Here is a 72,089-nt window from a genome sequence, read left to right as displayed (position 1 = left end):
CTTTGGATATTTCTCATAAGGTTCGGGCTCAAGGTTGGCTTCACTGACCGCGGACCCTTTCACCTTCCTTGAACCCCTCCTTACAAGTCCACTTTTCACATCTTTCCAACTGGCTTTTCTCATTCCAACTTCCAATTGACTTTTACACTTCCGAGGTGTTACAGTACTTTAAAAAGCTCAACTCGACACCAAGGCCTACTTGTAGTTGAAAACTCATAGAGCGAAAAATGTCCAACATATTTTGACAGAGGTAGTAAGTTTTCTTTTCTTTCTCTTTTTGATCCTTTTGTCGGGTCTTTAGTCTCCACTCTAAAAGGAACTAGGAATCGAATTAATGTTTCATCAAACATTGTATCTCCCAGAAAGTATGACAAAGGAAATTACTTAGAAGATGCCCACAAAGGAATGAACAAGCCGCAAGTGCATTGATAGTAAATGAATTAAGTTTTGACCATAATATAATATGTAGTATAAGAATAATTTTATTGGTATTTTTTATTTGGAAGTTAGTGGAGACGGGAGATGCTTACCCAAATTCACCAACAATCAATATATATTAGCGTTTGTTTTTTACCAAGTGTTACTATTAGGAACACATACACATATTTGAACAATTAGTAAGTATCAAATTATACATGTCATTGGCCAAAAGAATAACATGATAGAGAATATAGAATATATAAGAGAGTATAGAATAATAATAAAGAATAATGTCCAAAAATGGTGATTGCGTCTGCCGGGAGTCGAACCCGGGTCTATTGCTTGGAAGGCAATTATCCTAACCGTTGGACTACAAACGCTCCATTGCTTGAAAATCACTCTTTACATACTACATCTTTCGTCCCATTTTATATGAGATAGTTTGACTCGGCACATAATTTAAGAAAAAAAGGAAGACTTTTAATGATCTAAAATGAATGATCGAAATTTGTGTGACTATAAATCATTTCATTAAGGGTAAAATAAATATTTTAAAGTTAAATTGTTACTTAATATAAAAATGTCATTCTTTTTTAGACTGACTAAAAAGGAAAGTAATTCATATAAATTGGGTTATATATATTCTAAAAATCTTTCCTAGATATTATTGCTTCTACTTGAATTGTTTTTTACCTTTGGAAAAGTCAAATCACCAACTTCATCTGCTTAACATAGGTGACTAGTAATTTCGCTTCCTTCCTTAATTTTTGTAACCTAATCTAGGATCTATACTACTTTGGGAAAATTTCAAAAAAACATATAATTAGCCAATTACATTGCAAAAATATACTCATAAACTTACATTACAAATTTTTAGCTCGAAGCATGAATCGATATATAACATTATACATCTAATGCATAATAATATACAAAACTTTCATATATTTTTACAAAACTATTTGTTAACCTGATATAGAATATTATACACCTAATATATAATATTATATAAAATTATAAGAGGTATTTATACACCCATATACAATATTGTACACTATTATATAAAAAAGTGATTTCATCGTTTTCCTTGAATCCAAAACCAGATTCATCCGAAAATACTTTAAAAACTACGCCAAATCACCCAAAAAATCATATATAGGCTCCTCAATATAACTTATCTTTTGCAACTATCCATATGTGAACACCAAAAACAATTTCTACACACAAAAATAAAGTTGATCATGAACAAGTGGCACTCTCATTAACTAGGAATTCCATCAATCTCTTTTTAAGTAATTAATTTTCCTAGTTTTTCCATTTATATGCCAAGTGTCTGTTTTTTTACTATAGTAACTAACCCCTTTGAATTTGGCAAAACCATTGGGGTTAAAAATCTTGTTTATTTAAATGATTTCAACAATCACTTAAGAGACATTCTGCCAACTTCTTATATTCCTCAAATAGACAAAGCAATGATCCATTCTTCTTTATTCACTATCTTTTTCAACAAGGCGTGACAAGTGAATGTGAAGATTAGTACTGGTAAAAAATTTCACAAGGTGTGTTTCGTTTTATTTTAATTTCCACCAAATTCATAAATATGAAGTTATGATTTACTCATTTACATGAACCAATGATCTCAACATAACAAAAAAAAAGATATCAATATGAAAAAAAAATACATCGTAAAATGTTAGTCAAAGTTCTTATAGTTTGACTCTAAGAAAAGAAATCATAACAACTAAAAGTGGACGGATGAAGTAGCATTTAATTATCAATTTTGGTGTTAGAAGTTTTTGTTCCTTCTTTTTATCCTAAATGCTTCTCTGTATAGCATTTCCATTAGTTCTATGATCTGATACAAGTGCTACATCTTCACTTCTGGCCAAAACTCTGTTACAGATACTTCCTTCAATTTGTTTGTCTTACTTTCTTTTTTTAGCCCGCATAAAAAAGTAATGCCTCTTTCCTCTTCTTTTGATAACTCTTTAATTTTAACTTTTCCACGTGACGTATTTAAGATAGCAATATTCATGAGCATTAATCTAAGATCACAAGATTCAAAAGAAGTGTACGTTATTAATTTTTTAAACTTGGTGTCATATCAAAATGAGACAGTATTATGTTGAAGCCAAACCAATGAACCATCAGACTATTTTTGGTTAACTGTATCCTTCTACTCTACTTTCTCCTTTGGTACACAATTGGTTACCAAAAAATTGACCATTCAGAAGGTGAGTAGGTAGTTATTTTGAAGAATAAAGTAATGATGCCAACAAACTTTGCTTCAGAAGAAGGTAAGTTATGAGCTGGCTAGTCTTTTTTAAAAGGAACAGACAAGTTTGAGAGACAGCTTATCCACATGCAGCCTAGCTCACAAAATATTAAAGCTTAATATTTTTCCTTAGCATCCTACTTAAGCATACTTAGCTCCTCCATTATTTCAAAGTATCAGTTCCAAGCTCAACCACTGTTAAGACCCTAAAGAGGTGAGCCCCAAGCCATTATTGATCAATGTTCTGTTATCCCTCGATTCTTCTCTCGTAACTATTTTCTGTGATTCGAGGTAAGTTAGTAGCGTATTTTTCGAACATAGGATGTCATATCATGGATCTCTTTGTGATATATTTGATTGCGCCAAAAATGTTAGGCAACACTTTGCTATGAGAAAGATAATATTTGATCATTTCTGTATACCTACAGAAATATCTTAGTGAAATTCAAATGTGGATTTCGAATTTAAATTTGATGTATTCAGTATCTAAGGTACTAAACTTGTTGTACTTATTTCTTTAAGCAACATTCATTGTACTTTTGAGATTATGAGTTCAGATTTTATGTAATGTTGTGTGTCGAAAATACTCTGTTTTAGTGATACACATAGAACAAAGACTCCATCCACCTCTGTCCTCTGGTTAGATTTTCCCTATTTGTTATGTTCACATTTTTCTTTGTTTGTTATTGAAAGGGTTTGAGATCAAGATTTGAAAGGATTGATGGGTACAGATGCACCAAGTTGGGCAGATCAATGGGGTACAGGAGGATTTGGTGCTATGGATGAAGAGGAAATTAGTCACAAAAACAAGAAAGAGAATGATAGTAACAAGAAAAGCAGTTCATCAGCAAGACTTGGGAAAGCAAAAGCAGTGGCTCAAAAGATGAAGAATGGCACTTCTATAGGCATCAAATGGGTAAAAAGCAAATGCCAGAAGAAAAACCCCTCTTCTTCTTGATGATTTTGAGATTTATGTAAGAACATTCAAGATACAGATCAACTGTTTAGATCACACATGTTTTAACCAATTGTTCTCACATTCTTTAACAAGGAAAGAGTTATACACTAGCTGTACTCTTTTAGGCAACAGTTGCAACTTCTATCTATATATATATATAATATAATATTCTTGTGTCAAATATGTGGGGTTTTAAAGGTGTGAACAGGAAATGAGAGTTGTGACTATGCCGAAGGGTTGTGTCCTTTCTAAAGGATTGTGACCGTTTGAAAGGTTATGCCTTTTCCAAAGTGTTGTGACCTTTCTGAAAGGTTGTCTTCTTTTTGAAAGGTTGTCTTCTTTCCAAAGGGTTGTGACCTTTACCCTTTGTTGGTTATAAATAGAGAGGTTTTCTCTCATTTTTCTATATCGAATTCTTCCATTCTTTTGCATACATTTCTTACAAAACAAAATCAATCGATCGTGTCTGTGTGTGTTATTCGTTGCTGTCATTTTGAGTTCGTTGAAATTATCGAAGTTTGAGGTACCGCTACTTCTTTAATGGTTAATCTGTTTTATCTTGGGAGGAATTAATCTGCAACCTCGGGTACTTGAGGGGATTAAATTTCTTAAGGACACAGTGGGTTCTGTGGACTCGGATAGTTCTTTGTGTTTTTCTTTTCATCTTTTATTATTTCTGGTTTGTTAATCTGAATACAGGAGATAACAAGCTTAAGAAATTTAATGTTGGTATTTTCTGTGGTAAGGAAATTACTTCTATTTTATGTGTTCTTTTTATGGGGAAAGAAAAAGAAGAAAAAGAGAATTATTTTTATCATATGATAAAAGAGATTTGGGATGAATTAGTACTACTTTAATATGTTCGAGTATATTTTTTGTAGTAAGTTTTCCTTGGATGGGTAAGATTATTTTTATTTTCTTCCCAAGTGCATTCAAGCATTGCACCCCTTCAGTTTTCTTTTCAATGAGAAAAATTATTTTGTGCATAAAGGCTAAGATGAGCACTTTAATTTTTTCCATATATTCTTGGTTTTATATAACTATGAGAAGAAGTAAATGAATAAATGTTGTCTCCTAACAATATTTGAACATGAGTTTAGTTTCTTGTTGAAATTAAATGTCTTCTTGAGGAAAATAGGAATATGATGGAAACTGAGAAAAGAAAAAAAATTTAGCAAGAAAAGTGACTTGCATGGAATTATTGCTGACAGGTAGAATATGATTCAATGAGAGTAAAAATCAGGTTCTATCTTTATTTTTCTTGATTATTATTTTCTTTTTCTATCCTTTATAAGTTATGAAATTTATTTCATAAATGTTAGGATAGATGATCATTATGTGATGATCTCAGAATATATCTTTATTATTATTAATATGTATTTTGTTTAGAGGAGGAAAAATAATTTTTTTGTAGTTTTCTACTCCATGTGAAATTTGATTGTGTTTGACTTTTGGAGATTTTTTTTCTCCTTTGATTTGAAGAATATAAGAACTTCACGAACAAATCAGATTGTGCATTGGTTTGAAGAATATAGAAACTTCACCAATTTGTTAAATACTCTGTTTGAATGAATATTTTGACTTGAAGAGTACAAAATCTTCGTCAGGAATATTAAGGCTAAATGATTGAAAAAAAATAAAATCTTCATTATTAGCTCGAAATAGTGTTGTATTTGAGGTTTCTGGAGATTAAAACCTTTTTGGTTTATTACTCTGTCTGAATGTGAAACTGATTCGAAGAACATTAAAACTTCATCAGAATTCAAGGTTCATTCGGTTAACGATTAGAAGAAAATAAAAACTTCATCGTTAAACTAGAAACAAGTTGTATAAAGATTTGAATCTTTATTGTTGGTATTCTAAATACTAAGTGGTTTGTCTAGTTGTGACAAAAAGGAAAAAAAAACACTAGTAACATAAAATTAGTGGTTTTTGTGCCTGCAATGGGTGTTTATATGGATTAAATCTCCAAAAGAAGGCTTCGTGTTGCCAATGTGTAAGCATGGAAAAAAAATATGTGGAAAATAATTTGAAATACTTGAAAAATATTTTTGAGAACATATTTAAAATGTGGGGGGTTCTTTACTTGTGATAAAGACAAAATTAGACTTACTATCTAATTTAAATTTGAAAGTACAAGATATGAAATTTAATGCCAATCTTGTATTATGTTAGACCCACAAAATTCTTGGAGTATATTTGATATTGTGGTCGTTGAGTTTCTCTTTACTAGTATATGATATGACTAGTATGAAACCACAAAATTATATTACTCATTGAAAAGAATTGTATTCTTTGATGAAAAAGTTTCACTTTAAAATATTGTGATTTTTCATGAAAAGATATGTCTATTAATTTTTTTTATAGACATGAACATTGGTGAAAAGTGATATGTTATGTTTGTGTTGTAAAACAAACATTTGGGTCATATTGCCCTTATTGACAATTGCACTAGATATTATTATGTTTATTTACTGAATGGTAAGGATGAAGCAATAGAAACATATTGGCAATATAAAACTGAATTTGAAAATCAGTTGGATAAAAAGATTGTCATGATTAGAAGTGGTAAATGTAGAGAATATGAATCTTCTTTTGCAGAAATATATTTGGAAAATGGAATCATCCATCAAATTACTGCACATTCTCACCTCAATCTAATGAAATTGTTGACGGGAAAAAACCAAACTTTGAAGGAAATGTTGAATGTCCTATTTATAAGTTCAAGTTTACCACAAAATTTGTGGGGGTGCTATCATTATAGCAAAAGAGAACAACAAAAAAAAATTGTCAGTTCATAAAGAGAGAAACAAAAAGTTTTGTTTGCTAGTAAAGGGAGTAACAAATAATTAAAAAAAAACGTTTGTTTGTTAAGAAAGGGAGCAACAAAAAGTTGTGTTTGTTCAGTCTTTGTTGTATCCTGATAGAGAATTGTTTGTCGTCCCTTAAAGTTTATACAAGCAATAACTCTTGAAAGATAGTGATCAAACAATTTCCAATATAGTCTATTTCATATGAGAAATGGAAATGAGGGAACTATTCCCAAACGGGTCAAAATAGGACCTAAGACTTTGGATTGTATGTTCATTGGATATGCTACAAATAGTAAAGCATGTCGATTTATGGTTCATAAGTCCGAACTGTTGGATAGTCAAGTGAAGGGTCTAAACGACCTTGGAAAGAACCAAACGAGAATGTACTTAATAAAGAGATTCGGAGGCGTATAAATGTCAATGGACAAATTATTTCCTACGAGTTTGATTTTGTAACATTTCTTCTTGAAAATGAGTCTCATATATTCTAAAAGTTATGTCCTTTGTGGACTCATTCTCTTTGAGAAAAGTTTGTTAATAGTAAGATAGATTCAATCTTGAGCAACCATACTTGAGAGTTGGTTGATCTTCCTCAAGGAAATAAACTTTTGGATTCAAAGTGGATCTACAAAAGGAAAAGAAAGTTGATGAAACTATTGACAAATACAAAGACAGACTTGTTGTCATAGGCTTTAGACAATAAGAAAACCTTGTTTGACAGATAATAGCACTAACTAAGATTACATAAATTTAGATGTTAATTGCGCTAGTTGCTAAATATTGCCTTCAAATTCATCAAATTGAATGTGAAAACATTTTTATTTTAAATGAAAAATTGGAGGAAGAAATTTACAAGGAACAACCCAAGGGCTTTGTGGTTCTGGTAAAGAAAAGAAAGTTTGTAAACTTGTTAAGTCACTCTGTGGACTAAAAACAAGCGCCCAAATAATGACATGCGAAGTTTGATCAAACTATGTTGGCAAATGAATTCAAGATTAATAAAAGTGATATATGTTTTTACATTAAAGACACTCCAAATCACAAGGTCATTATTTGTTTTTATGTTGATGACATTGTGATCGTCAAAAGAGACATTTCTAACATAAATGCTACTAAGCATATGCTAGAAAGTAACTTCGATATGAAAGACATTGAAGTTACTGATGTGATTGAAAATGTACTTGACAAGTTCAAGCATTTGGATTTCAATATTGTCAAGACTCCAATAAATGTGAGATTTGTACTTCAAAAGAATGAAGGCAAAAGTGACTCACAATTGGATTGTGCTAGAGTATTGAGAAGTATGATGAATATCATGAAGTGTACGCAATCAGATATAACATATGCTATTAATAAACTAAGTCGGTTCACGAGTAATCTCAATCAAACTCATTGAATGACAATGAAAAGAGTTTTGGAGTATTTAAAACATACTTAAAAAAAACTATTGCTTTGCATTATAACTAATATTCAACAGTATTGGAAGAATATAGTGATGCAAATTGAATCACCAGGTCAAATGAAGTAAAATCCACGAGTGGATATGTATTTACTCTTGGTGGAGGAGCAGTCTCTTGGAAATCTTCCAAACAGAGATGTATCGCTCGCTCTACTATGAAATCTGAGTTTATCACTCTAGATAAGGCCAATAAAGAAGTTGAATGACTTCAAAATTTCTTGAAAGATTTTTGGCCCAAACCTTTTAGCTCCAGTATGCATACACAGTGAGAGTTAATTTGCAATAGGTAGGGCATGAAGCATGATGTATAACGGAAAGTCTCGTCATATATGATGTAGACATAATATCGTTAGAGAACTACTCTCTAGTGGAATTATCATAATTGACTATGTAAAGTCAAAGGATAATGCGTCGGATCCACTTATAAAAGGCCAAACTAGAGAGGGAGTTGATAGATTATCAAAGGGAATGGTACTATGGCCGAGAACAAGTTATTGTGGCGGTAACTCTACCTAGAAGACTGGAGATCCCAAGATCTAGGTTCAAGGAGATAAAACAAAGTCATTGATGACGGTTCAACATTGTCAAAATATTTTTTATGGTCCATTCTCATGATAAGACAATGTTCAGTAACAAGGATAAAGGCTTTAGGACTTTCTAATAATTTCTAAGTTTGATACAGGGTATATCAAATGGTGTATCTACGGGATAACACAATTAGAAATCACCTATGTAAGTGTGAAGTGTAAGTCGCTTCAAGGAGAATTCGGTAAGGCCAGTTCTTTATGCACTTATAAACCGAGACGTGTTCATGGCTGAAACTAACAAAACAATGAGAACCCAAAACAGTTCAAGGGTTGATTGTGTGACTTATGTTGTCTAGGTATACATCAAAGATCGACAGTTCAAAGATATCAAATCTACCGATTGACCGAGTATATCCGATATATGTTCACTACGGAAATTTCAAAAGGAAACCCACTTATCCAGAGGCAATCAATCCTTAATTACGAATCACACAGTTTTTCATGCATACGTTTTAACAATAGCATTCCCTATTGATGTGGGGGATTGTTGGGTTTTAAAGGTGTGACCAGGAAATGAAGGGTTGTGACTCTCCTGAAGAGTTGTGACTATGCCGAAGGGTTGTGTCCTTTCTAAAGGATTGTGACCGTTTGAAAGGTTATGCCTTTTCCAAAGTGTTGTGACCTTTCTGAAAGATTGTCTTCTTTTTGAAAGGTTGTCTTCTTTCCAAAGGGTTGTGACCTTTACCCTTTGTTGTATATAAATAGAGAGGTTTTCTCTCATTTTTCTGTATCGAATTCTTTCCTTCTTTTGCATACATTTCTTACAAAACAAAATCGATCGATCGTGTTTGTGTGTGTGATTCGTTGCTGTCATTTTGAGTTCGTTGAAATTATCGAAGTTTGAGGTACTGCTACTTCTTTAATGGTTAATCCGTTTTATTTTGGGAGGAATTAATCTGCAACCTCGGGTACTTGAGGGGATTAAATTTCTTAAGAACACACAGTGGGTTCTGTGGACTCGAATAGTTCTTTATGTTTTTCTTTTCATATTTTATTTTTTCTGATTTGCTAATCTGAATACAGGAGATAACAAAATATATAGTACATGCTACTATATATTCTTGATCACTTTAAACAGAAACCATACTAACCAACAGAAGCTAGAAAAGGTGCAAAATAAATGTTGAAAGAAGTTATATATATATATACATATATCAACTTGGTTGATAAATTGTCCAGGAAAAGATAACTCAAAGATATATCTTCCATGCATGATCAAGGGTTGTAAACGTACTGTAATGTTTATGTACTCCGTTATATCTATGTCATGTAAAATAATCCTTATTTTCCTCATAAAGTGCAGACATATATGGTAATATAGAATTGTACGTACAGATGGAGGCCGGTATTATTAGTTGTGAGACCTTGAAGTAGAAAAACAAATTTGGCTTTGTCAGCACTGAGCTTGATATATTCAGATCACATGATGAACAAGCAGACAAACTAGGACAGGGTATCTAAATTATATGGGATCGGAGGATCTTACAAAATGGTTTCAAACCTCCACAGCGAACATCCCTGGAACTGGTCTGGAGATACCACTCTCTTCTGCCTTGTCAACAATCATCTGAAAGCTGATACAGAATCTTTCCAAAAGCATTAATAGATACGTACGTACGTACAATAATGTTTTTCTTTTGGGCATAGTATAAAAAGAAAAGAAATATTAATCCGCAAAAAAACATAATTACATGAAGACTCCAAGTTGAACATATGAAAATTCCTTGATAGCCTCTCCTCTAGAGATAGGGAAAACATTTGCTCACGCATTCTTGCCTCAAAAGGTGGTCTTATTTCAATGATGGATTTATTCAAATGAATTATCTAGTAGGGTTGGGAGGAGAATTGACCATTCAATCTTGTGAACTAATCGAGACAAAAATTGGAAAAAGAGATATGAACAGAGAGGAATAACCAATCATTTTGTTTCAGTAGAGGTATAGACTAGAAACGGTTGGGGGCAATAAAGTAGGTGACGTACGTAGTTGGATTTTGCGAGATGTTCCAATCACTGCTGGTTGTGATTCCAAGAGCCGAACGAGAATGAATACCACACAAATAGAGTCAAGACAAGGCTACCTAATGGAATGTTTAACCGATCGACTGAATTGGCACAGAAGTTATAACATGAGAAAACCACGATTATAGTTGAATGGAAGTCAATCTTCTTTCAAGAGGTAGTCTTCCTTGATTGCTTCTCTAAATATTTCTTTATTATCAATCTGCAACGACTACTTCTCGTTCCTTGTATAATTGAGGAACAAGTTTTCTCATAAAATCGAAAATCAAATACTGAACGCCAACCATTACATTAAAGATCCACCCACACCCACTGTGAATTTATATTTATTAATTTTATAAGTATCATTATCACTAAGTGAAATTTAGTATAGAAATGAGCAAGTTGTGCTAAAATGCTAATTTTATATTGAAGAGTAAATTAATCGGTGATTTGTTTATGAACAATTGTATCTGTACTAGGCTTATAATGAATTCAATCATATTCCAAGAAAAAATGAGCTTATATTTTATTAAATCATCCAACTTGTCCATGTTTTAAAATAGGAAAATTAAGAGAATAGTTAGTAACTGAACGTGTTTTCTAAAGTGAATTACTAGTTTTATTCAAGTAGCTATATACAATTTCATTTAAAGTAGATCAGAATCTAAACAATAAAATTAGGAACTAATGATTTCTATTTAGTACTCCATGTCCTCAATTACTTGTCCACTTTTCCTTTTTTAGTAGTTCTTAATTACTTGTCCATTTTGACAAATCAAGAAAAGAGAAAATATTTTTACCTATTATACCCTCAATTAATTACTTTGAAAAAGGTAGAATTTTTTGAAAATCTTAAGTTTTTAATTCTTTCACTTCATAATTAATAGGGGTAAAATAATAAACTCATTATGTCAATAATTGTTTTCTTAATAGGTGTGTTAATTTAAAAGTGGACAAGTAATTAGGGATAGAGGGAATAATAAATAAAAATATGTATTAAACTGGATCTGTAGATCCATTGGATCATTAGGTTTAACTGTGCCACGCAAATTTATGAGGAAAGTATAATCAAGTAATTAAATAAATAAAAAATAAAAAATTATAATTATATACTATTTTATATATAAACACATGCTATATATTATTATATGTAAACTTTTATTGTATACTCTATATTTTATTTCAATATCTTGTTTATATCTCCTAATGATTTGGGAACGTTATTTATTTCTTGAAGGAAGAGATAGCATCAACATCATTCTAATCCGTGAAAATAAAAATTTCTTATAAAAAAATACTATAAATCTAAAAATAAATTTAGAGAAAAAGATTTGATATATCTCTTAACTTTGTCTTTGTGATTTAAAACTGATATATCCTCTTTAAAAAAAGTGGCTCATATATATACTATTACATAAGATATATCCTTTTCATTTTACGGAAGTGAAAAAATTAATTTTAAATTTATATTTTTAATTTTTTAAAAAAAACCATGTATGAGTATATTTGATCATTCTCACATGTGAATCTATTTAACTTCATCAATTCAACGACTAATTTAGGTGAATTATTTGATCATCAAATTTATTTTTCACTCATTTTCTTATAAAATTTATTTTTACAGATACAAAAAAAATAACAATATAGCTGCAAAAAGAAATCTTACTTTTTTCTCTTTTTTCCATTCACACTTCATTCTTTCTAAATATTAAAGAATAAAAGAAAAAAATAAAATAAAATAACTCAAATAATAATAAGCAAAGGATCTATAAGAGAGATACTGAAATACCTTATAAAAAGGACATAAAACTAAAAATAGTAATCTGTAAGTAACCTGTAATATCAATTCTCCCCCAAAAATAAATATATGCTCCTCATATTATTATTATAACAACAATTAAAATACACTATATACTAGCACTGCAATAAGTATATTTAATTTGATTCACCAGTTTCACCAAAAATAATATGTACTCCAGTTAAAGGTGTAAAAAGAATATAAAAAATCGATCGAATCTAATCGTATCAAATTGATTTATATTATTTTTTCAATAAAATCGTTAATTTTTATGTAAGTGTATAACCATCTCGAATAATTGGGATGATCTTTTTAATTTAAAAAAAGGTTAAAATAATTTCGAACCAAACCGAATAACCTTACATGTATGCAAATATATTTTACATATCAACAAATTGTAAAATTAATTGATAAATATATTTTATAACATATTTCAAATCTCTCTCTCTATATATATATGTATATATATATATATATATATATATATATAAAGGAGGAACATAGAAAAGGTGATGTGGCACCTCTCTATGGCCTCCATTCATATTTTTTTTCCCTCTTTTTTCTTGATATTTTTTCTTATTTCTTTCAATTATTTTTTCTTGCAAAATCATCTTCTTAAATTATACCTCTTCAATTATATAAATTCTATTCTTAAATTAGTATTAATAATATTCATAACTCTCAAACCTTTCATATTCATAACCTCTCAAGTCTTTCATATTCATAACCTCTAATTATTTAATGTGCAAGGTTATATTAACACTATAAAATCACACTAAAATTGTGTGTTATTTTGTAGTCATCTTTGGTTAGAGAATTAGTGGCAGACATGTTACAATATTTGTAAGCTTTGAGGTGTATTATCTTTTTCAAACATGATTTCATATATTACTTTTAATTAGCAAGTACGGCTAATATGTCAAAGCATATTTTTGTTTCTTCAAGATAAATTATTTTGTTTTGTTATCTTTGAGATTTGTTTTAGGACTAATAATCTATTTGTTATTATTTTTCTTGACTCTTGTATATAGGATGAAATGAAATAATCCAGAGATGGAGATTAATGGATTTTGAGCTATATATATTGATTATTCTTTAATTCTTTTAGGTGCTTAAGAAGTAATGTTTCTATTATATTATTTTCTTTTTTGAATTATTTATGTTTTGTCAAAAACGATTATATGTGTAGGAGGATTTATGATAAAATGATTTCTCCCTATTCTTTGTCTTTTTCTTCTTTTGCTAGATAATTTCTTAACTTATTTAATCATATTTTGCAGATTATAGGAGATATATCTATAATAAAAATGGTTAGACATTCTTGCATAATTTGATTTTACAAGGTAAAATAATTTGATATGTCTAATATAATTACAATTCTTTCTTTGTTGAAATCATACATTTAATATTATTTGCTTGTATTCGTGAAGATATAATTCCTGAGTTTTTTGAAAAAAAACATTTAATTTATTCTCTTTAGACCTCTATGTAATTCTTAGATAATTTAATTATATTGTAATGATAACACTCTTCAAAAAAATTATTTGTTCAGGTAAATTCATCTCTCACTTTTTTGTTGATAATATTAATTTATTGTGTTTGTGGGGTATAATATTTTAAAAAATAGAAGCAGGAAATGAGTAAATGGATATCGATATGCTACTTAAAGAAATACGTACATATACTTCCATAATCCGGTGGAGCAATTTTTATTAACAAAAATGATAGAACAAGAGAATGTAAAGTTAATTTATAATTTTGAAAATACAGTTTATTTTATTAAAATAAATTATTTATTAATGTAAAATTGCAATCTTTAAATTTTTCATTTTTTTGTTTTCTAGGAGATTTCAAGTTGTTTATTAATACGTCAAGTTACAGTCTTTATATTTTTCATATTTGTTATTTTTCATGAGTTCTCAAATTATTTTAAAATTGCGATTAATTTATAATTTTAAAAATATAGTTGGTTTCCTTTCTTTCTATTTACTTATAATAAAATATTTGTCTCAATAACTCTAATTTGATTGTCTTTTCATTTTCTATAATTAATGTTCTTTATTAGTGTAATAATGTACAAATATTACTCCTATTATGTTACAAACAAGTCCAAAGCCACATTGTTAATCCTCTTAATTACTATGACTCTTTATTCTTAGGAATTTATTATATTGAATGTAATATTTATTTAAAATGTGAAATATACTTTTTAATAATCTTGTGTTTAAGCCAAGCAAAATTAAAAGAAATAGAAATTTGTATGTGTCTTTTTTTTGAATCTTTTTTGCGTAGTTAATTCTCTCTTTTGTTCTCTTTTATGTTTATTTTTAAATTTTACATTCTTTTGTTTTCCCAAAAATAATTGGATATCTGAACTAAATATGATAATAATACATTAAGATATGGAATCTAACTAATTGAGATTGTTATTTTTCATCATTTAAATATGTAAACTTTTTTTATCTAAAATTTAATTATTAAAAAGTTATTAATCAAATATTAAATTAATCTAATATTGTACAATAAAAATAATTAAAACATGTGATGATTGCGTGATGACGACGACAAGTAATAGTAATTGTGGATAATGTTTAAAAATAGGTTGGCTAACGATATAGTCATGAATAATAACTTTTAATGGCAATCTGAGTTACACATTGTTGAAAAATTGTATTGAGAATATAAGTTTACATAAATATATACAAATTATACTAAAAAAGATCTCAAATAAAAAAGAAAAAAATGATCACATCTCAAATTTACATTTCAGTAGTTTTAATATTACCTTCTTTTTTTCTCTATGAAATTTATTTTTAATATTTAACTTTCCGAAGTTCACATATATTGATTTCTTAATGAATTTCATATTTAACCTAAATATTTTTCATAGCTTCTCTTCTATAAATTATGTGATTAATAAAAAAATCATTTTATTAAAGTAATTATTGATATTAATATGTAACTTTATTTTAATTCTTTTTATAACCGCGCAAAGCGCGGCCAAGTACATTAGTGATTGAATAAGGAAAAAACAAATTTATGATCAAACTTGAAAAAAAAAAAGAGTAATTAATTTTATCTGCTAGAAATTTAATATTTTTTTCCAAAAATAAATTACCTAATCATTCACTATTTTCTATAATAGGAAGATATTTATCTGTGATTTCTTACCAAATCATACCATAGTCATTTTGTTTGACTATTCGTATTTCCTAAATCTTGCACTCATATTTCAAAAAGAAAAATAATTTTATGAATATTTGTAATTAATTTTTATTTTTTTGAAATTCAACTTCCCTTTATATATGAACAATAAAAAATTGAAATAAAATTAAGGATTAACCTTGAGAAAAGAAGATTTTATTTTTACTGTCCAAATTTAACATAAATATTTTTTTGATAACTTACCAAATCTTATATATATGTTTTCAGTATGGAAGGGCATTTAGTTGGATTTTGTTACTAAATTGTATTATGGTCATTTTCTTGACAATACGTGTTTCCTGGAGTGCTGAATATTTTACAAAAAATATTGTTTAGAACTTATGTTTTTTAATTAAATTGCCGAATCTTTCATTTATTTTATGTATTAGGAGGATATCTATTCAAAATTTTATGTATTGTTTAGAACGTATATTTCACAATATTTAGCTTTTTTTTTTTCACTTTATCCCATATGTATAATTAAAATACAATTTTAAAGTTCAATCTTCTTTGACATGTAAATGAATAAGAAAAAAATTATATACAATTAAACGGCTAGGGTTGAAAAATTATATGCAATTCATACTTGGACAACATTTTTATCAATATAGTTAGTAATTACTTTAAAAAAAATCACTTAATATATGTTGTTTAATTGCCAATTCATACTACTTGTATAAATATAAACTAGGTCCTAGGCGACTGGATGACTTTGGGCCTTTGCTTCTCTTTTTTTTTTTTTTGTTTTTTTAAAGAAAGTTTCACAAACAACTAAGATAATAGACATAATAAGGCTTTATATCTATATTTTTGGTAATTGCACTCCATAGTTATAGTTTTGTTTGTTATGGAGGCTGCAATTTGTATATTTCGCTTGCCCGCTTGTATATTTCGCTTGCAAATATACAAACGGGATGAGTATATAAAAATGGAGGTGATTTGTATATTTTGCTTGCCCGTTTGTGTATTTTGCTTGCGAATATATAAACGACTAAGTATATACAAATTTTGTATTTATATATTTAGGAATTTTTCAGAACTGCATTTGTATATTTCACTTGCCAATATACAAACATGGTAATATATTATGAATTTTTCATAAATCATATACAAATAGCTAGGGTAAGCATATACAAATTCTGGATTTATACAATCAAGAACCGAACTATACAAATTTTGAATTTATACAATCAGGGACCGAATTATTCAAATCCTAGATTTATACAATTTAGAAACCAAACAACAATTTTTTGTGAAACTGTAGCCACAGATTAAAAATAATCGAAACTATGGTTATATTACATAATATACTCAAGATGTTTTGCCCTTTCGCCTATTTTTTTTTTTGGGTTTCCCACCCAGTGTCCAGAGCCTACATTGGAGCTCCGACTAAATTCGGATCGTGCATTGTAGGGGCCCATTCGAGGGTGGCACTCCCAACAAGATTTTCTCCATACCCAGGGCTCAAATCTAAGACCTCTGGTTTAGGGTGAAGCAGTTTCACCATTGCACCACAACCCATGTTGGTGGGGCTTTGCTTTTTAGTTAGCTTTTAATTAATTAGGTTTATAATTAAAAGATACTATAATAGATACTCCATCAAACAATACGGAAAAATCTATGCAAACGCTCCTATTAAAAGCGCAAGATCAAACAATAGGAATAAGGTTTTACATTCTTGGCTTCTTGGTGAAGAATTGAAGTGCTTCTTCAAGAATTACTTGCGAAAGAAATGCTTTAATAATGGTGTATTTTGAGGTGAAACTTTAAAAGTAAAAAACCCGAACATTAACCAAACCGTACCGATACCAAAGAGAAACTGATACGATTGAGATGACTTTAAGAAAAATCCAATTTTGATTATACATTATAAAATACCCTTGAGATGGTATAATTTTTTAAAAGTAACCGATCAAACTGTCCATTGGTAATTTCTTATATATGTATTGTTGTTGGCTATGGCAAAATTATGTTGCAAGATATTAAGAAATAGCTAAAATATATTACTGAACTTATGAAATGACTCACATATGTCACTTGTAAAAAAAGGGGTGAGAGGGGTTGGGGTTGATTAGTAATGAAGGATTTAGATAATACCACATGACATAATCTGGTACTAGTAGGGCTTTGTTAGCACAAATGAACCAAATGTGTCATGCCATGGCATTCATAACTCCAACTATTAACAAAAGACGTGATTGAGGCATTCTGAAAATTCGATGACAAATTTGATTGTTTTCTAAATTTAAATTTTATATAAAAAAAAACTGTTCAAATTTCATGTTCAAACAAAATTTCAAGTTCAAATCAACATAATTTCAGATCACTAATTTTAAATTATGATTTGGAATCATGTTCAAACGAGCACTGAGAAGAAAGGGAAAGAAAAGGTCTACTCTTTTTTTTGGCAGTGTCCTTCAGTTTTTATGCTTATTTAAGTAGTAGTTGGGGATCAAGGATCTTTATCTCTCACAGCTGAGTGCAATGGTAAAAACAATGACTTCCAAAGCTCTCTTCTTTGGTGTGCTCTTATTTTCAGCTCTCTCTGCATTTGCAGAGGAGAAGGAGGATGATAATCCTGGCCTTGTTATGGACTATTACAAACGCACATGCCCACAAGCTGAAGATATTATCAAAGAGCAAGTCAACCTTCTCTACAACAACAACAGAACAATGCATTTTCTTGGCTACGGAATGTCTTCCATGACTGCTTTGTTGAGGTACAAACAATCTCTCTCACACTCTTTTCTCCATTTTGATGAACATTTTAAGTTTAAGATGGTGGCATTTTTTATTGTTTTGTGGGTGCAGTCATGTGATGCTTCATTGCTGCTGGACTCAACCAGGGAGATGCTGTCTGAGAAGGAGACAGACAGGAGCTTTGGCATGAGAAACTTCAGATACATATTACATTGACACAATTAAGGAAGCTGTAGAAAGGGAATGCCATGATGTTGTTTCCTGTACTGATATTATCGTCTTGTTTGGTAGAGATGGCATTGTTGCTGTAACTTAATATTGTTATTTTTTTTTTTCATAGTGTTACCTACTGTCAATATCAGAGGCGAATTCAAGATCTTGAGTTAGTGGGTTCACATGAATGCGATCTTATTAATGGTGTTGTGCACAGTTAGGAGGGCCTTACATCCCACTCAAAACTGGAAGGAGGGATGGCAGGAGCAGAGCAGATATTCTTGGGCAACACCTCCCAAGCCACAATGAAAGCATTAGTGTTGTGCTTGAGAGATTTGCCAATATTGGAATTAACACTCCTGGAGCTGTTGCCTTGCTAGGTATACACTATACACATCCCACAATACCTTGAATTTCTTGGATCAATTATTAGCAAAAAAGGATAAGGACAGTTTGGTGCACTAAACTCTATGCATGAGGTCATGGGAAGAGCCAAACCACACTGATTATATGCAGCCTTATCTTGCATTTCTGATAGATGTTTTTCTTCATGGCTTGAACATGCAAAACCCTACTCCGTATTATTAGGAGACGAGAGAAAAAAAGATCTAAGTTAATTATCTCTCATCTCTCTTGCAGGTTCTCAGTGTGTTCTTCCCACAGTGTATTAAGTTGGTTCAGCGTTTATATCCCGAAGTGGACCCTCAACTCAACCCTGAACACATACCCCACATTCTAAAGAAATGCCCATATTCAATCCCGACACAAAGGCCATGCAGTATGTGAGAAATGACAGAGGCACACCCCTGAAGCTAGACAACAACTACTGCAGGTACATATTGGACAACAAGGGATTGATGTTGGTGGACCAACAACTAGCTGTAGATAAAAGGACCAGACTCTATGTAAAAAAAATGGCAAAGAGCCAAGACTACTTCTTCAAGGAATTTGCAAGAGCCATCACTGTTCTCTCTGAGAACAACCTTCTCACCGGCACAAAGGGTGAGATCAGAAAGCAGTGTTATCTTGCCAACAAGCACTAGGAACTTGCTTTGCTACTACTTGTACCCTCCGTTTCCATTCTGTATGTGAGGAGAGGACATGGATAATATAGAAATAAGGTGGTGTTTCCCAGTTGGTGTTTGTTTTAAATGCAAGTATGATGAGTTTAAGATAGTTTATGGAAGTAGTAGTAACCATGTTCATTACATTCCCAGTTGCTTTTGTAAGTTTCTCAACAGCTGCTACTTTTTAGGCTGTAAGTTTTATGTTGGAGATGGGCCATGATATAAAAATGTGTTTGTTCTCTCTCTCTTTATCATAAAGATACAAAGCAGATTCCATCAACTTTATATTGGATTATGACCCTCCATTCCCATTTCCTCAATTGTTAGATTATGACCTTGACTGCTATTACAAGTAGAGGACTAATGCAGTAGAGGAGATAGGCAAGTTGAAATCATCTGACATTATCAATACTTAATCAATACAATTAAGAGGCAAAGACACCATTAGAGGTGCTAGATAAAAGGACATCTCGTTCATGGAATGTAATGGAACTTGTGCACTATGAATTCATCGCAATCTGGAATTTTCCTTCCAAGAATTGAGAGATGACATTATAAGGGCACAAAATATGTATCTATTGAGCAAGTTCTAAGTTCAAGAGGCATACAAATATGCACCAATACACTCATAAGTCATTTATAGGTTGATAATGTCATAAGACCAGAACACCAAATATTCAGAAAGGTCATCAACCCATCCGTCTATATCTTGAGCTGACACAAAAGGCTTCAATCTATGCTTTTATGAGCTGTTACTCTTAACTCTTTGATCACCTGAGCATCCCCTTTAATCTTTTGACCACCTTAGAAGTTTTGATCTTAAAATGGATAATCATTTCTCAAACAGAAGTCGAAAAAGGTTTAGAATGAAAATGCATGCTGATATTATTTCTTCTCATTTCAACTTACCGAGGGTTGATGCAATGAGGAAAAGAATAAGGTAAAGCTAGCAAAAGTACTTTTTACTTTCTCCTTTTGGGCGTTCAGGAGTTGTTGCTTCTGTGAACATCAGTAGTTTTAGGTTCAGTAAAAGGCTTAACAGAAGCAGTTTACAAAATAACTGGTTATTTGGTATAGTGGCTATGAAAAGCACCCATTCCATGGTTGACAACAGAAATAGAATGGTATGCTGAATGCAAACTAGTCAACTATACAGAAGTTGAATAACTAAGCTAATCTACTTACATTAATTAAGTTTGTTGGTCGACATACACTTTTCATCTCCTTCACATGTTCATTTTAAATTTCCAGGACCTTGAGCAGCTTCAGAAGCATAAAAGATATGAGGTTCTTTATTTTTATTATAATCAAAATAATAAGGTTAAATGTGTTTCCTTTGAATATCAAATAAATTAGAACTGTGCATGACAAAGAAACCAGTCCCTCTATGATAAAAAAATGAAAGCACGATACAGTGTTCAAGATCGGCAAATTTAACTCTCATTGTATATTCAGATATTGATTTCTTAAGTACTATAAATCAAACTTTCTTTTTGTTAAAAATATTAAATTTAGTTGAAAAATCATAATCAAAGAAAACAGTCTGATTTCTCAAAAAAGTAATACTGCATTCTTTTTGGGGCGGAATGAATATAAATTATAAATATATGAATTTTACTAGCTATTCCGCTTTAAATTCGATGTACACCAAAATGCTTCCTGTATTCCAACTGCTTTCCAATGTAGTCAAAGCAAATAAAAATAGATTGGAGATACCAGGTATAACAAGTACATCAAGAATACCTCTTCCGCTTTTTCTGAATCTTCTCTTCTCGCAGCCCAGCTCTCTACATCGTGCTGGCTGCTGAACAGCTCTGCTTGCAAGGTTACTGTTTCAAGGAACTAAAAAAGTTTATCTTGGGGCTGTGTTCCGCTCCTCATCATCGCACAAAACTCCTCATAATTGATCCTGTCGTCCTGTTTAAGTGAAAGAGTATAGATAAAATCTAGTATCATAACAGAGTTACAAATGTTAAAACATTGCATCAGAAAGTACTTACATGGTCTGTGTCCACCTCTACTATAATTTCCCTGATGGTGTCCTCATCGCCCATACCATACTCCTTCATAGCACTTTCCAGTTCGTCTTTTGTTATGAAGCTGAATCACATTAACAAAAATAAAGAGGTGAACTTCCAAGGGGAGTGATCTGTTAAAACATAATGCCTGAGACAGATCCTACCAAATCCGTAGATTAAGGATTTCTTAAGCAGGATTAACTTGTTACTCATGAAGCATATCATCTAACTTGACCCTATTTAGTACTAGAAAAACCGACCTTAGGCATTGTGTGTCTAAAGTGTACCAGATGACACTTAGGCAAGATGAAAGGTGCCTTGGAGATGGCAAGGCAGCCATGAGTTTGGGCATATGCAAAGGCAAGGACAGGCGCTTGTGTGCCAAACGTGTATGAGGCAAGGTCTATTGGTAAGGGTGTAGCATTGTCATCAACATGTGTTGAAGATGTGCATCTAAGGGTGTGTCCTAGTGGTTAATAAAGTGGGTTGAGAACCAAGAGCTCTCAGGTTCAGATCCCAACGAGACAAAAACACTAGGTGATTTCTTTTCATCTGTCTAAGCCTTGGTGGACAAAGTTACCTGGTACTTGTTCCTGGTGGACAAAGCAGTTGTGCTGTGTGCAAGGCACATTTGACCGTTGTGCTAAGAGGCTGAAGGCTATCTGTTCATGGGGCATAGTTTCAGATCATGTCCTAGTGTTTTACTTGTTTTGTGCAGTCTCGGCATGTGCCAGGCACACCTCTGGCCCTTCTAACTACCACTGGCAGACCCGTATGTGTTGTTATTGGGTAAGGCAGATTATGTTGTAAGTCGTGCAACTCGAAATCCTTCGTATATTCTAAGAGAGTGATAAAAGGTGGGGTGATTATACCTATAATTCTGTGTGTGCTTTGTTTACTAAGTTCTGAAAATAATCCTAAGTCCCAGCTAACAAAAGAGAGAAGTGTAAGGATGAGTTGTTGTGTATGACTGACTGTCGTGCACTGGTGATTGCAAAAAATTGACCCTGTAACAACTGGTATCAAAGCGAGAGTTCGTGCTTTGGTCTATGTTGGAAGGAAGCCCAAATTCAGAACTACGCGAACGATTGTCAAAGTTGGAGACACTCGTTGGTGTGACTGATGATGCGTGGATATGGTGGACATAGTAACCCAAATCCATCGTTTGAGGGGAGATCTAGAACGGTTTCATGAGACTGTTTCTGGACAAACGAGGGATGTTCAACAATCCTGTGAGGCTGTTGATGTTCAGATTGAAAATTTTAAGAAAGAGAACGAAAATCTTAACCTTGAACTTGTCGTTCTTCGAAGGGCTATGGCTACTACTGGCCGTGGAAGTAATGAATGTTCAAAGGTTAAGATCCCACAACCTAAAGCATTTGGGAGCGCGTAGTGCTAAAGAATTGGAAAACTTCTTGTGAGATATGGAACAATATTTCTACTGCTGGGGTTCCTGAAAATGACAAATAAAATCACCACGGCATAATACATAAATAAACCCTTTAACTTGGTTTCACCTGGCTTCTATGCCTTGCAACATTGAGTGTGCACAAGTAGACACTTAAACAGTTAAACTTGTATAAAATTGAACAAATAGACACACACATCCTACATGACATAATACACGCCACATAGGACACAAAATTGCCATGTAGGACGAATGTGTCTATTTGTTCAATTTTACACAAGTTTAAGTACCTATTTGTGCACACTCAAAGTTGGAGGGCATAGGTGTCAACTGAAGCCAAGTTAAAGGGCATATATATTTATTATGTCAAATCACCACCATGTATCTTACTGGTGATGCGAAATTGTGTTGGAGAACTCGGAATGCAGATGATGAAAGTGTTGGTAGACCCAAAATAGATACTTGGGTAAAGATGCATAAGGAGATGAGAGACTAATTCTTGCAATGCATAATGGATTGCTAGGGATAGTTTGAAACGCCTAAGGCAGTGGGTTTAGTTCGCGACTATATCAAGGAATTTTCTTCTTTGATGTTGTACATTCAGAACATGTCGGATGAGGATAAATTGCACAACTTTATTTCTAGGATGCAGGCATGGTGCGGAATGAACTAAGGAGGCACAAGGTCAAACGACCTTCCAGGCTCGATTGTTGTGGCGGGTACCTTGGTTGATTATCGTACTACCCGTAGATCTGAACCGTCCCATCCTGTTTTTTTTTTTTTGGAGCTTTTGATGGATGAATAATTCCAGTATCCAGTAAATTGTTCAATTTCCGCAGTTCAGCCAACTCTTTTGGAGCAATGCAATAAGGTGGTTGTGCAGGGGGCATTGAACCATACAACAACTCTATCTTGTGATCAGTTGCCCTCCGCGGTGGCAAGTTCTTAGGCAATTTAGGCGGCATCACATCGGCAAATTCACTTAACACTTGCGCAACACACCCCCGCACTTCAACTATGACATCATGTTTAATCTCGATTCTCGACCAAGGCAGCAAGGGAAGTCTTACCTACCCTTTCCCAACCTTTTTCAATAGTCATGGAAGAAATGATAGTACCTTTCTCTCTCTTTTTCTCTTCCCCATATGGATTGTTAACATTAATTAAAACTAGGTGCCATTTCATGCATAGTCATTAAACCATCAAACTGAGGCATTGGAACAAACCAATTTTTCCACACGAATCAATCTCAAGGATCACCTTAAAGTCCTCTAATGGGATCACCATCAATTAGCCTTCCCATTCCAATTTCAAATAGAACTAAGAATATTATAAGACATACCCACAATGGCTTGGACTTGGGCATTCACGGTCTTGATGTATGACAAACAATACTCACAGTCAACCCATACTTATGCACAAGTTTGGCAGAAACAAAGGTGTGCATGGCTCCAGTAACAATCATGGTCACTATACTCTTGTCCCCAATCTTCATTTCAATATGGATAAGTAAAGAATGAGGATTATGACATCACCTGTAGCATTCAAAAATGTCATCATACCCACCAATTATAAAAGGATTCACTAGGGCAGCAACTTCACTCCCTTCACCATCTCGGGTCTTATCTGAAGCAAGCGTAGCATCCACACGACGTCTATTTGGATAATTCATAGCAACATTCGGATGCCGAGTCTCGGGTTAGGGTTGGGCTTCGGGACCCAACTCTGGGTCGGGTCTCAGGTCAGGGTCAAATATCGAGTCAGAGGTCAGTAATATGTAGATGACACCCAAGAACCATATGTAGGGAAACGTCTCCATCAATTCATCATAATGAAAACACTCAATAAAAACAAGGCTAAAATCTAATTTTCATTAGCCTCCAACCAAAGTTATCCTAGCTGATCCATATTGGCAAGCTTTAGTATAAGCTACACTTAGCTAAAAGCTTGAAACACTAAAATTATGATCACTTTTGTGGACTTACCCACTATGGTCTGTGTCAAAATACTGAAAAGCTTTGAATAGATCGTCATCCCTTTCAAGCCGATGTCTATGCATTGTTGCAGTAACAAACTCAATGTAGTCAATCGTTCCATTTCCATCCACATCAGCCTGAAATATAGAACCATAAACAGGATATATAGGACTAAGAAATCTTACAGGAAGACCAATAAATAGATAAATTCAGTCAAATGAATCATACTTACAGCTTCCATAAGTTGCTTAACTTCAGCCTCTGAAAGCTTTGATCCAAGGCGGGCTAATCCCGATTTTAGTTCTTCGTAAGTGATTGTCCCACTATTGTCTGTATCCATGTTAGCAAACATAGCTTTCAAACCTTTAATTTCTTCTTCAGATAAATTTTCTGCAATGACCTGGGATACCAATTAATAAAATGTCAGGGGGTTGAAATTTGACAACCTTCAGGGAAAACGGAAGAAACAATGATGAATGTCAATGAGACATTCTATGTAATGACAACCTATAGACAATAACCACTTGTCATGTAGAAATAATAGCTACAATGTTAGATTCTACCTTCAGTGCTAGTTTCTTGAGCTTGTTCATTGCCCTGAACTGCTTCATTCTGGACAGCACTGCACTATCTATTGGCTTGTCTGATGCTTCTCCACTTTGAAGCCATGGATGTTCTGTAGAAGCAAGCACAAAGAGTATTAAGAAAAGGCGCATAATTTAATTCCAGCATACTAAACAAGCTCCAAGCAAATGAAGCCCCCAACTCCCAAATCATATATCAAAAAGACTAAGAAACCTGAGAAACAAGTCAAAATGGAAAAGACTAAGCAGTCATCAAAAGAGCAAGAAATGCTCACTAACGCATCAAAACATTGAACAAAGTTTAAGACATCCTAGTGTACTTTTCTCCACATTTTGAAACTTCGATTCATCAAAAAGAATCTGAAGGAACAAGTATTTGGGCTACTTGTGATGCAATAGAAGCTTAAAGTTCTTAAAGTAACTGAAAATCCAATAGACGAATCGATCAAATATGGCCTTTGTATTAGATGCAGCCAACCAAAGATCAAACAACAAGCTTTCTTTGGACATTACTTGATAAGTTGAGGTAATATTTTGTCTCTAATTCTTCTTTCACTTTTATTCATAAGAAAGACGTCGACAAACAACAAAACTAGCACCTTCGACTGGTGGCAAAACTACCTCTTGCACTTTCTTGACATCATCATATGTGATGCAACAGAAGCTTAAAGTTCTTAAAGTAACTGAAAATCCAATAGACAAATCAATCAAATATGGCCTTTGTATTAGATGCAGCCAACCAAAGATCAAACAACAAGCTTTCTTTGGACATTACTTGATTAATTGAGGTAATATTTTGTCTCTAATTTTTCTTTCACTTTTATTCATAAGAAAGACGTTGACAAACAACAAAACTATCACCTTTGACTGGTGGCAAAACAACCTCTTGCACTTTCTTGTCATCATCATGTGTGATGCAACAGAAGCTTAAAGTTCTTAAAGTAACTGAAAATCCAACGGAGGAATTGATCAAATATGGCCTTTGTATTAGATGCAGCCAACCAAAGATCAAACAACAAGCTTTCTTTGGACGTTGCTTGATAAATGGAGGTAATATTTTGTCTCTAATTCTTCTTTTACTTTTATTCATAAGATATAAGTCAATAAACAACAAAACTATCACCTTCTACTGGTAGCAAAACAACCTCTTGCACTCTCTTTTCATCATCATATTGGTCACATAGATGTTAAACTTTTCACTCTTTGTAGAAATTTCCATTGAAAGAAATCAACATGAAACTAGAGCGGTTCAGACAAAGACTATTTTCTTGATAAATATTAAGCATCAATTACTTAAACCTCTTGAGGAAACTGGAACACCAACTATACAACTCTAAGCTTAAGAAAGGTGTACATTGCCTTTTTCACTTAACTTTAATCTAAACAGTAACTCTCTCAAACACATTGAGTAATGAATATTTTCCTCCCTTACTTTGCTCCCAATATTATAATCATATCATGAATAACTATTGTCTGCCTGTCAGCAACAATTGGTTTAAATATCAAATAAATTCTTAAATTCTTTGTAAACTCTGCTTCAATATCAAACTAGTCAAGTCGATGACATGAATCATTTATATATTCTGCTCTTTAAATTAGTTCCTAATATTTGAAAGTTGGAAACTCTGTATCTTGCTATAAGTTTTGGTAAATGAAGAAACATTTATGAAAGGACGTTCCGACGTATTTGTTCATTTAAAAAATATTTTTTTGTGTAAACATAATCTGGCAAAAAGAAAACATTGTTAACTAATAATTGATATCACAATAAATTAATCTCATCAACAAACAACGGATCAGCGTTGATATTTATGAAATATTTTATTTTAAGTTTCAGTTCAAGATGAATTAAAAAGAGACAGTGTTGATGATTTGTTTGGAAATTTTAGAGCATACTTTATTATTTAACTCTATAAACAAGTAGAACGACTGTAGTGCCCCGGAAAATCTCATTAGCTTTAAATGAATCTTATTCTTTGAGTGGCACCATTTAATTATCACAATTTACTTGCAATTGAATTTTGAGTTATTACCTAAATGTGTCTTTCTTATTTAAAGGATACATATATGTGAGCATGTGGATTATATGGATTGAGAAAAGGACTTCATAATTTAATGACGAATTGACACGAGATATTTAGGGTGAGGTGTCATGGTGTATGTTATTTGCATATGACATTGTTTTGATCGAAGAGACTCGCAGGGGAGTTAACGATAGGTTGGAGATATGGAGACAAAATCTGGAGTCTAAAAGGTTCAGGTTGTGCACGATCAAGACAGAGTATTTGGAGTGTAAGTTCAGTGATATGACACATGAGGCAAGCGTGGAAGTCATAATTGATACACAATTTGTCCCTAAGAGAGAAAGATTTAAGTATTTGTGGTCTTTCATCCCAAGAAATGGGGAGAACGACAATGATGTCACACATCGTAATGGTACGGCATGGATGAAGTGGAGGCTTGCATCCGGTGTATTGTGTGACAAGAAGGTACCACCAAAACTTTAAGGTAAGTATTATAGAGTAGTGGTTAGACTGATTTTGTGTATGAGGCAAGTGTTGGCCAGTCAAGAACTTTCAGGTCCAGAAGATGCAAGCAGTAGAAATGAAGATGTTGAGATGAATGTGTGGGCACAATAGGTGCAATAGCATTAGGAATGAGGATATCCGGGACAAAGTAGGAGAGACATTCGTGGTAAAAAAGATGAGGTAAGGGAGATTGAGATTGTTTGGACATGTGAAAAGGCAATGTGTGATGAAGAGGTGTGAGAAGTTGGATATAGTGGGGTCGAAGAGAGGCAGAGGTAAGCCAAAGATGTATTGGGGAGAGGTGATTAAACTGGATTTGGAGTATTTTCAGCTTGCCGAGGACATGACTTTAGATAGGAGGGTGTCACGGATAAGGGTAGAAGGTTAGTACGTACTAAAGAGTTGTCTTATTACTAGCCTATTCATGTATTTGGCTTGGTGGTAGTATAGAGCACCGTGTTGGTCGTAGTATTAGCCTATTAATATAGTTTTTGACTTTTGGTATATGATATCATTTATTCATGTGTTTAGGTGATCGCACCTTGTTGTTATTGTTATGGTTCCTTGCATATATGTTCCACACTACTTTGCTTTGTATTAGTCGTATTATTGTAGTTATTGCTTTTGATATCTAGCATCATCAGTTGTTTACTGTGTTTCAATTATCACACTATTTTGTTGTTCTTGTCCATTCTTGTAGGCTTTGCCTTGCATCCCATGTTAGTTACTACGTTTTCTACATTGTTTTTTTTTTTATAATAGTAACTGTATTCACACCAAAAAGCCCATCAATCAAAAGCTGATGGGGTGGGATTTACAACCCCTAAGGGCTTCATCGAGATTAAAAGACTAGATAGGAGGCTCTACATTGTTTTCTTCTTCTCTACACTTGAATTTGCTACACTTAAGCCAAGGATCTAAAACAACCTCTACCTCCATGAGGTAGTGGTAAGGTCTACGTGCACTCTACCCTCTCCATATCCCACTTGTGGGATTTCGCTAGGTTTGTTATTGTTGTATAATTTAATGAGGAACTATAGGGTCGACTTGTGACGACAGGTGAGTTTGAACTTTATATGATGAATTGTAGCGATAAACTTTCCAGAACATTTATGTTGAAGTTTTGATGATGGATGAAAACACTTTATGCAACGAAAATGATATAACATTATTTAGATGATGGCAGCCACATATGAGGCTTTAAGGTGATAATGTGGCAGCATTTATGTGTGGTTATAACTTTATATATGTACTTCCTCAGTAACTAGGGCAGGTGTGGAAAATGGAAAAGAATACTGATATTCAGAAGCTCTGATGGGTATGAATATGCTAAAGCGCCATATATGATGGATAACAATGTGAATAATCATATATTTATGAACTGAGTTTCATGAATGATGGAATGATATGCACGTATGGTGAAATGTTTTTGAACAAATAATGATGTTAGGCTTCCAATGGCCATGATGGCCACGCGATGGCAATGTTAAAGCAAGGTACTAGAGGTGAGATATCAGGAACCTTATCCTATTAAGGGCTATGAAAAACATGATTTTACAAAAGACCCATTGACACCTATTATGTTTTAACTTTTAAGTAGGATTTACCAATTTATCACACCGTGCTCAACTAATTGTAAGCATCATAATTATTTATGAATTCATTAATATGGTGCGTCATATATGATTTGACGAGGCTAGTAGAGAAAAGGACTATATGAATAGAGATGGCATTCGGGAGCCAGTACGGGTATGAGTTTGTAAGGGCAGTAACGTGATTAAACTTGCGGCCTTAAGAGCCAAGGTAAAACAAGTATAAAAGAGGTGTTCAGCAGCCCAGACTGGTACAAATATAGACGAACCATAACCTAAGTGTATTTCAAGCCTAATAGCCAAGGCTGGTTTCCATAGAAAAACTATGAAAAGCAATGGAAAAAATACCAATTTTGTCGAACTTTCCATTTTTGGAATAGTTATGAAATCCCTGAGGACCAGTGGTGAAGCTATGAAGAGGTTTTTGTTTTAATATCGGGAAATCCCCGAGGACCAGTGGTGAAGCTATGAAGAGAAATGTTTTATATAAAATCACCTTTACTTGCTATTAAACATAAGAACGGTGACTTATCATGCCTAAATAACTATGCATGTACCTCAAAAAAGAAGAAGAAAATAATCACGTATATATCCTTAGGGAGATTCACTTATTCAAGTAGATTCGAGTGTGCACTAAATAGCACAATGTCAGAGAGAGATGTTCTGAAGTGATTTAAAAGAAAAAGTGATTGATGCACCAACACTGCCAGTTATAGTAAGAGGAATATTGCACGATGCGTGATAACAAGACTAGCACACAAGCTATGTCTTGGTGTGTAAGTGTGAGGCTGAGGAAGCTATATAAAGTGAGGAAACTATCCTCTAAACCAAACAATGCAGCACACAAAAAAACAATGATCTCAGAAACGACATATCAACGTATGCATGGGAAGGAGTACAGAATGTATGATAGTATAGTGACAAAGATGGCTTATGGAATGCCTACAAAAGAAAATTGTCAGGAGGCATGAATTGAGGACAATATTTATTAAAATCAGGAGTATGATTTCCCTGAATATTAGAGATAATGATTAGATGAAGATACAAAAAGGGCGAAATACAGCCCCTTCGGGGTGGCCCAGTGGTTTGGGCTTGGGACTTCCATGTTGGACGTTTCAAGTTCAAACCCCTTGCTAGCGAAAGCAAGGGGTTTGCTTTCTGGGTCGAGCTCGTCGCACCGGGCTTGCCTAGTGCGAGTTACCTCTCTTATGTGGTTTGCGAGCTATTGCATAGGAGCAGGGGTTTTACCCTGTGCGCACCCAAAGGGTAGCAGCTGCGGGTTTCCCTTGTCATAAAAAAAAATAAAATGATGAAATACATATATAAAGTTATAAGCACACATAAATGTTGCCACAATATCACCTTAAAAGACGCATATGTGGTTGCCACCATCAAAATGACACTAAATCATTTTGTCTTATAAAGTGTTCTCAATCCTTTATTAAAACTCCTACAAAATTGTTGTGAAAAGTTAATCGCTACGGTAAAGAAATGACATCTGGACCTAACTCAACCCCAAAGGCTGGCTCATAAGGAGAGGATTGCTCAAGTCCATATAAGCAGATCACCGGTCCATTCCCCAACCAATGTGGGACTTTTACCCACTCTAACAACCCCCTAAAAGCCCAAACCCAACTAGAGCGTGGTCCGGGAGCTCAAACGGGGATGAACCTGCTCTGATACCATGTAAAAATATGACACTTGGACCTAACTCAACCCCAAAGGCTAGCTCATGAGGAAAGGTTGTCCAAGTCCATATAAGGAGATCACCAGTCCATTCCCAAACAAATGTGGGACTTTTACCCACCGTAACCGCTAAAATGCGTCATCTAAAGTTCAAACTCATCTAATGTCAAAAGTCGACCCTGTAGCTCCTCATTAAATTATAAACTCCATTTTCCTAATGTGTATAATGCACACGCTTACATATATGTATATCTCCTTTAAATAAGAATTTCACAATTAAGAAATAACCCAAAATTCAATTGCAAGGAATTTGTGATAATTAAAGAATCATTCAAATATTAAGATTCATTTAAAGCTAATGAGATTTTTCGAGATGCTAGAACAAAGGAAGATGGTTTCAAAGGAAAATGGCTCTCTAACATTTGCTATCTTTGTGATTTTCAGCGTGTGAATAAGAAAAGGACTAACATTTATTTACATATATTTATCCTTTTATATTCTAAAGAGCTTGCTTTCTTTGTATAGTTTATTATTTCTATGCTCTTGAAAAATAAAATATATCCCGAAATGGTCGATAATAAAAATTCCGCAGGGTATTTAATATTGCATTTAAGATGACTCAAATACGAAAAAACATATACCACTCAAGACATTTCTTGTACGTTCCTTTACACCTAATGTTAGAGAATAAACCTTGAAGTATTAATTTTAAAACTTTTGTTTATGTCGTATTAAGACCATAATATATTCTTTTTTTTTCTTTGGCCTCAAAGTGTCCATTCGCGTTGTCCCTTTGATGGACTGTCCAAATAGAAGATATGTTTTTTCCAAAAAACGAAAAAGATAACTATGAGATGATTAGGCATGTACTTTACAAGTTAGCTGAACTTTCAGCAGGTTTCTACATATCATCCAAATAAGACAGCCTTAGACATGAAAATTTAAGGAGCAGTTTAAGGATGGTTTGGTTTGCAATAGTGGAGGAAATTAAGTGAATAAACTTTTATTACACTTTCATCTGGGAGTTGATATTATATGATCAGTCCCATGTTTAGTTCTCCAGCCTAGGATAGTCTGAAAATCTGTAAGTAACCTTCCCTCTCTGTTACATCATGTATATATATGCATGTTTGTATAGTATATATAGCACAATCATAGGTAGAGATATTTAGGGATTTTATGGTTTTATTTCCTTAGATAGATTTACTTGTACACCTACAAATCGCTCACTCTTGGAATAATATGATAAGCAGATTTGCTTCCTTGTGTCTGTATCAGAGCAATGCTGATTAATTCTGGCCATACCATCCCTATGACTTCGGGACAGTCGCTGTGCCTATTCTCCAGTGGTTTTCTTTATGTCTGGATTGCAACATCTTCTTCCTCATGAGTGTGGTGCGAAAACTAGTACCACCACGAGACTTGAGAATTTCTGGCACCCAAGAAACTCCACCAACATCTGGTTCACCACGCGCTGGCGACAGTTGAGTCTCCGGCAGCGAGTTATTCCACGCACCAAGCGCATGAAGAGTTTTCAGGCAACTTTGAATTCGTGTTTGTAACTTATATTATATGGAGAATGACTTGTTCCTTTCTATTCATCAAGACAAGATACTTATACAAATACTATGCTTCTATGAAAGGAAAACTAATCAAAGTAAATCAACTAAGAATCTGCTCCTATAATTAAATTAGCTATATATGGAAGATATAATATTTACACCTATTATATTCTATAACACTCCCCCTCAAGCTGGAGCATAGATGTTGATCATGCCCAGCTTGTCACAAAGATAATTAACTCGAGCTCCATTTAACGCCTTTGTGAACAAATCAGCTAGTTGCTCTCCTGTCTTTACATAACCGGTGGAAATCAAGTTATCTTGGATCTTCTCACGAATAAAGTGACAATCTACCTCGATATGCTTTGTTCTTTCGTGATACACAGGATTTGAGGCAATATGAAGAGCAGCTTGATTATCACACCAGAGTTTTGCTGGTGTAGAATGTCTCATTCCAATTTCTGTCAATATGTGATGTATCCACATGATCTCACATGTGGATTGCGCCATAGCTCTATATTCAGATTCTGCACTGGATCGCGATACAACACCTTGTTTCTTACTTCTCCATGACACCAAATTACCACCAACAAACACACAATAACCAGTAGTAGATCGTCTATTGGTTTTACATCCAGCCCAATCAGCATCAGCAAAGCACTCAATGTGAGTATGTCCGTGGTTACCATATAAAATGCCAAGTCCAGGGGATCTTTTCAAGTAGCATAAGATCTGTTCCAAGGCTTCCCAATGTTTGACTGTAGGTGCAGACATGAATTGACTAACAACACTCACTGCAAAAGCAATATCTGGACGTGTTACAGTGAGATAGTTTAGTTTCCCTACTAACCTCCTATATCTCTCTGGATCATCAAAGGGGTTGCCATCATCACGGGTCAGATGCACATTAGGGACCATTGGAGTACTACAAGGTTTGGCTGCGGACTTTCCAGTTTCCACAAGTAGGTCAAGGATATACTTTCTCTGAGATAGAAAGATTCCCTTCTTGCTTCTAGTTACTTCTACTCCCAAAAAATATTTTAGTTGTCCCAAATCTTTTGTGTGGAATTTAGTATGCAAGAATGACTTGAGTGAAGAGATCCCCGAATAATCACTTCCTGTAATAACAATGTCATCAACATATACCACAAGAAGAATAATGCCAATTGTTGATTGTTTATAAAAGACTGAGTGATCACACATGCTCTTTTTCAACCCAAATTCCTGAACTACTTCACTGAATTTGCCAAACCAAGCACGAGGGCTTTGTTTCAAACCATACAAGGATTTCTTTAGGTGACAAACTTTACCATACTCCCCCTGAGCAACAAATCCAGGTGGTTGCTCCATATACACTTCTTCTTGGAGATCACCATGAAGAAATGCATTCTTGATATCTAGCTGGTGCAACGGCCAATTCTTAGATGCAGCTAAGGAAATAAATAAGCGAACAGAAGTGAGTTTAGCCACCGGAGAAAATGTGTCTGAATAATCCACCCCATAAGTCTGAGCATATCCTTTAGCCACTAGTCGAGCCTTAAGTCTAGCCACAGAGCCATCTGGATTAACTTTGACCGCAAAGACCCATTTGCATCCCACTGCCTTCTTTCCTTTTGGTAAATCCACCAAGTCCCAAGTGTGATTCTCATCTAGTGCATGTATCTCCTCAAGCATTGCATTATACCATCCAGTGTGACTCAAGGCTTCCTTAACTGTCTTAGGAACAACGATAGAGTCTAGAGAAACAATCAAAGATCTAGACATAGAGGATAAATGACCATAGGAAACAAAATTAGCAATGGAGTATGGAGATTTGCAACTACGTGTACCTTTGCGAATAGCAATAGGGAGATCAAGATCTTCTGGAAGATCAGACGAATGAGGATCTGATGACAAAGGGACTGGTGCAGAACATGTATCAATGGCTTCTCGCCTCCTCGAGTAAACTTGTACAACCGGGGGTCTTACTACCGTAGATGGTGCAGGAGCTGATGGTACAGTATCCGATTGATCCTCAATAGATGATCTGAGAGATGGAGGGACAATATTTGATTCTTCTGTCAAAACACGGGTGACCTCATAGACTAACCACTCATCTTCCTCCCCTTGACTTGTAGAAATAGGAGGTGCATAAAAGAAAGGTGTAGTCTCTGAAAATACCACATCAGTTGATACCAAATATTTGCCAAGTTCAGCAGAATAACATCGATACCCCTTCTGAAGACGAGAATAACCCAAAAAAACGCACTTCAATGCCTTTGGATCCAACTTAGTGACAGATGGTCGAACATCTCGAACATAACAAGTGCTTCCAAACACCTTAGGTTCTACTGGAAATAGTGACTTGTTTGGAAACAGAACACTGTAAGGCACATTACCAGCAAGAATAGTGGATGGCATACGATTAATCAGAAAACAAGCCGTAGAGACTGCATCTGCCCAAAACTGTTTAGGAACCTTCATTTGGAACAAAAGTGCTCGAGTTGTCTCAAGTAGATGCCTATTCTTCCTCTCAGCAACTCCATTTTGAGAGGGTGTATCAACACATGAAGACTGGTGGAGAATACCGTGTTGTCTCATGTATGATTGAAATGATTCTGACATATATTCTTTAGCATTGTCACTCCTTAGAATACGTACCGAAGCATTGAATTGTGTTTTGACTTCAGCATAGAAGGCACAAAAGTGAGTAAACACTTCTGAGCGACTCTTCATGAAATAAATCCAAGTCATACGAGAAAAATCATCCACAAAAGTAATAAAATACTTATGCCCAGTTTTGGAAATGACAGGGCATGGTCCCCAAACATCAGAATGAACCAACTCAAAAGCTGACTCAGCCCGCTTATTAACCCTTGGACTTAATGAGCTGCGATGATGTTTTGCAAATCGACATGACTCACATTCTAATGAAGAAATATTTTGGAATTGCGGACAAAGCTTCTTTAGCAAAGGTAGAGATGGATGTCCCAATCGACAATGTGCTTCAAATGGAGACACAACACTAGAGCAGGCAACAAACTGAGGCCCCCATTCATCCAAAATATAGAGATCGTCAGATAGATGTCCTTTACCAATAACCTGATTCGTCTTAAGATCACGAAACAAACAATGATCCGGAAAGAACGAAATATAACAATTAAGGTCTCTGGTAACTTTGCTAACAGAAATCAAATTGAAGGCCAACTTTGGTAGACTTAATACTGATGACAAGGTAATAGTGGAGGTTGGTTTAACAGTCCCATATCCATCACTGTTACAAGTTGATCCATCAGCTACAGTAACCGGAGAGGGAGCTTTGTGTGACTGAAAACTAGTAAAAATGTTAGAATTACCGGTCATGTGATTTGAGGCACCTGAATCAATCACCCATTTATTTGAAGAGGTGATTAGACATGTTTTATCTGATTTAGTAAAGGCATTAACTGAGGTGGATTCCTTCAATAATTTCTGATATCGAGAGAATTCAGCAAACTCCTTTGAGGAAATCAAAATCATTTTATCAAACCTTTGAGTTCCCTGATTACAGTCAGTCATATTCCCAACAAAACGCTCACGGTACCAAAATGAATTGGTGGACAAACCAACAAGTCCCAAACAGACTATAATCCCAAAGAAAAGACAATACAATCACCAAAATAAAATGACTAACCAGATCTGACCGCTCCAAGACCAATCTGGCCGAATAATCAGAAACGAAGGGAATGTTGACCGGAAAAAACAACAATGTCTGAGAAGCCAACAGATTTTCTGGACAGCAACCCAAAAATTAGAAGGATGGACAGGTCGTCTTCTTTGATACTGCGTTTGAAAGTTTCGAGTTCCGACTAAATAACCTTATCGAAACAGCTCCAGAATGACTCAAGCTTCAGATTTGAGTTCACAAACAGATCTCCCACAAATATTCTTAGCACCCTTCTTGAATTTCCAGAATTTTGAAGCACCAGCTTCACTCGAGAAAGGCAGACAATCAAGCTTCAGATTTTAGAGTTTCAATCCGAACCCAGATGCCACAAAATGGATTCAGTACACTTAGACAATCAATTTCTCTAACACAGAAATGGTGTCCAGATTCAAAGGTGAAAGATAGAGCTCTCAACTACTTCCCCGAAGCCACAGTAGCTTCCGGCGAAGTCACAGTGACTTCCGGCAAAGCCAAATCCCAGCTTAGACAGTTGCTCTGATACCATGTAACTTATATTATATGGAGAATGACTTGTTCCTTTCTATTCATCAAGACAAGATACTTATACAAATACTATGCTTCTATGAAAGGAAAACTAATCAAAGTAAATCAACTAAGAATCTGCTCCTATAATTAAATTAGCTATATATGGAAGATATAATATTTACACCTATTATATTCTATAACAGTTTTGTAGGAGTAATATGGTAATTCTGACCTAAGCCCACTGTTTTCCAGCAATTTTTGACAACTAGATTCACAGATTGCAACATTTTCTCTGGTTGACAGTGTTTCCGGTGACTGGTTTACCTTTCACAATGACCTCTGTCTCTCTTTCTTTGTTCTTCTAGCATCTTTAGGTGTTTGGTGTATTGCTTCGTTTCACGTGAATTATTTTGGTTTGATATTGCCTTGTTGTTCAGGCTATTTGGCAATTACAGATTTTCTTTGCCGTTGTTACTTCGGCAATATTCAATTCCATATTTGATTTCGAGGATCAAATTGTTGAGACCTCGTGCTTGGTTTGGAAAGTTTAGCGATGTAGTTCAGGAATTTGGATTGATAAAGAGCAAGTGTGATCACTTAGTCTTCTACAGGCAGTCAACGGTTGGTTCTTCTAGTTGTTTATGTTGACGATATTGTTATCACAGGAGATGACTGTGCGGGAATTTCTTCTCTCAAGAAACTTCTACATGCCAAGTTTCACACCAAAGACTTGGGGCAACTGAAATGTTTCTTGGCCGTAGAAGTCCCAAGAAGCAAGAAAGGGATTTTCTTGTCCCAAAGGAAGTATGTACTTGACCTACTGCTCAAACTGGAAAGTTGGGAGCCAAGCCATGTGGCACAGCAATGGTTCCTAATGTACACCTTACTAAAGATGATGGTGGCACACCAATGGTTCCTAATGTACACCTACTTGATTTTCAATGTACTTTTTGTCCTGTGGTAAAGCCTGCAACTGTTCGACTCGTTCTTGCAATTGCAACACAACAAAGCTGGCCCTCGTCAACTTGATATTGATAATGCCTTCCTGCAAGGTTGTCTCGATGAGGAAGTCCATATGCACCAACCACCTGGTTTCGAAGCTTCTACACATCTGGGCATGTTTGCAAGCTGCACAAGCTATATATGGCCTCAAACATGTTCCCAAGGCCTATGCCTGGTACACTGAACTCAAAAATTACTTGGTTAATTTGATCTGATTCTTCATTATTCATCCAGCATAATTTTGAGTTTACTATTTATGACTCAATATGCATGTAAAATACTATGGATACATCACTCTTTTAGTTGTTGTTGGTTTGAAGCCCTTGTCGATGTGATAATCAGATTGTTCTGCACATTGCCTCAAACCCATTGTATCATGAGCATATGAAACATATTGAGGTTAATTATCACTTTGTCCGTGAGAAGATTCATGAGAACATGATTTCTACTGGCTATGTGAAGACAGGAGAGAAATTGGGTGATATACTCACGAAGGCTTTAAATGGAATGCGAGTGGTATATTTTTGTAACAAGTTGGGCATGATTAATATTTATACTCCAACTTGATGGGGAGTGTTACATAATGTATATAGATGCTTCTTCATATAGTATACCTAGCACAACCATAGGTAGAGTTATTTAGGGATTTTATTTCCTTAGATAGATTTACTTGTACACCTACAAATAGCTCACTCTTGGAATAATACAATAAGCAACTTTGCTCTCTTGTGTCTATTTTACACTCTCAAAGTAAGAGGATTAGTAACCCTAAGAGGTAAGGAGATGATGGAAATGGACCAAAATAGCGACGGTTGCTGTTGAAAAGAAAATCCAAAGAGGCTGGATTAGGGATAGAAACATCCAATGCCTTGCACCTCTTCCATCACCCATTAATTTTTTTATTTCTTTAGTTTTTAAGTTTGGATTCCAAGGCATTTTTGTCTACTATCATAAAAATTGCCTTATTAATTGCATTTGATTGTAGTTCTGCGTCTTCATTATTAATAGATTGTTATCCATTGTTTTGTAAAGAAAAAGTAAAGTATTGTCTACAGAATGGCACATACTTAATCCCCTCAATAGTGCTCCTCTGGCAATATATAACATACACTCATGCTATGGACCAAAATACCCACGATTGCTCTCCATGCCTATATAAAACCACATTGTGGCGATTAAGTATTATATAAAATGAGAAGATCATGGTGTAGCCTATGATTACACAAAAAGAAAGAGAGAGAGAGATACCAAGAACTTCTGCTGATGTGATTCTGCTTTTCGCATCCTGTGTTAGCATTTTCCGAACAAGATCCTTGGCACTATTTGATATGGATGGCCACGGATCACTATGAAAGTCAATTTCTCCTTGTAGTATAGCATGGAATATTCCCTTTTCAGTTTCTGAAAAGATTTGGCAAGACATGTTAAAAGAGAACGCAGAAAATAACCACCAGTACAGTATCTTTATGTTATTGTCTCTGTCCTTACCATCCCAAAATGGAGGTACACCACTAAGCAGAATATACAAAATAACACCTGCACTCCATACATCCGCTTCCTTTCCATAACTGCGCCTCAATACTTCAGGAGCAACATAGTATGCACTACCAACTATATCGCGGTACACCTTACCTGAAATCAATAAATAAAACATGAATTTAAATCTGTAGATCATAAAAAACAGGGTGCAGGAAACAAGGATAGATTAAGTCAATACCACTAATTCAGGTTTCCACATGAAGATCAAATTCATCCAAGGGTAACTTGGTGAGTTGACATCATGAAATGTTGTAGTAAATTTTGTTCTAGCTATGTGTTGGACAAATTTTATTTAAAGAAAAAAGGCCGTGATTGTGCCATTGATTTCCATAAACGAGTCTTCCATCAGATTCTTCACAGCTTAAAAGTGAAGCCTCTATTCCCGTTTTCCCTCAAAATACGTAACCGCTACAAAGATGCCTTAATTCTAGAAGAAGAAACTTTTCATATTTCACAGCATAGGTGTCTTGCTCACACCATTGAATCATCTGATTAGGGTGTTACAAAATGTTCAGGGAAATATTATTTTGCAGTATATGATATTGGGCAAGTGTTCTATCCTAAGCACTTGGGGATTTAGTAACATAACTATTGTTTAACCTGGCAGGGGAAACATGAGTTATGAAATACATTCAGATTAACGCATCCAAGGGTGTGGCCTAGTGGTCAATGAAGTGGGTTGAGAACCATGAGGTTTCAGGTTCAGATTTCTTCTCATGTGTTCTAGCCTTGGTGGACAGAGTTACCTGGTTTTTTAAAAATGCATTCAGATTATCTGGTACTCTCAGTCAAATTTCTCATGAAATACTACCTAAAAGCCTCACCTGTCAAAATTTTGTGTTTAGAAAAATTTCACAGATGCTACTGTTAGTGTCCTGGATCAAAAATAAGATTGTTGATATACATTGACAGAAAAAACCTAGTAGCAATGAAGGCTAAAAAGTATGTGAAAAGACACCTAATCCAAGTTAATGATAGAGAAACACAACGAATTCATCACAAAATCTTAACAATAATAACTAAAGAGTTTAAGTTCTTTGCACTTGCATTGCAGACACATTTTTTTTTCTGGACAATCCAATCACTTATAAGGCAATGATAGGTAAATCTTGGTGATAAGCATTAACTGATAATCTGATAAAAGTAGTAACTAAGCTACTATCATTGGTTAAAACTAGACTGATAGTGAAAATAATCTTTATACTATCAATGTATATAACTTGAATCTTCAATTAAAACGGTGAGTGTCAAGAATGTCACCTTCTTCAATGAAAACAGAAAGCCCAAAATCAGTTGCCTTGATCATTGTATGTTCATCCTTACTAGTCAATAAGAAATTCTCTGGCTTGAGATCTCTATGCATAACACCCATAAAATGACAAATATAGACCACATTCACTATCTGTCTGATAATATCAGCAGCATCTTTTTCAGAGTAATATCCCCTGGCAATAATTCTATCAAACAATTCCCCTCCAGCACAAAGTTCCATCACAAGGTGCACCGAATACTGGTCTTCATAAGCACCTTTGAATTCGACAATATTTGGTTGTCCACTCAAATGCTGCATCATTTGAATCTCCCTCTTAATATCCTCTCTGTCTTTCCTATTCACAAGCTTCCTCTTCAATATAGACTTGCAAGCATAATTCCGCCTAGTAGAATTCTCAGTACAAAGATAAATCACTCCATATTGACCCCTACCCAATTCTCTCCCAAGTGTGTAATGTGCTTTAATGTTTTCATATGGCTTACCCAAAATAGGATCTTGTTCTATTCTTTGTATTACTGGAACATTTGGTTGAGTACTTTTTACAGTAACTTGGTGTGCATGTCTTTGTTGTTGTTGTTGTGGATGTTGGGGCATATAAGGCCTCTCTTGGGTTGGTCTTGGATGATAATAAACAGGATGTTTGTAATGTTGATATGATGCAGGAGTGTTCCCTCTTCTTGTTCTTGGCCTATTACCTTCACCATCTCGCTCTATATATTTGTTTTTGCTGAAACAACCACCCATTTCTACAAAGATTGAATTTTTTCTGTATTGAATTCCTTTTTATGACAATATTGAATGCATATTCAAATTGAATGGAAAAAATAATAAATTTGGGATTTTCTTGATGTTTACAAGAAACAATGAAAATTTGACTATATCAATATTTTCGGATCACAACAATAATAATCAAGATTTTGTATTGTAAGAAAGATCCAAAAAATGAGATATTGAGTAGAAAAACTGAAAAAGGGAGAATGCCAAGGGGATTAAACTCTGTTTATTGTTTGCATTGCATATTGTGTCTCAAATGTTTTTCCTCATTCAACTTTCATTTTTCATGCATCCCTTGTTTTCCTCTAACTGCTTTTTTTCAAACTAGCGAAAATAACGCAGTATCTCTTGCTTGCTTGTCCATAGGCCATAAGTATAATAACATGGATCATCCATCTATTATAATAACATGAATATAAATGTTGATAACCAAACTATTCTTCAAATATTCTATGACTTTTGTACCTTTTAAGATATAATTTCATATTTAAAACGTGTACTAATATTGATTTGCATGGACATAAATTCTAATCACAATCAAATCTAATTGGACTTTAATATACAATTTTGACTTTAATATGAATAGAGTTGGATAAACATTAAGAGTCTGACATTAAAAAATATTTTTTAATGTGACGCACCCCCACTTAGGGATGCAACTGCAACTATGGTCATACTTGATCCTGAGTCAACCTTTGTTGGATAACCACGCTATCAGCCTAATAAGTAATACCAATCATGAAATCAAGAAAACAATTAATATATCTTGACTTAAAAATAAGCCATCGACGGCAAGTCCCCTATCAACATAACCTGCAATAAACTCAATTAATCCCAACAATTCATATTGGACAGAAACTAAATTATGTGTAGGCCATTGATATCACCATGATATCTATAATCATGTAACTCAGTTAATCCCAACAATTGTGTGTGTGCGCGCACGTGCATGGACAAAAATTCAACATTATTAAAAGAGAAAATGATTTAAAATCCCCTCAATCTATACCCGAAATTCCAACTACACACTCCAACGTGTTCTATCACCCCCTGAACATTTTAAAAGTAAAAATATATATCCCCTTAAAAAAGTCATACCCAGATTTATGTTAAGAAGTGATATACACTCGCCTACCAAATAATATTATATTATTTTTTAATAAAAAAGTTATTATTTTTTGTCTTTATTTTATTACTAGTTTCTGGGCATGCGTCTTGCGCGTGTAACCAAAGTTTTAAAAAAATTACATAAATATTAGTATTAAGAAACATGTTTGAGTTATAAATTTTATACGAAAGAAGAAGTGCAAATTCTTAAAGTGATATCTTAATCCTACTTGGCGAACTCTCTAAAAGGAAGAAATACTTCTCCAAAGAAATCCTTAGTTTTCTTACTTTGATTTCTAATTTCGCATTTAATTAGCAAAGTTACTGGACCTTGTTTCTTTTGGTATAATGTATAATCTCTTTGGGAAAAAGGACAAATATACTTCCGAACTATCGTAAATGGTATGTGTATACCCTTCGTTATACATTCAGGATATCAATGTCCTTGCCGTCTAAATTTTGGAGCATAAATACCCTTTAACCTAATTGTGGTACACGTGTCTCAATCTTAACAACTGATCCAAAATTTGTTAAAATTTTACCCAAAAATTAAACTCCACCCGGTTAAGTAAAAAAACCCACCCAAATACTAACTAACCCATATACAAATTCCTTCACTTTGCTCTCTTCCTCAGCAATCTCAAAGGCTCCTCCTCTAACCTCTAAGTCACTTGAATGTCAAAAATCCAAATTGCTACTAATGTTGCTCATGTTCTAGATAATATACTCAACACTATTGGTTTGGAGATCGATCTAGTTCACAGGTATGTAAAGAGCAATTAAATCTGTCACACCCCGAGCCTACACCTTGGGCGGGACTGGCACTCGAAAGCCATTGCTGGCCCAATCGAACCCTTGGCCTGGCTTACTTAACTGAGCGGAAGACAATATTCATATCTATAATGGTCAATGAACTTAACTGAACTGGATAATAAAATAACTGAGAATGTTTTAAAGATTAAACATTCAACTTGGCCAAAAGTGGCTACCCAAGTCTTAACAATAAGAAATGATAATGAAAAGACTCAAAGGACTAACATCTGGCTGTCTATGAAGCCTCTAAAAAAACTGAGATGGATGTTGGGACAACCCCACAACATTCTAATGAACTTACTAGAAACAAATGAAAATAGATCCTCCAGAGTGGAAGAAGGCTCACCGACTGACTCTGAACTGCTCATTGGATCAACGGTGCGCTGGAATGTCGATCCTAGTTACCTGAGTCTGCATCATAATAAGATGCAGGCCAACTAGCATCAGTACATTAAATGTACGAGTATGCAAGTTGGAATGCTAAAACAACATAGGCTGGAAAGAGAATCTGAAAGAAACACTTACCTTGGCTCTTCTCAACTCATGAATACTTAACTCAACTCATTTCAATATAAAGTAGTTTAAACAAGTGCAATATAAAGAAAAATTGTTTAAAAACATGATGTCAGCTCTGTGTATGCACAAGGATACAACATAACTCTGAAATGTATGTAAAAATACAATAAACTGATATATATAAAAATACAATAACTTATGTGGGAGTTTCTCTAACCGACAACTATCACATAAGAGCTATAGTGATGATACAACGATCTACCTCACGCTGCCAGCGCATCCTATACCCGGCCAAAGGTATATAACCTGAAATGCCTAATGGATCTACTAGTCTATTGCGAAAAGGATTCATCTAAAAAGTATGACCCTTTTTTACCCATGGTGGCTACATAGTTCTATGGTGACGTAAGTTATCTAAACTCATGCTCGTCCCCAATTCGGTGCTCAATACTACTCCCAAAATATACTGGCTCTTAAGTTTTAAAAACATACTTCTTCTGTGATTTGAGATTAATGCTAAAAAACTTAGCTCAAAGGCTATCTTGGAAATCAAAGTTTCCCCTCTTGCTTCATTTAGAAAGCGATTACTTTTTATTAACTAGCTCGAAGGCTCCTTGGAAATCTCAGTTTCCGTTCTTATTTAAATGTGAAAATATTTTAAATCTCTTTGGGAATACTTAGTCCCCATATACTTTTGAAGAAAAGAACTTTAAGTTTACTCTTTGCTTAACTTAAAACTTGAGCCTTCAAATGAAGATAAAATGTTTGATAAAGACTCTTGAAAACTTTAAGAAACTTTGTTTTGACTTGCTTCTTAACTTCTAAACTTTGACTCTTAGCTTCTATGACTTTGATCTTAACTTTCCTCGGATTGGGTTATGGATTCAAGGTTCATGATCTCATGTTTATAGATGATTCATGATGTTTAGATGTACCTTAGAGTGTTAGAATCAACTAGGAAACATAGGTACATCACTTAGGAACTAGTACAAAAAGGTGGGGGAACAATGGGGAGAACTAGCGTCCCTGGCGCTCTAAGAGGCACGGGGCGCCAGCCCTTAAACTTCAGAGAAGCTGTTGGGGCGCCCTGGCTGGCGCGTCACCCCAAGGGGTGAACTTCAGAGCCCCTTTTGGGGAGCGTTAGCTGGCGCGACGCCCCACCCCTTTCCCCAGGTTTTTGACGATTTTTCTTCTCCTTTTTTCATCTCTAAACCCTCATAACGTCCATGGTTCTTTCCCCAAACATTTAGGATCAATAGAACCCTCAACATACAACAGATTTAACTCGAAAATCCACCCAGAAACACGAATCAAATCAACAAGAGACTTCAACAACACAACCATCAAGAACTCAACGAATTTTCAACAATGTTCTTCAAGAACTCACTTTCTTTGCATTCAAACAATTTAAATTCACTGAATTGAAACAAGATTGGCGTGTGGGTGAACTAACCCAACACTATGTGATCTCACATACCTTGTAGGGATCACCCCCCGACGAATTCCACTCGCAAGGCTTGAACGTTCTTGGCGATTTCTTGATTTCTCTCCTATTTTCTCTTCTTTCTTCTCTTCTCCAAGCCCTAGCGTAAATTCTAATTTTTCTAAACTGAATAAAGTCTGGTTTTACCCCAATTAATCTCCTAAAACGAATTAGAGAAATTAGGTCAGGAAAAGACTAAATCGCCCTTCAAAAATCTGGATTAGACATTTCCTTATTCCAACAACCCAACTTCCAAAGGGCATAACTTACTTATATGAACTCAGAATGGTGCAAACTTAGCGGCGTTGGAAAGATCATTCCAAGAGATTTCCAACCATAGCTGGAACTAGACCTAACTCATCCTGAACTAGGATTTATGGTCATTTGAAGTTGACCAAAAACTCACTTTAGCTTACTTAAAATTTTCTAGATTTCCTTACACTTTCCAAAAATAACTATTTCCAGATTTTAAACTTCCTTCTAGTTCTTTCTAGTTGCGAGATGCTACAATATCTCCCCCTTGGGAACATTCGTCCTCGAATGAGATTTACTCTTACTAAGCTAAGGGTGGTAACATCAAGTTCAAACATCCCAAAAGAAATTTCAAACAAGGAACATGCTCACTCATAATTTAGATAGTACTAAGAAGAAAATTAGTACCTTGGTATGCATTTTCTCCGGTTGCAAAGAGATGTGGAAATCTCTTTTTCATATCCTCCTCAGTTTCCCAAGTAGCTTCCTCAACAAATTGGTTCCTCCAAAGGACTTTGACTGGTGCAACCTCTTTTGTCCTTAACTTGCGAACTTGGTGATCTAGAACCTAAACTGGAATCTCCTTATAAGATAAGCTATCCTTGATCTCAATACTTTCAGTTGGTATGATCAAGGAAGGATCGCCCATGCACTTCTTCAACATAGAGATGTGAAACACTAGATGAACCACAACTAACTCTTGTGGTAGCTCCAACTCATAAGCTACATTGCCCATCCTTTTTGATATTTGATAAGGTCCGCTATACTGGAGACTAAGCTTCCCATTCTTACCAAACCTCATAACACCCTTCATGGGTGAAACTTTTGGATACACCAATCATCTACTTCAAACTCCAATTCTCTTCTCCTAACATCAGTGTAGGATTTCTGATTACTCTGTGCCGTTTTCAACCTCTTTTGAATCACCTTAACCTTGTCCATAGATTGATGCACTAAATCTGGTCCTATCAACCCTGCTTCACCAACTTCAAACCATCCGATAGGAGATCTGCATCTTCTCCTATAAAGGGCTTCATATGGAGCCATTTGGATGCTAGAGTGGTAACTGTTGTTGTAAGAAAACTCAATTAAAGGTAGGTAATCATCCCGATTACCTTTGAAATCAATCACACATGCCCTCAACATATCTTCTAATGTCTGAATGGTACGCTCTGCTTTCCCATCTGAGGATAAAAGACAGTACTCAAGTTCACCTTTGAACCCAAACCTTTTTGGAATGACTTCCAAAACTGTGCAGTAAATTGCGCACCTCTGTCTAAAATAATAGAGACCGAAACTCCATGAAGTCTTACCACTTCTTGAGTATATATCTTAGCATAATCTTCTGCTGAATGGGTAGTTTTTACGGGCAAAAAGTGGGCTGATTTTGTCATTATGTCGATAATCACCCAAATAGAATCATGTTATCTGGGAGACCTTGGCAAGCCTGTGATGAAATCCATATTTATCATCTCCTACTTCCATTTCGGAAGTTCTATATTTTGAGTCAAACCACCGGGCCTTTGGTACTCTACTTTCACTTGTTGGCAATTTGGACACTTAGCAACAAACTCTGCAATGCCCTTCTTCATGCCATTCCACCAATACACGTCTCTCAAATAGCGATATATCTTTGTGGAACCCGGATGAATGGAATATCTAGAGCTATGAGCTTCCTCCATGATCCTCTATTGGAGTCCATCCACCATAGGTACGCACAATCTACCTTGATATCTCAATACACCATCTCCCCTTTGTTCAAAAGCTAATACTCTTTGCTTATGAACATTTGCCTTTAAGTCTAGAAAAATGGGATCTTGGTCTTGCCTTTCTTTCACTTCTGACACTACTGATGATTCAGCCCTATTCGTCACCATTATTCCCCCTTCTGTGGAATCCATAAGTCAAACTCATAAGCGTGCAAGTCTATGCACATCCTTTGCTAAATCTCTCTTTTCTTCCTCGACATGGGCAGTACTACCCATAGACAGCTTACTCAAGGCATCAACAACAACATTAGCCTTACCTGGGTGATAAAGAATACTCATGTCATTATCCTTGAGTAACTTTAACTACCTCCTTTGTTTGAGATTTAGCTCTCTCTGAGTGAACACATATTGAAGGCTCTTGTGATCAATGAATATATCAACATGAACACCATACAAATAATGACGCCATATCTTCAAAGCGAATACTACAGTAGCCAACTCTAAGTCATGGGTTCGGTAGTTCTTCTCATGAACTTTCAACTGTCTGGAGGCATAATCTATAACTTTGCCATTCTGCATTAAGACACAACCCAAACCAACTCTAGATGCATCACAATACACCACAAAACCTTGAGTACCTTCTGGTAAGGTCAAACTGGGGCGATAGTCAACCTTTTTTTCAATTCCTGAAAGCTTTTCTCACAAGCTTCAGATCATTGAAATTTCACTGTTTTTTGAGTCAACTTCGTCAAAGGAGACGAAATAGAAGAGAACCCCTCTATAAACCTTCTATAATAGCCAGCTAAACCCAAGAAACTCCTAATATTAGTTGGAAATGTGGGTCTAGGCCAATTCTGCACTGCCTCAATTTTTTGAGTATCAATTTTAATCCCCTTTCTAGACACAATATGGCCTAAGAATGCCACAGATTCAAGCCACAACTCACACTTAGATAATTTAGCATATAACTCCTTATCTTTCAAAGTCTGAAGAACTATTCTGAGGTGACCAGCATGATCTTTTTCATTCCTTGAATAGATTAGTATGTCATCAATGAAGACGATAACAAACATATCTAAATAAGGTCTGAAGACTCTATTCATAAGATCCATGAACGCTATTGAAGCATTGGTCAAACCAAAAGACATGACCAAAAACTCCTAATAACCATATCTGGTTCTGAAAGCTGTCTTTGGAATATCACATTCCCTTACTTTCAACTGATGGTAACTTGATCTGAGGTCTATCTTAGAAAAACAAGAAGCACCCTGAAGTTGATCGAAAAGATCGTCAATTCTTAGAAGATGATACTTGTTCTTGATGGTAACCTTGTTTAACTGACGGTAATCTATACACATCCTAAGGGAACCATCTTTCTTTTTCACAGATAAGACCGGAGCTCCCCAAGGTGAGACACTTGGTCAAATAAATCCCTTATCTTAAAGATCCTTTAACTGCTCTTTCAACTCTTTCAACTTTGATGGTGCCATTATGTATGGTGGAATAGAGATACGACGAGTATCTAGAATGATATATATGCCGAAGTCTATTTCTCGCTCAGGAGGGACTCTGGGTAGATCATCAGGAAAGACTTCTGGAAACTCTCTTACTATTGGAATTGACTGAATATGAGGTACCTCAACACTGGAGTCATTAACTTGGACTAAGTGATAGACACACCCCTTAGAAACTAACTTCCTTGCATTAAGGTACGAAATGAAACGACCCTTAGGCACTGCTGAACTATATTTCCACTCTAATACTGGCTCATTTGGAAATTGAAACTTGACAACTCAAGTTCTACAATCAACTGAGGCATAACAGGCATGAAGCCAGTCCATACCAAGAATGGCATCAAAGTCTACCATGTCTAATTCGATTAAATCAGCCATAGTACTCTTGTGATTGACGAAAATGGGACAATCACGATAGACTCTCTCTGCTAGAATAGACTCACCAACAGGTGTAGAAACACTGAATGGTTCACTAAGTTGCTCAAGAATAACGTCAAAGTTCATAGCAACATATGGAGTTACAAAAGATAAACTTGCTCCTGGATCTAGCTAGGTATAAACAGTAAAGTCAAAGACTTGAATCATACCAGTGACAACATCTGGTGAATCCTCTTGCTCTTGATGATTGTTGATAGCATATAAGCGATTTGTTCCTCCGCTAGTACCGGAAGTAGCCCTTCTAGGTGCAGTTCTGTCTGGTGGAAAAATTGAAGAAGACTGGGCTCTATTGCCCCCATTACCGCTTCCCTGCTTGCTCTTTACACACTCTCGCATGAAATGCCCACTCTAACCACACTTGAAACAACCAGTAGAGCCCTCATGACAAATACCTAAATGGTTTCTACCACACTTGGCCCATGCAGAAGGCTTACTACCCCCTTGTGCCACGCTACCCTGAGAATAAACTGGTTTAGCTTTGAAGTTCTGATTATTGTACTCACATTTTTTCTTGCACTAGCAGATGATGGTGCAGGGCCCTTTTGTTTCTGTTGGAAGGATGACCGGTTGGCATTACTTTTCTGCTGCCCGGACTCATTCCCTGTCTTAGTCCTCTTGTTTCCTCCCTATCCCTTAGCTTCTCTTCCTCTACTTTCTGCAGATAGGCCATCAACCTCGAAATGTCCATGTCCCTAATAAGCATTGCTGCTCGACCCTCTTTGCTCGATAGATGGGATAACCCAGCAACAAATAGACTCATCCTACTCCTTATGTTCGAACCATTTCCGCAGCATAGCGAGACAGTTAAGTGAATTTCAACCCATACTCATGAACGCTTAGGAATCCTGCTTAAGTGTGAGGAACTCACGTACCTTAGCCTCTTTCAGTTCTCAGGGAAAGAAACGCCCCAAGAAAGCCTCTTCAAAACATGCCCAACTCGCAGGTGGTGCATCCTCAGCTCTACCCCCTTTCCACTGATCAAACCAAGTCCTAGCAACATTTTTCATTTGATATACAGCTAGCTCAACTCTCACAGTATCAGTAACATGCATCACATCGAACACCTTTTTCAGTTCCTCAATGAAGTTCTCTGGATCCTCTGCACTGCTCGAACCAATGAAAATTGGGGGATTCATCCTCAAGAACTCACAAATCCTTGAAGTGTCAGTCTCTTCTTGTCGATCTCCTTTCTACTGCCCAGCTTGGTTAGTCACAACTTGACTGAGCATCTTAATAGCCTCTCTGAACTCCACATTAGTAACTTCTCCTTGCGGTTGCACTTCAGGTGCATTGGGTAACTCTTGCTCCTCAACATTATGCCTAGTAGGACGTCCTCTAACAACTCTTCGTGGAGGCATCATTATCTGAAAAGCACGCGCAAGCACGAATTAGAGGGAAACTTTTTAGAGATTAAACTCTAACACACGAAATAAGTATGAAAGAAGTGAGATAGTTCCTAAATGTTGCAGCCTCCTAATTAATGATGTGGCGTGCTTCACACCGATAACTAGGACTCTACAGACACGACTTCATACACTCCCTAGGACTCTTGAACACTGTGCTCTGATACCAAGTTTGTCACGCCCCGAGCCTACATCCTGGGAGGGACTGGCACTCGAAAGCCATTGTAGGCCCCAAGTAAACCCTTGGCCTGGCTTACTTAACTCAGCGGAAGACAATATTCATATCTATAATGGCCAATGAACTTAACAGAACTGGATAATAAAATAACTTCGAATGTTTTAAAGATTAAACATTCAACTTGGCCAAAAGTGGCAACCTGTCACGACCCAATTTCTCAAGTCATGATGGCACCTACTATAACCCACCAGCAGGTAAGCCAACCCGTAACCCGCAAGTAATGGGTCTGAGGGTAGAAACTAAACAAGAGTAGGCAAATAACAATATAAACAGGTAGAAGCAAACCAAAACATATATACAAATAAAGATCCCTCCCAGAACTTGGAAGTCACTAGTACAGAGCTACTACAAAATGAGTACAAGTCCCAAAAGTGGACAACAGAGATTGAAATGTCTCGGAAGGTAAAAGACAAGTCTATATATACAGATGGAGACTGAAATAGTACAAAACGCCGTGTGCTCACTCCCATCTTTGGATCAGTCTACTCCAAGCTCGATCAACGCTGGCTACTAGTGCCCGGACCTGTATCACAAAACAGATGCAGAGCGTAGCTTGAGTACTAAAACAACAGGTACCCAGTAGGCATCATAGGCCGATTGAACTTGAAAAGTAAAGGCAGTATGAAAAAAAGGAATAACCGAAGTCAAGAACGAAAATCTAAGTAACAATGGAATGCACACGAGTGTAGAAAGAACTAACTAAAGTAATCTATAAGCTAACTACACCTACTTGGACCCCTATAAGCCAAGAAGGTAAACTCGTGCGCAAGTTAAATAAAAACCAGAACGGACCCCCATAAGTCCGACGAGTACACAGAATAACTATAAGTAAAGAAAATTGCATATAAGGACCCAAGAACGGAGAACACGAATCAGAGCCTCAACCCCAATTAGTAAAATCTGACAGTACGGAGGCTGGACCTCGAATCGGATGCTCACCAGAAGTACCTAAGTAACCAATCACAAGTATCAAATATTTGAGGCCGAAACTCTAACCGGATGCTCTATATAAGTATCTGGGCAATAGAGGCTGAAACTCTAACCGGATGCTCTACATAAGTATCTGGGCAATAGAGGCCGGAACTCTAACCGAATGCTCTATATAAGTATCTGGGCAATAGAGGCCGGAACTCTAATCGGACGCTCTATAAAGGTGCCAATGTAGTTGCTGAAAGTGTCCCAATCGATCTATTCTCATAAATGTCTGTGGATCGCCGTCCACACCTAGCCGATCAATGTAAGTCCTTGGAACCGAATCGAAAATCAAATTCAAATCGCGAAGCAGAACTAGTGTCGCCGACTAACTTTTGAAGTTGTAACATCAGGGAAACAAGGATAACTATCATCAGAGCAAACGTATTGCCTAGCTAAGGCCCAAACTATCAGGCTCAAGTCTGCTACACCAGTCTACAGGGATCTAAGCCGGCCGAGCGACGTTGGGGCAAAACTAATACCTATCAGATCCGAATCATGTATTTCTAAGGCAAGCCCTAGTCAAACCTAAACTAAGGCCCAAATGCTTCAACAAATAGTCATCGAGCATACAAGTACTCCACATAGCAAAGAGGGACAATTAATAACACAAAACATGCTCACAGTTACCCTATAATTCCCGAAATAGGCTGAAAACATGATTTCTAAACACCTATGCATGATTAAATCACCATAAACCCAAATCCCAACTAATCAACATGTATTCACACTGTCAAGCTCAATCTAAGAGAGGGAAATCGTAGCCTACCTGTAGGCCGATTGCACGCGCTCCAAAATCACTTCTCCGGAACTTTCCTATTCTGAACGTCCTCGAAATGCTGCCCCGTGAAAATGAGGATCCAGATGTTGAAACCAATCACACCACGATGATCCTCACGAAAAACCCCACAATCTAGGCTTTTGAATCACCAGATTCACACATAAAATGACCGAGAAATCACCTTCTAAAATTTTCCAAAAATTAAGCTTGAAATGAGCTAAGACAGCAGCTAAAACACAACTTTTTACCTCCAACAAAATTTAAATACAAAATCTAACCACGCGAATGCGTTCTCCTTGAAAACCCACTCAAGATAGCCCCAATAATCACCGAAATCGAATCTAAAATGGCAGAGATATCAACTCTCAAAAATTTCCAAAATCAAGCTCACAAAAAGGATGTGGCAGTAGGTATTTCACAAAATTTACCTCAAACGGAGACCCCAAATCAGTTTCCGAGCTCACCAACGCATTTCTTGCGAAAACCCCCACAAGATGGATCTTCGAATCACTGAAATCGGACTTGAAATTAGAGAGTTATGAAGGTTTGAAGTTGAGAAATGGGGCTGAAATATGGCCTGCACCAGCTATATATATATATCAGCTGAAAAGCTAATTTTTGCCAACTTTAAAATCTCTGACGGGGTGTTCGGGATTCGTTCGGAACCCGGTAAAAATAAAATAGATATGCTACCCTACTAAATTCGATATTCTAGACTCAACGGCGTAGTTGAAATTCCCATCAGAGGTCATTTCGATAAAAAGTGGGTCCCACTTCCAAATGACATTTTAACCAAAATCCACTAAGGGGCTCGAAATGAGTCCGGAGGCCTCGAGAGTCGAATGAAAGGTCATTCTAGACCAAACTCAACATTCCGAAGCTAACTGCGCTGATGAAATTTTTATCTAAGCACGTTTTCCATGAATATTGACCAAAGTCAACCTTAGGCCAACTTTCAAAGGCTAAAACGCCTAATGGTCTAAACTCGCATCGAAGGCCTCGATACTCATTCCAACTATGCTACTAGCCTAATTTGGCCACTCCGGAGCTGATGGAACCGTCAGAATTCTCTTCTGAGGTCGTCTTCCTGAACTTTTGATCGAAAATGATCGTTCAAAATTTATAAGCTCCAAAACACAAAAACTTGCACCAAGACCAAACGAACGACCAGGTGACCGAACTGTCAGTTCCAGCAAGTCATAAATGATTTGGGGTCGCTACAGGAACGCTCTAAAGACATATAGAATGCAAGACACAGAAATGACCAGGAGGGTCATTACAATACCCACTACTAAAAAGGACTTTCGTCTGTGAAAGAAAGGATCAAGAAGTACCTAAAGGCTCAAACAAGCTGGGAAACTGCTCTCGCATCTCCCGTTCGGTCTCCCAAGTAGCCTCCTCGACTGGACGATGCCTCCAACGGACCTTAACAAGATGAATGGCTCTTGACCGCAACTGTCTGACATCTCTGGCTAGAATGGCAACTGGCTCCTTTATAAAGGTCAGACGATCATTCAATTCAACCGAATATACTGGAGCACATGAGACTCATCTGGAGCATACCGGCGCTGCATTGAAACATGAAACACTGGGTGGATAGCCGATAGTGCTGGAGGTAAAGCTAATTCATAGGCAACCTCGCCAACTGCTCTCAAAATCCCAAAAGAGCCTATATACCTGGGGCTAAGCTTGCCCCACCTCCCAAATCTCTTCATGCCCTTTATGGGCGATACTCGAAGAAATACCCGGTCATCAACTGCAAACCTTAATGGCGACGCCTATGATTCGCGTAACTCTTAGCCGTCCTGAGCCTATCCTAAATCACCTGCTAACACGCTATCTCTAAGGGCCACCAAAGCCTCTTCTTTAAACTGGCAACCACGGATCCTATCAAGCAAAGAAGACTGAACTCCCTTATAGGCCAAGACACGTCTAGAATCTAAGATATCCAATCGAACCATGCTATTAGCTAAGAACTAAATGTCCAAAGCTAAGGGTCGCTCCTTAACAGATAAGAAGGCTAGACTATCCATACTCACCACCTTTCGGCTCAAGGTGTCCGCTACCACATTCGTCTTGCCCGAATGATAGAGAATAGAGAGGTCGTAGTCCTTCAGGAGCTCAACCCAATGACGCTGCCTCGAATTAAGGTCTCTCTGGCTCATGATGTACTGAAGACTCCTATGATCGGTATAGATCTCACATCGAACTCCATACAAGTAGTTCCTCTAAATCTTAAGCGCGAAAACTACCGCTGCCAACTTCAAGTCATGAGTAGGGTAGTTACGCTCATGGATCTTAAGCTGCCTCGATGCATAAGCAATAACCCGACCCTGCTGCATCAATACACAACCTAAACCAACGCCGGATGCGTCACAATAAACTGTGAAACCCTCGCCCTCAACTGGAAGAGTCAATATATGAGCGGTGGTCAATAACTCCTTGAGCCTCAAAAAGCTCACCTCACACTCCTCTGACCAAACAAAGGGAACATCAAACACGAGTTAATCGAGTCAACGGGGTTGCAATAGTAGAAAAGCCCTCAACAAAGCGTCTGTAGTAGCCTGCTAGTCCGACGGAGCTCCGAATCTCAGTAACTGAGGTGGGCCTAGCCCAATCACAAATAGGCTCAATCTTCGCCGGATCTACCATAATGCCCTCCTTGGATACAACATGCCCCAACAACGCTACAGAGTCTAACCAAAACTGGTAGTTTGAGAACTTGGCAGAAAGCCGCTGATCTCTCAAAGTCTGGAGCACAACCCTCAAATGCTGCTCATGCTCACTCCGGCTCCGCGAATATACCAGTATGTCATCAATGAAGGCAATAACAAATAAATCAAGGTATGGCCTGAACACACGTGTCATCAAGTCCATGAAGGCAGCAGGGGCATTAGTCAATCCAAATGACATCACCAAGAACTCATAATAGCCTTAACGTGTCCTAAATGCAGTCTTAGGGATGTCCGCTGCCCTAATCCTCAGCTGATGGTACCCGGACCTCAAATCAATCTTAGAAAACACGACGACACCCTGAAGCTGATCAAACAAATCATCAATACGAGGCATGGGGTAACGGTTCTTCACCATCACGTTGTTCAGCTGCCTGTAGTCAATGCACATCCTCATAGTCCCGTCCTTCTTCTTTACAAACAGAACAGGAGCACCCCAAGGCCACATACTCGGACGGATGAACCCTTTACCTAAGAGGTCCTCTAACTGAACACTGAGCTCCCTGAGCTCTGCAGAAGCCATCTGGTAAGGCGGAATAGAAATAGGATGGGTGTCGGGCTCTAATTCTATGGCAAAATCAATGTCATGATCTGGGGGTAGGCCAGGTAGGTCTGTAGGGAACACATCTGCAAACTCTCTAACCACATGAACTGAGTCAACTGAAGGGTCCTCCCTACTCACATCTCGCACATAAGCCAAATAAGCTAAACACCCAGAAGAAACCAACCGTCTAGCCCGCATAAAAGAGATGATCCCCGTTGGTGTGTGACTATAAGCACCCTGCCACAACACTGGGGGAATGCCAGACATGGATAGTGTAACAGTCTTGGCGTAACAATCCAAGACCGCATGGTAGGGGGACAACCAGTCCATGCCCAGAATCACATCGAAATCAACCATATCTAGCAAAATAAGATCAACTCTAGTATCATAACCCTGGATAGTCACTAAGCAAGATCGCAATACCTGATCCACTACTAAGGACTCACCCATCGGGGAGCAAAATAAATAGATACATATAAGAATGTGGACCAGGAATCAAATAATACTATAGCAGGCTGATGGCATAATAAAAGTGTACCTGTAATGACATTGTCAGATGACTCAGCCGCCGTTCTCGCTGGGGCTGCATAGAAATGGTCCTGAGCACCTCTGCTCGATGCATCTGATCTACTACCTCACCTACCTCCCTGAGCTCCACCTCTGGTACCCTGTCGGCTGTCTCGACGATCCTGGCCCTGACCACCACCTCTAAATAGAGGGGGCACTGCTAAAACTGGTCTAGGTGCAAGGGGAGCTGGTACAATCGCCCCTCGCCCTCACCGGGGGCACTCTCTGGACTAATGGTCAAACGCACCGCAATCAAAACACCCCGAAGCTGAACGACATGAAGTAACCCGACCGTGGTAGAAAATGAGGGAATCTGATCCCCTCGAACTCTGGCTCGTACTAGGACCACCTTGCTAATGCTGGCCTCCCTCGGAAGCAGGTAATGCCGCCTGAATAGGCCGACTGGACTGATCCTGCTGAAACCTCTGGCGGGGCCTATCATAGGAGTTTCTCCCTTTAGTCTGGGACCCACTGTAGCTGCCATGGTATCGTGCCCTCTTATCGCTGCCCCATTAGGCCTCACGATGAATATGCTCCATGGATCGGGCATGATTGACCACATCAATAAATGAACGGCCTGCTGAAACCAAATGCTCTGTGTCGACCCTCAGACGGTACAGCAACCCACGTATAAAACAACGAACTCTCTTCTCCTCCATGGGCAGGATTATGGTAGCATGTCGAGACAACTCATGAAACCTCGTCTCGTACTCTGAAACGGTCATAGGGCCCTGCTCCAATAGGGAGAACTGATCACGAAGTCTATCCCTGATGCTTCGTGGCATGAACCGGGCCAAGAAAGCCTCTGAGAGCTCACTCTAAGATATATGAGGTGATCCAACTGGCCTGGACTCTCGATACGTGCGCCACCACTGCCTAGCTGGCCCACGAAACTGATGAGCGGTGAAGTCAGCTCTTCTCGACTCCAAGAGGCCTAATAATTGTAGCTACTCCTGGCAAGTGAGCTGGAACTCATGGGCGTCCTCCCTAATCGCCCCTGAAAATATCGGCGGTGCCAACCTTTGGAATACCCCGAGCATTTTCTGCTCGCGCAATGGCATATCTCTGTCCTTTAAGTCTAGCAGGGCGGTCACATGAATTGATGGCGGCTGAATCTATGGTGCAGCTGCGGCAGGCTGACCCTGTGACGCTAGAGCAGGAACTGGTGCTGGTGCCTGACGCATCTCCCCAATAGCAGCTAATATCTGAGTCAGCAGGGCATGAAGATCTGGAGCTGCAGCTGGTGCGGGTTGTGGCTGGGCTGATCCCGGCCCCACTGGCTGTGGAGGTACATATGTTGCAAGGGACTCCTCCTCCCTATCTAGGGCCGGTGTTGCGGCCCTGCCTCGATATCGGGGTCGACATCTACCCCAAGCTGGGGCTCTATCTACAGGCCCGGTGCATCACCCCCGGCTGCGCCGCTTCGAGTGCGACTCATCTTGCGAAAAAGTGAAACAAGTGAGATTTCAAGGAACCAATAAGACATATGTTGCACGAAACTGAAACAAAAGAGGAAATCTTCCTAAAGACATCATGTAGCCTCCCGAAGATAAGTTACAGACGTCTCCGCACTGATCCGTCAGACTCTACTAGACGTTAGCTCTGTACAAGTGAGACGGGTGAACCTGAGGCTCTGATACCAACTTGTCACGACCAGATTTCTCAAGTAATGATGACACCTACTATAAACCACCAGCAGGTAAGCCAACCCGTAACCCGGAACAACAAGTAATGGGTCTGAGGGTAGAAACTAAACAAGAGTAGGCAAATAACAATATAAACAGGCAGAAGCAAACCAAAACATATATACAAATAAAGATCCCTCCCAGAACTTGGAAGTCACTAGTAAAGAGCTACTACAAAATGAGTACAAGTCCCAAAAATGGACAACAGAGATTGGACTGTCTCGGAAGGTAAAAGACAAGTCTATATATATAGATGGAGACTGAAATAGTACAAAACGCCGTGTGCTCACTCCCGTCTCCGGATTAGTCTGCTCCAAGCTCGATCAACGCTGGCTACTAGTGCCTTGACTTGCATCACGAAACAGATGCAGAGCGTAGCATGAGTACCAAAACAACAGGTACCCAGTAGGCATCAAAGGCCGACTAAACTTGAAAAGTAAAGGCAGTATGAAAAGAAGGAATAACACAAACCGAAGTCAAGAACGAAAATCTAATTAAAATTGGAATGAACACAAGTGTAGAAAGAACTAACTAAAGTAATTTATAAGCTAACTACACCTAACTGGACCCCCATAAGCCTAGAAGGTACACTCGTGCGCAAGTTAAATAAAAACCTGAACAGACCCCCATAAGTCCGACGAGTATGCAGAATAACTATAACTAAAAAGAATTGCATATAAGAACCCAAGAACGGAGAACACGAATCAGAACCTCAACCCCAATTAGTAAAATCTGACAGTACGGAGGTCGGACCTAGAATCGAATGCTCACCAGAAGTACCCAAGTAACCAATCACAAGTATTAAGTATCTGAGGCCGGAACTCTAACCGGATACTCTATATAAGTATCTGGACAATAGAGGCCGGAACTTAAATCGCGAAGCAGAACTAGTGTCGCCGACGTAACTCTTGAAGCTGTAACATCGGGTAAACAAGGATAGCTATCATCAAAGCAAATGTATTGCCTAGCTAAGGCCCAATTTATCAGGCTCAAGTCTGCTACACCAGTCTATAGGGATCTAAGCCGGCCGAGCGGCATCGGGGCAAAACTAAGGCCTATGAGATTGGAATCGTGTATTTATAAGGCAAGTCGTAGTCAAACCTAAACTAAGGCACAAATGCTTCAACAAATAGTCATCGAGCATACAAGTACTCCACATAGCAAAGAGGGACAATTAATAACACAAAGCATACTCACAGTTACCCGATGCTGATGCTGGCCTCCCTCGAAAGCAGGTAATGTCGCCTGAACAGGTCGACTGGACTGACCCTGCTGAAACCTCTGGCGGGACCTATCATATGAGTCTCTCCCTCTAGTCTGGGACCCGTTATAGCTGCCCTGGTATCGTGCCCTCTTATCGCTGCCCCATTGGGCCTCGCGATGAATATGCTCCATGGATCGGGCATGATCGACCACATCAAGAAATGAACGGCCTGCTGAAACCAAATGCTCTATGTCGACCCTCAGACGGTACCGCAACCCACGTATAAAACAACACACTCTTTCCTCCTCCGTTGTCAGGATCATGGTAGCATGTCGAGACAACTCATAAAACCTCATCTCATATTCTGAAACAATCATAGGGCCCTGCTCCAATCGGAAGAACTGGTCACGAAGCCTATCCCTGATGCTCTGTGGCATGAACTGGGCCAAGAAAGCCTCTAAGAACTCACTCCAAGATATAAGAGGCAATCCAACTAGCCTGGACTCTCGATACGTGCGCCACCACTGCCTGGTTGGCCCACGGAACTGATGAACGGTGAAGTCGGCTCCTCTCGACTCTAAGAGGCCTAATGACTGTAGCTGCTCCTGGCAAGTGAGCTGGAACTAGTGGGCGTCTTCCCCAATCGCCCCTGAGAATATCGGCGGTGCCAACCTCTGGAATACCCCGAGCATCTTCTACTCGCACAGTGGCATCTCTCTTTCCTTTAAGTCTGGTAGGGCGGTCACATGAACTAATGGCGGCTGAACCTCTGGTGCAATTACGACAGGCTGACCCTGCGACGTTGGAGTAGGAATTGGTGCTAGGACTGGTGATGGTTCCGGATGCATCTCCCAATAGCTGCTAATATCTGAGTCAGCAGGGCATGAAGATCTGGAGCTGCATCTGGTGCGGGTGGTGGCTGGGCTGATCCCGGCCCCACTGGCTGTGGAGGTACATATGCTGCTTGGGACTCCTCCTTCTTATATAGGGCCGGCAATGTGGCCTTGCCTTGATCTCGGGGTCGACGTCTACCCCAAGCTGGGGCTCTGTCTGTAGGCCCGGGTCCATCACCCCTGACCGCCCCGCCTGAAGTGCGAGCCATCCTGCGAAAGAGTGAAACAAGTGAGATTTCAAGGAACCAATAAGACACATGTTGTACGAAAGTGAAATAAAAGAGGAAATCTTCCTAAAGACATCATGTAGCCTTCCGAAGATAAGTTACAGACGTCTCCACACCAATTCGCAAGACTTTACTAGACGTTAGCTCTGTACAAGTGAGACCGGTGAACTTGAGGCTCTGATACCAACTTGTCACGACCCAATTTCTCAAGTCATGATGGCACATATTATAACCCACTAGTAGATAAGCCAACCCGTAACCCGGAACAACAAGTAATGGGTCTAAGGGTAGAAACTAAACAAGAGTAGGCAAATAACAATATAAACAGGCAGAAGCAAACAAAAACATATATACAAATAAAGATCCCTCCAGAACTTGGAAGTCACTAGTACAGAGCTACTACAAAATGAGTACAAGTCCCAAAAGTGGACAACAGAGATTGGAATGTCTCGGAAGGTAAAAGACAAGTTTATATATACAGATGGAAACTGAAATAGTATAAAACGACGTGTGCTCACTCCCATCTCTGGATCAGTCTGCTCCAAGCTCGATCAACACTGGCTACTAGTGCCCAGACCTGCATCACAAAACAGATGCAGAGCATAGCTTGAGTACTAAAACAACAGGTACCCAGTAGGCATCATAGGCCGACTGAACTTGAAAAGTAAAGGCAGTATGAAAAAAAGAAATAACACAAACCGAAGTCAAGAACGAAAATCTAACTAACAATGGAATGCACACGAGTGTAGAAAGAACTAACTAAAGTAATCTATAAGCTAACTACACCTAACTGGACCCCCATAAGCCCAGAAGGTGCACTTGTGCGCAAGTTAAATAAAAACCCAAACGGACCCCCATAAGTTCGACGAGTACACAGAATAACTATAACTAAAGAGAACTGCATATAAGAACCCAAGAAACGGAGAACACGAATCAGAACCTCAACCCCAATTAGTAAAATCTGACCGTACGGAGGCTGGACCTTGAACCGGATGCTCACCAGAAGTACCCAAGTAACCAATCACAAGTATCAAATATCTGAGGGCGGAACTCTAACCAGATGCTCTATATAAGTATCTGGGCAATAGAGGCCGAAACTCTAACCGGATACTCTATATAAGTATCTAGGCAATAAAGGCCGGAACTCTAACCGGATGCTCTATAAAGGTGCCAATGTAGCTGCTGAAAGAGTCCCAATCAATCTATTCTCATAAATGTCCGTGGATTGCCGTCCACACCTAGCCAATCAATGTAAGTCCTTGGAACCGAATCGAAAATCAAATTCAAATCGCGAAGCAGAACTAGTGTCGTCGACGTAACTCTTGAAGCTGTAACATCGGGGAAATAAGGATAACTATCATCAGAGCAAACGTATCGCCTAGCTAAGGCCCAAACTATCAGGATCAAGTCTGCTACACCAGTCTACAGGGATCTAAGCCGGCCAAGCGGCGTCGGAGTAAAACTAAGGCCTATCAGATCCGAATCATGTATTTCTAAGGCAAGTCCTAGTCAAACCTACATGTATTTCTAAGGCAAGCCCTAGTCAAACCTAAACTAAGGCCCAAATGCTTCAACAAATAGTCATCGAGCATACAAGTACTCCACATAGCAAAGAGGGACAATTAATAACACAAAACATGCTCACAGTTACCCTATAATTCCCGAAATAGGCTGAAAACATGATTTCTAAACACCTATGCATGATTAAATCACCATAAACCCAAATCCCAACTAATCAACATGTATTCACACTGTCAAGCTCAATCTAAGAGAGGGAAATCGTAGCCTACCTGTAGGCCGATCGCACGCGCTCCAAAATCACTTCTCCGGAACTTTCCTATTCTGAACGTCCTCGAAATGCTGCCCCGTGAAAATGAGGATCCAGATGTTGAAACCAATCACACCACGATGATCCTCACGAAAAACCCCACAATCTAGGCTTTTGAATCACCAGATTCACACATAAAATGACCGAGAAATCACCTTCTAAAATTTTCCAAAAATTAAGCTTGAAATGAGCTAAGACAGCAGCTAAAACACAACTTTTTACCTCCAACAAAATTTAAATACAAAATCTAACCACGCGAATGCGTTCTCCTTGAAAAAACCACTCAAGATAGCCCCAATAATCACCGAAATCGAATCTAAAATGGCAGAGATATCAACTCTCAAAAATTTCCAAAATCAAGCTCACAAAAAGGATGTGGCAGTAGGTATTTCACAAAATTTACCTCAAACGGAGACCCCAAATCAGTTTCCGAGCTCACCAACGCATTCCTTGCGAAAACCCCCACAAGATGGATCTTCGAATCACTGAAATCGGACTTGAAATTAGAGAGTTATGAAGGTTTGAAGTTGAGAAATGGGGCTGAAATATGGCCTGCACCAGCTATATATATATATCAGCTGAAAAGCTAATTTTTGCCAACTTTAAAATCTCTGACGGGGTGTTCGGGATTCGTTCGGAACCCGGTAAAAATAAAATAGATATGCTACCCTACTAAATTCGATATTCTAGACTCAACGGCGTAGTCGAAATTCCCATCAGAGGTCATTTCGATAAAAAGTGGGTCCCACTTCCAAATGACATTTTAACCAAAATCCACTAAGGGGCTCGAAATGAGTCCGGAGGCCTCGAAAGTCGAACGAAAGGTCATTCTAGACCAAACTCAACATTCTAGAGCTAACCGCGCTGACGAAATTTTCATCTAAGCATGTTTTCCAAGAATATTAACCAAAGTCAACCTTAGGCCAAATTTCAAAGGCTAAAACGCCTAATGGTCCAAACTCGCATCGAAGACCTCGATACTCGTTCCAACTATGCTACTAGCCTAATTTGGCCACTCCGGAGCTAATGGAACCGTCAAAATTCTCTTTTGAGGTCGTCTTCTTGGACTTTTGATCGAAAATGATCGTTCAAGGTTCACAAGCTCTAAAACACAAAAACTAGCACCAAGACCAAATGAACGACCAGGTGACCGAACTGTCAGTTCCAGCTAGTCATAAATGACTTGGGGTCACTGCAAGAACGCTATAAACGACACATAGAATGCAAGACACAGAAATGACTAGGAGGGTCATTACACAACCCAAGTCTTAACAATAAGAAATGATAATGAAAAGACTCAAAGGACTAACATCTGACTGTCTATAAAGCCTCTAAAACAACTAAGATGGATGTTGGGACAAACCCAAAACAAAAGAAAATAGATCCTTCGGAGTGCAATGAGCTCACCGACTGACTCTGAACAACTCACTGGATCAACGGTGCGCTGAAATGCCGATCCTAGTTACCTGAGTCTGGATCATTATAAGATGTAAGCCAACTGGCAGCAGTACATTGAATGTACGAGTATGCGGGTTGGAATACTAAAACAACATAGCCTGGAAAGAGAATCTGAAAGAAACACTTACCTTGACTCTTCTCAACTCATGAATACTTAACTGAACTCATTTCAATATAAAGCAGTTTAAACAAGTGCAATATAAAGAAAAGTTGCTTAAAAACATGATGTCAACTCTGTGTATGCACAAGGATACAACATAACTTTGAAATATATGTAAAAATACAATAAACTGATGTATATAAAAATACAATAATTTCTGTGGGAGTTTTTCTAACCGACAACCATCACATAAGAGCTATAGTGATGATACAACGATCTACCTCATGCTGCCAGCACATCCTATACCCGACCAAAGGTATAGAACCTGAACTGCCTAATGGATTCACTAGTCTATTGCAAAAAGGATTCATCTAAAAGGTATGACCCTTTTCTACCCATGGTGGCTACATGGTTCTTTGGTGACGTGAGTTATCTAAACTCATGGTCGTCCCTAATTCGGTGCTTAATATTACTCCCAAAATATATTGGCTCTTAAGTTTTAAAAACATACTTCTTCTGTGATTTGAGATTAATGCTAAAAAACTTAGCTCAAAGGCTATCTTGGAAATCAAAGTTTCCCCTCTTGCTTCATTTAGAAAGCGATTACTTTTTCTGAAAACTAGCCCGAAGGCTCTTTGGAAATCTCAGTGTCCGTTCTTATTTAAATGTGAAAACATTTTAAATCTCTTTGGGAATACTTAGTCCACATATACTTTTGAAGAAAAGAACTTCAAGTTTACTCTTTGCTTAACTTAAAACTTGAGCCTTCAAGCGAAGGTAAAACGTTTGATAAAGACTCTTGGAAACTTTAAGAAACTTTGCTTTGACTTGCTTCTTAACTTCTAGCCTTTGACTCTTAGCTTCTATGACTTTGATCTTAACCTTCCTCGAATTGGGTTATGGATTCAAGGTTCATGATCTCATGTTTATAGATGATTTCATGATGTTTAGATGTACCTTAGAGTGTTAGAATCAACTAGGAAACATAGGTACATCACTTAGGAACTAGTACGAAAAGGTGGGGGAAGAATGGGGAAAACTGGTGTCCCTGGCGCTATGAGAGGCACGGGGCGCCAACCCTCAAACGTCAGAGAGGCTGCTGGACCCTCGACGAATTCCACTCACAAGGCTTGAATGTTCTTGGCGATTTCTTGATTTCTTTCCTCTTTTTGCTTCTTTCTTCTCTTCTCCAAGCCCTAGCGTAAATTCTAATTTTTCTAAATTGAATAAAGTCTGGTTTTACCCCAATTAATCTCCTAAAATGAATTAGAGAAATTAGGTAAGGAAAAGACTAAATCACCCTTCAAAAATCCGGATTAGACATTTCCTTATTCCAACAGCCCAACTTACAAAAGACATAACTTAATCATACGAACTTGGAATGGTGCGAACTTAGCGGTGTTGGAAAGATCATTCCAACCATATCTGGAACTACACCTAACTCATCATGAGCTAGGTGTTATGGTTGTTTGAAGTTGACCAAAAACTCATTTTAACTTAAAATTTTCCAGATTTCCTTACACTTTCCAAAAATACCTATTTCCAGATTTTAAACTTCCTTCTAGTTCTTTCTAGTTACGAGATGTTACAAAATCATTGTCACATAACTTTCCTTTAATGCAAAAAAATGCCATTTCGAAGCGGCGGTGCTTTGTAGTGAAATCGAGAGCAAAATTGTGACAAATGGCGGTGAGATCCACGAGGAGGCATCAATAGATTCATAATCGGATCGTAATTGATCGTCGATGAAATTACAGTAAAATCTCCTTTATAATTTGGGTGGTATTTTGTTCTTCACCTAGGCCTCTCTTTAAACTCGTCATCAACTATTCTTCCAGCTCTAGTCAAGCCAACAACGTCATATGCCTTATCAATTTCACCTCGATTATCCATGCGCCACCGCCGTCAAAGTCAATGTCTCCGACCAAGATCAAGTCAAACCCCTCTTCGTCACTATAGAATTGGCTTTTCAATTGCCGGTCAACATCCTCGTCAATACCGCCGAACTACTGACGGAAAATACCCATCAATCTTAACACAAACTTAAAGAATTTCAACAAAACTTTTGTTGTGAATGTGCTTGGGGCTTTCGTATGCTGCAAAAAAAGAGCTAAGAGAATCAAATGCGGCGATGGGGGGAGGATTATATGCATGTCGTCGATGGCGGTAGCGTTGATGCCTGAGTTCAAGGCTCACATGACGTTAGATTCTGCCCTTTGAAGCAATGGTGAAAATAGGTAAAGAACTGAAAGAGATGTTTACCAAATTTGCTTAAGATAAATGGGTCATGGGTGGGTTAGATGGGTGGGTTTTTTAATTTATGGACAAAAATTAAAATAAATTTAGGCAAATCGTTTATATGATGCCACGTGTCCCTCTGTTAACCTTAAGGGTATACACTGCCTAAAAAATAAATGGTAAAGGTATTAATAGCCCTAAAGTATAACAAAGGATATACACATACCATTTACGATAGTTCGAGAGTATATTTTTCCTTTTCCCCATCTCTTCTTTACCTATTGATTTGGCAAAAATAACATATTTAAATACCCACACTCAAGCAGAAAGGAGTAGAGAAATAGAAACATATGTTTATATTACCTCCCAACCAACTAAAAATACCATTGGTGTAATTATTTTTTTAGTGTCACTTGTATTTTATTTTGTAAATTTGATTAAGACCTATAAAAGGAGAATTATAATGTGTAACTTTACCTAAGGCATATATATATATATAAAAAAAAAAATTTAATGTGCATCAATTAAATATTGAATAAGCTATATATAATTTGATAAAGAATGTTTAAATAGTTGGAAGCTGAAAGTGAAGAAAATAAATACTTGACACATATTAAACTTGAAAATAAAAAGTTCATTGAATTTGTACAGGTCTAAAGGTAGATGAAAGGTCTTTCCAACTAAATTTAATAGACAATTAATTTTTATTAAAAAATAAAATGATAAATTTACTTTTAAAAAACATTTTAGTAATTCAACGTTTTACTTAGACTATTTCCACTTTTAATAGAATGATCTTGTTGACTTATATTACTAAAATCTAAACAAAATGAAGCTTAATTACTCCATTCTCATAATAATTTTTACATGATTTTAATTTGGGGAATAGTTTTTAGTAGTAACAATTAAGGGTCGAAGGAATTCATAAAGAAACAACCAAAATGTCCAAAAGCAAAATTGTCATTATACCAACCATTTGAATTTTAACACTATGGAAAGCTACCGTAAATATAGAATGCTTATGTTTAAGAAAACTATTAGGCTTGGTGCCGCATAAATATAAATGTAACTCTCATTTTTATTTGAAAATTAAATTGTTAAATCTCATATTGTATAAATTGTAGAAAAATAAAAAATGAAACAAAATGCGTGAAAATGAACAATATACGTATGTGTTTGCAACACTATGTTAGATATACGACAAAGTAACACAATCAAAATCTTTCATCCAAAGTAATAATCTTTTAGTAATCTTTATTTAAATTACTTGTATTTAAAGAAAAGCATATTACATAATATATTCAAGTATTATCAAACTCATCCTGTATTAATAGAAGTTCGATCAATTAAGTAGCATTTAAAAGAATAATAACACAAAAACAAAGAAATAAATTTCATAACAATGCAAAATGATACAGAATTACATAAAATATGGGTTGCATACCAAATTTATTTTGGACAAACATACCTTAACTCCAAATGGAAAAGAAAAACTTAAAATCATAAGCTAACATAAAAAAGATCTAAAGGAATATATAGGTCCTATCTTATACTTATAAGCTTAACACTTGAACTATATTGTAAGAAAGCTTCTCTTTTTAATTTCATAATGAAGCTATCTGTTCTTTTCCTCAGTTAGCTTCTTGACGACATGTATCTATATCATTATCTAGGAAGAAGAAAAGAGAACAATAGATGATAGAAAAGAAAAGGAAAGAATATGATGATTTAGGGATCAACTTACATGTATTTATAGTGATATTTAACTGTCTTTTCACCTACCAAATTAATGGAGCACATTGAATCATGATACATAAATTTTATTTTGGTTTCAAAATTCAAAGAGTCACTGAATTGGAAGAGTCATTCATTATTAAAGTGTAGTTGTTGGACTTCATATTACATCATTATGTAATTAAAATATTAGTATCTAATAAATTAATTAATTTTATTTTGATTTAGTGGAGGGGAAAAATGGTAATCAAACTTTGAATGTTGGAGCTTCCCACTTATAATAATATATGAAACCCAAAAGCACATTACCTTCTTCTTTCTTTCTTGGCGGAATGACCTGTGAGACCCTAGTTGACTCTGTTTGTCACCTAGACCCTTCTACTCACGACTTTGCCAACCGAACACTTATTGTTATTAAAACATGTTATTTTAAACCCCTCTGAGCACGAGTGCCTCTCCATCGTGCTGATGTGAATGACACGTCATTATTCAGATCAGATAAAAATTGTCACATAGACAAAAAATGCCATAACATTTTTATCATTACAAATATATATATATATATTTTATTATTATTATTTTTTATTTTTTTTTAAATTTTTTTAAAAAATAATCTCATATTCATCTTCAAAATCAGTCTTTTAAAATTGATTCACTGGAAAAAATATCTCTCCAGCCACTTCATTTATAGATAGCCACCGTTGAGGCAGACATTGCCAAGAAATCAACGCCGATGAGTTGTTTGGCCGAAAGATCCATCAAAATTGAAAGTGGAGAAAATTTTAATCTTTCAATCAAGAGTTTCATTTTTTTTTCTCTCTTCCAAACCTTTTCATCTATTTGTCATTTCAATCTTGTTTTCTCTTATTTGTTTCTTCTCCCTTTTGTCCTCTATAAATCTCGTGTTAGAATAGGAAAATAAAAAATAAGTATCATAGAAAAAGGATGAAGATTGGAGAAAGATAAATGAAGTGAAGGAGAGAGGAGGGGGGAGGGGAAACGATGATTGCGGCAGTGGTAACTGATGAGGAGGAAGAAGAAGAAGAGTAACAATAAATGAATGGGGAAAGATTCCAATAAGGGAATTTTTCTTATTTCTTTTCATTATACTTTTTTTTGATTGAATTTTTTGTCTTCACTTGCTTTTAAACGTGTGTAGCCACACATTTCATCCTATTCAGCAAATAAACATCACATAAGTTTGGTCAATAGTCAGAGGGGTTTAAAATAACGTGTTTTAATAACTTTAAGTGTTTGATTGACAAAGTCGTAATTAGAAGAGTCTAGGGTGACAAACGGAGTCAAGTACGAGGTTCTGCCAAGTCATTCCGCCTTCTTTCTTCTTCTTTCTATATTTTTATTTTATTTTCATAATTTTAGTGAAGTCTCATTCAATTGGTAATGATAACATTGTTGAATAAAATTTGAGGCTGCCAATCGGAGAATTAGAAGATGACATTTTTATAAGTTCGTGTGGTCAGTTAATTTTCGGAAAGTGGGTGGCAATTGGAGTTGGAGATGATAGCAAAATCGAAAGTGAATTCAATAGCAACAAGTAATAAGATAGTCAAATAGTTTTTAGATCTGGAAAAAGAAGTAGGAAATGGTGACATGACAGCGGCAAAATTGGTGGTGAGAATGAAACATTGAAGTTTATGATATAAAGAAGGGGAGTGATTTCTTTGGAAAAGAAAGAGAGGAAAGAGATAGCATTAGTGATAGCTGAAAAGTGAAGAATGTTCATGGCATTTTTCGATAACTTAAATCTGGCGAACTGTTGGACAGAAAAAAGAAAGAAGACAAAGAAAATAAAAAAAGAAAACATAAATAGAAGTAAAAGATGACATAATTTCAAAAAAAAAATAATCAAAATCTTAATATGAAAAAGGGAAATTACTTGCAAAGTTAAAATTTTAATTAAAAAAATTGTCTCTCACTCTCTTTGAGAGAGTGAATACACTTTCTTTGCCACCTCGACATATAGGGTGGGATTAATTCCATTTTAAAATAGTTCAAGGGGGTAATAGAAAACCCGTGAAGTATAAATGTGTAGTTGAGAATCCGGCTATAGGTTGAAGGGGCTTTTGGTCATTTGCACTTATTAAAAACTAAAACACATTTTAAATTTTCAAAAGATACTAAAGAAGACATTGTGAGCATAAATATTAAATTCTCTATCAATAGATTATTTTTTCTCTTTTCTTCTCTTCGACAGTCAATCATTTACTTTTATATGGAACAAAGAAAATAATTTTTGATATATTCTATAATACTAAAATCCTTAAATTGAACTATGGAGTAGAAACTAAAGAAAAAAAAAGTTACAACTAACCTTTTGAAGTTGTTAAGAATCCTAACATAACTTTTTGAAATTGTCACTATGACATAACAAAATATATCCTTTGCAATATAGAAGAAATGCTCGCAACAAAGGGAGGGCTTTAACTAATCAAATTGGAAGACAAAATTAAACTCTATTTTTAATTGTGATAATATTTGACAAATAATTAAATAACATTAGTGACTGCATAAGCTTCAATGGCCTTTTTGGTTAATTGGTAGACTAACTTATAGATATTTCTCTATAGAAGACTGCATAGCATATGTATATATTAATATTTTCCTCGAACTCCTTTCTAGATCTGCTCCTCTTCTTTACATTTTTATGAATATTAATATTTACACGTAAGAGGAGCATATGTAGAAAGGAGTTCGAGAAAAGTGTTTGTTTGCTTTTAGCATCCAGCTATGTGCATGGTTATAGTGAGAGGTAAGCTTTAAAGAAAAACAATATTGGCTACAAGGACCAATTTTATTAATATTAGAAACTAAAGTGAACAATGTTTGGGCTGAATCTTTAATTTGATATTAGTACTTATTATTAAGTGACAAATAAAATATAAAAATTAAGTGACTTTAATTTATTGATATAAAACTAAATTAACTAATAATTACACAAAATCGAGTGGTCGACTTGAGAAATTTACTCTTAGGAAGGTGTCTCTTTAATCCATTTAAAATTTTTGCAAGATAAAACCTTTTCAACAAAATTAAGAAAAAAACACCAGTAGAATATGCAAATGGAAAATGACAGTTAATTAAATAAACTTTTTTCATAACACAATAAAATAAGCTAATTATTACATATAAAAACGACTTACACAAAGCAACATATATATATACAGGGGTGGATCTATGTATCATGGTGGAGGTGTTGCGGCACCCAGTGGTCTCGGTTGAAATTATATATATACATGTATATATACATGTATATATGCATGACAAACTTATGAATAATAAACTTGCCAACCCTTGACACAAGTAGCCAATGGTTAAGGATTAACTTTTTGGCTTCCTGATCACAAGTTTGATTCTCTATTAGCTAATTTTTAATGCATTTTCCTTCTCTTTTGCAAAATAAAAATGTTGGGGCTTGGACTTGAACCTGCAATCAACACATGAAAAAACAGTGGTAATACCATTAGGCCATGGCATGGGTAACATTAGACTTTAGTAGACATTATTATAATATGGTAATGTGATCTTTGATATAATATAGTAATATGTGTAAAGATCACAATTCAAATCCATATGATATCAAGTTATAGAAGTTTTAAATTTGATTTTTGCTGACATTTTTTCGTTGTAATTTTTACTGTTTTTTCAAAGAATAAAAAAGTACTTCAATCCTTCATCTAAATTGATGTGACACAATTTTTTTTAAGTCTATCATGCTAATTAAAGACTTGGGACGGAGGGTGTAATAGTTAGACGAAAAATTACAAACAATTGAGACTTAACCAATAATAATTTGATCAATTCAATCAACCTAACTATATGGCACCCACAACCTTCAAATCCTAGATCAGACTGCTATTAAACGCACTTAGAAATTAAAGCTTAAGTAAATAAATCTATAAACTACATACTTAACATTCACTAACTTGCATAGTCTACAAGTTTTATTTAACTTCCTAACCACACTTGATTAAAATATTCTTATGGTTGAAATGTATACCTATTGTTGATGTTCTTTACATAAAGTTG

General features: G+C 36.3%; 1 protein-coding gene, 1 non-coding gene and 1 pseudogene across 3 annotated transcripts; 1 reads left to right on the top strand and 2 right to left on the bottom strand.

Moving 5' to 3' along the window:
• Positions 1–728: 728 nt before the first annotated feature.
• On the bottom strand, positions 729–800 carry TRNAG-UCC (transfer RNA glycine (anticodon UCC)). The gene has a single exon. It is a non-coding gene; the product is annotated as a tRNA-Gly (tRNA).
• A 17,197-nt stretch (positions 801–17,997) lies between these two features.
• Positions 17,998–19,469, top strand: LOC125834582 (peroxidase 42-like; annotated as a pseudogene).
• Positions 19,470–20,724: 1,255 nt separating this feature from the next.
• On the bottom strand, positions 20,725–41,576 carry LOC125834565 (calcium-dependent protein kinase 2-like). Of its 2 annotated transcripts, XR_007443365.1 has the most exons (9): positions 40,820–41,576; positions 39,509–39,652; positions 39,269–39,421; positions 25,459–25,571; positions 25,128–25,295; positions 24,905–25,032; positions 21,494–21,593; positions 21,237–21,410; positions 20,725–20,756 (listed from the first exon to the last, which is right to left on the bottom strand). XR_007443365.1 is itself a non-coding variant. In XM_049513707.1 (8 exons), exons 1-8 carry the CDS (start codon positions 41,574–41,576, stop codon positions 21,336–21,338), a joined length of 1,638 nt encoding a protein of 545 aa, XP_049369664.1. In that variant the 3' UTR covers positions 21,029–21,335. The 2 variants fall into 2 exon arrangements, 1 of the variants encoding a protein (XP_049369664.1); XM_049513707.1 differs by lacking the exon at positions 20,725–20,756 and having other exon boundaries at positions 21,029–21,410.
• Positions 41,577–72,089: the final 30,513 nt, after the last annotated feature.

The sequence above is a fragment of the Solanum verrucosum genome, unplaced genomic scaffold (assembly GCF_900185275.1).
Source record: "Solanum verrucosum unplaced genomic scaffold, falcon-dt-bn FXZP01000287.1, whole genome shotgun sequence".
Classification (NCBI taxonomy): domain Eukaryota; kingdom Viridiplantae; phylum Streptophyta; class Magnoliopsida; order Solanales; family Solanaceae; genus Solanum; species Solanum verrucosum.
This window is presented reverse-complemented; position numbering and strand designations above follow the sequence as displayed.

What these genes read in the sequence shown, in the direction of transcription:
- LOC125834565 (XM_049513707.1), bottom strand. Translation starts at nt 41,576, where the DNA reads ATGGGTGGTTGTTTCAGCAAAAACAAATATATAGAGCGAGATGGTGAA. An exon ending in TTCTGTTTTCATTGAAGAAG is followed by an intron (nt 39,653 to 40,819) that starts GTGACATTCTTG and finishes TATTGATTTCAG; the next exon opens with GTAAGGTGTACCGCGATATA. An exon ending in TGTACCTCCATTTTGGGATG is followed by an intron (nt 39,422 to 39,508) that starts GTAAGGACAGAG and finishes AAATCTTTTCAG; the next exon opens with AAACTGAAAAGGGAATATTC.